At 38.8% G+C, this 72,089-nt stretch overlaps 1 pseudogene; it reads left to right on the forward strand.

The window, feature by feature from the left end:
* Positions 1 to 30,563: 30,563 nt before the first annotated feature.
* LOC123583633 lies at positions 30,564 to 32,486 on the forward strand (annotated as a pseudogene).
* The last annotated feature ends 39,603 nt before the right edge of the window (positions 32,487 to 72,089 follow it).

Raw genomic sequence — 72,089 nt, forward strand, 5'->3', positions numbered from 1 at the left:
ACACAGTATTCAATAAGCACAGCCATCATTATTATTACCTTTCCTACTGTTGCTGCTCTCTATGTCAAAAGTCAGTGAAACAAAAGAACAAAGTGGTCAAAGCTCAGGCTGTGGAACCAGAAAGGCATGGGTTTGAACGCTGGCTCCAGCACATATAAGGAGTGTGATACTGAAAAAAACTCACAAAGCCTCAATTTCCTCATCTATAAAATGGGGATAACAACAGTTATCCACTCAAATCATAGAATTGTTAAGAATTAAAGTATCAGACATAAAGCATTTAACACAATGCCTGGCAAGTGGCCATTCGTGCTCCATCTTGTTCACTTTTAGGGGTTAAATTTTACTTATTCATTCATTGATTTGACAAATATTTTAAGGTCTGTTAATGCTTTATGTCACACAAGTTCTAGGGGTTTAGCAGTGAAGACAGTAGTCATATTATCTGCTCTCAGGGAGCTTACCTTCAATTGGGAGAGCAATTAGCTAATCATGAAATAGATGGAGATGACTGTATGTGTCAGAAACCCATTAGAGATGGCTGGCATTTTTAGAAAAATTAATTGACATGCTTGCTGGAAGTAGCAGCATATGTAACTCAATGAACCTAATGTTGGTAGAACCATTTTTATCTCTTCTGCCTCCCAAAAGGGAAGAAACCATAGATCGCTCTAAACTCTAGTGGCAGGAAGTGAGGAAGAGAGATGAAAGGTAGTGCCAAGGAAACATTAGACACCTGTGCACTCTGGTTCTTTCCTGTCTTTCACCTCTTTAACCAGGGTCTAAACACATGAATCGCTTGATGGCAAGTGGATTTTCTTTGGCTGAAAACCACTGAAGAGCCAAGCTACAATCTTTCCATCTAGGTTATGAGACACAGGGGACAGGGCACAGAATCTTAACTGCACACCCCAGTTTTGGAAGAGGACAAAACAAAAGCAAACTTGGAAATAAGGGCTGGGCCAAGTTTAACTAGGTGTTCTGGAGGTAAGATGGATCCAAGCCACACAAATAGGTTTCCTGCAAGTGACTATTTAAATATAATTGGGGTATGTATAATGTGATTAGTGTTACAAAAGCTGCCAGAGCTTAATTGAGTAGCTAACATGGTGAGAAATCAAGAAAAAGCCTCTGAGGAGGTGATGTTTAAATTGTGATGTGAAGACTGTGATGGGGCCAGACCCAAGGAAGCTGAGCAGGCAGCAAGAATAGCATGGATTAAGGTCCAGGGCATGAAGACTGGAGTCATGAAATGATGAGCAAAAGGGAGTGTGATATGGGAGGAGACCAGAGAAATTTGTGAGGGCTGACAATGCAAGGCCAAGGAGGCCAAGGTCAGGCATTCTGGTAAATAGCCCTTTAAGACCAGGACTTCTCAGAGACCTATGGAGGGCTGGCTCCTATGCCATTTCACTATGATGAGATGTCAGAATAGGGCTATCAGAAATGTGATAAATTGAAATATTTACATTCCATAAATTAGCACTTCTGTCACCAAAAATGCAATGATATATAAATGTGCTATTTGCAAGATAATGGAAGGATTTGTTTTTAATTGATAAACCTATAATACACTATAGTTTGTGTAGTCTGGAAATGGAACACAGGTTTCAGGATGTATTATCAATGTCTCTGTTCAACTGTATCATGATATTGCTAAAACCTAACTTTAAGAAAAGGTCAGAAAACGTACATTAGAGGGCTTTGGAGACATGGCCCCCTCGTGCAGGCCTTCTACCTCTGTTCCTGGTTCTCTGATGGGACCTCAGCTTCAGGAATCTGAGAGAACCAGGGTTTTACAGAAAGAGATAACTGTTTCCTAAATACTCAAGACTGCCGTATTCACAGTGGCCAGCTCCTTGCATACTGCAGAGCTCACAATAGATACTCACTAATGCTGATGAAGAACTTTTCACAAATGACTGGTTGTTGGCACAATTCTTTCCCATACAAAAAAAAACAACCCAAACCAAAACAAACAAACAAGAAAACATCCTATAAGACATGATTGACTCCCCTATGGCAAAAAAAAAAAAAAAAAAAAAGAGAGAGAGAGAGAGAGAAAACAATATGAAACTCAGAAACTATCAACAGTTTGGATGCCCCAGACATGTTTTTAAATTAACTCAGTTTTTCTAATGCTGTTTTCTATCCCATTGCTACTGTAGTTTGAAGAGGAGAATGTGGTGGACTTTAAGCACTAATAAACAACCACAAAATTCCATTTGGCATCTGCTCCCATGAGCCTTGCTAGCCTAGGACCGCAACCCCAGGCTTCTCACCTTACAGGCAGAGGGTAGCTTTGAAAGAACATAATGTTACTCAGAGCTGTGTTCTCATTTTCACTGTCTGGGAGAGGAAATGAAAAGACTCCAATGCTCAATCTTGGATAATTTATAAGAATATCTCATCTCTGCTCTGAAACTTATTTATAGAAGTTGAATCTTTATTAACTTGCTGTGTGACCTTGAGCAAGTCAGTTAAACTCTCTGGGACTCCTGATAAAGTCTAAATTATATAAAATTTACTTCATGAGACTATTGCTGGGCTTCCATGAAAAAAACATTTAGTAAATAAATGATAAATTGCAGGGGCAGGTCCAAACTTTCTGGGAACTGAAGCTACTAATATCATTTTGAGGGCCCTCTTTTAGAAAAGGAATTTAAAATTCTTAGGCACAAGAATTTAGGAGGTGTCTATATGAGTGAGAGTCTCTGAATCTTAAGCTTCATGGCAATTCTCTCTTGGGGAAAACAATAGTAAGATTATAATTATTATAAGAATTATTAGCACAAACTCATTGGGATTTCCTGGAAAGTATAGGCTAGAAAGGAGATTTTTTTGACCATGCCTGCAGTTGCTCAGAGAAAAGAAACTGCATTTCCTGGGATGGTCTGCATGACCTTTGCTGCCTGAAGATCCCTTTTTACTCAAGCTGGCCTCAGACTTTAAGTTCTTTCCTGTGTAGACAAATATTCTCAGAGTGTGATTTCAGTTGAGTCAATCCAGTGCATGCCTCTGGCATATACTTCAAGAAGACATGGTGTTTTTCATTGTGACTGGAGCAAGATCCAGATGGAACCTGGATGGGCAGGGTTCCTGAACTCAAAAACTTGCAGTCTGACTGAGGAGAAAACCTAGATACACATCAAATAAGTAGAGAATATGATGCTATAGTATCATGGCAAACTGGAATGGTGCTCATCAAATTCTCACCCTCTTTCTGAATAAGCTTAAATCACTCTTACATTATAAAGTGTGCCCTGAGTACCCAGCCCACAAACTCTCTGCCTCCACCCAACACATAGTACACTTAAGTTCAAGAATACATATTTGGCATCTTCTATAACAACTCTTGCATCATTGTCTTGCTATTTAATTGCATGTGGGGAGTGGGAGTGGTGGGGGTGGTGGTTGTGGTTGTTATGATGATGTTTCCTCAACAAAATGATCAGCATTTTGAGGGCAAGAACCAGGTTATTTACTTTCATATGATCCTGTGGGCTCTGCTTTGTCCTACTAAGTGAGGGAATATGTATCAAATATTGAACTGGACATTCCCACTTAGCTTATCACATGCCATGGGCTGATACTGATAGAAAGAGAAGAGAGGGACGCTGGTAAGAGGTATAGGGGAGGCAATCAGGAAGGTTAAGTTCAATCTTCATAAACTTCATTTCTCAGAGTTAGTGTACTTCCCCCTAGCTCTGCAGTTCAGCATCCCCATTTTTCAGCCTCATGTACCAGTTAGGGCAGAGGCAGCAGGGTGATTTGCCAATATAAGAAGGGAGGTTTTTCAAATAAGGAAGTGACTACAGAAAAGTGGCAGCAGTAGATATTGGAAGAAGATAGTTACTACGCTGTTTTCATCTTCTTTGGAGAAACAGGGATAAGCCAGTGATCAAGAAGTCGTGAGACTTTAGGGGGTCTGGTGAAGGCCAGTGGTGAGACTATGGCTGACGCCTTAAGGGCAAACAGCTGTGAACTCAATACCATGCTGAACAGAAATGAAGGGCCAATTGCATGGCAACCAGGTGAGGATGGATTTTAGGATGGCAGTGATCCACTAAAAGCAGCCACAGCCACAGCATCCTCAGTGACTGCTGCAGATCAGAGCACAGGTGCCCGAGAGGCTGACTCAGTCATCATTCCTGCTGGCTCCTGAGAGGACCTCACCCTCCAGGCAGAGCCATGTCCTGCTTATGGATGGGCCTGGCTGCAGGTAGCCTTTGTACCTCCTGATGTCAGTACCAGGAATGCCTTCTCACCTCTCATGGTCACTCTCACACCTCCTGAGATACCTCTTCTGATGCCCAGCCAGTCCATCTCAGTCTCTGCATCCTGCATCATCAGAGGGCTCGCAGGGAAGCACAGCTCCCATAGCACTTACCTAAGATGACCCTTTGCTCTCATGGAATGGTGCCCTCTTTGACCAATGGAGCAATAGAAAAAAGAAAGGGCCACCAAGCCAGCCAATTAGACCAGCTGGATAATCAACCCTGGCAAAGACGGCATGACTGACAACTCTGTAAGATGAACTCCTTTCCTATCTCGTCCCAAGATTGTCTGTGCCCCTCATATTTACATGTAATACTACACTTATTGGGATTGTTGTCTACCTATCTTGATGCTTAGGCACATAATAGGCACTCACCAAATCCTCACTGCCTGAATTGGGAGTAGGGTTCCATTAGCTTTTCCCCAACAGGGGAAAGATACAGGATGGAAACATCCCCTGTTTCTCAGTTTCTCAGAGGGATGATTTCTTTCTGGGTACAGAAAATCCTGCTGCTGAGACAGAGCCTCCTTTTAGACCCCAGGGCTAACTACCACTTCATGGACTCCACCCCAGAAGGGCAAAACTGTCCTTTAATGAAACCTCATTTGGCATTAGGGAGCCCTGGACATTCCCTTTGCAGTATCTTCCTGTTCTGATTGTCTCTTCCAAAGGGACCACTGGGGACTGCAAGAGAGGACTGTCGACAACTGATAAATGCAGTCTTCAAAGCCACTCATCCATTCTTAATGGACAGCCCGTTAATTTGAGGTCTAGGTCATGAATTTGAATGCTATGCACTGAACACCTCTTCAGCAAGAAAACCTGGTTTTGCCTCAGGGTAAATGGTGATTCATTAATTGTAATTAAATTAGGCTGGTGGCTTAAACTGGATGTGACAAAATGAAAATCCCCATATAAAACCTGAGATGCATATCGCAGGCCTTCTGTCAATAACATCTAGTTTTTGTCTAAGTGGATTTAAAAGGAACAAGATGCCTCTTCTTTAAGAAAAAAATAAAATAAACTGCCTTGGTTAACTAGGGAAATAAATAACTTCTGAATGTTTCTCTATTTCTTATTCATTCAGGTCCTGGTATAGAAACCTCAAAAGACTAATAACAAGGGCTTGAAGTCCTCCCTGCCTGGCTGGGAACGAGCAACGTCTCAAGTTTCACCCTTGTGGGTAGGTCATGAAGTTGATCTATCTGCTCTTGAGTTATAATCTGGGTTCTATTGGCCCAACAAATACAATTGCCTCTTAAGACTGTGGGTGTATGGCTAAATCTTTAGATGGAAGTCTGCTGTCCTGAGATCTTATTGGACCTCACTCAGTAGGTAGGTGTCAACTCTGAGACCCTTTGTGCCCAAATTTCCTCATCTGTGAAATGAAAGGGTTAGACAAGGTCTTCCTTTACAGAAAAATAAAGTTCAGCAGAAACCCAACATGAAACAAGTAATGGGAAGCTTCTCTGGTTGAACAAAATGGAGGAGCCTCACCTGCTGACACCCACAGTCTCATCTCCAAGACCAGAAGAGTCTCAAAGGAAGTCAGATGACAGTAGAGCAAAGTCTGAAACTGGCCAAGTGGGTATTGTCTCAAGACCCTTCTAACTCCAAAGCTTGTGAAAAGCATAATTTCCATCATGCTCTTTTATTGACTTAATGTTCTCCTTCTGGGGGAAGTACCTGAGTTTGTTCATAGTGAATGAAGTATGGGTGTGATTCTCTGCCTACCAAGGATGTAATACTAACTTTAATACAGAATAGTTATATTAATGAGATACTAGAACTTTGTCACAGGTCACTCAACCAACTTGAAAATGTTGTTTGATCTATGTCAGGCAATAGAACAGAAATCATACCAGACCTTTAAAGAATGTCTCCAGTCTAGGAGTCACAAACCCAAATGATTTTGGGGATCAGGCATAAAATATAAATGAGTGAAAAGGGCCAGTTGGGAACTGCAGCAAATGGACAGTGCTTGCATCATCCTGGGGAACAGGTGCTACTCTCCTCCAGCTAATTGTGGCCACAGCCACAGGAAGTGTGGGATCAGCATGATAAAGCCTTCTGTCATGAAAAGCTGTGTATTCAGATTATCAAATTTTAAATAAAAAGCAAAGAAAAGTGTATAAGTCAGAGTCTGACCACAGAAGCAAAACCATTCTCAATAGTGAAAAACGTGGGATTTTTAACAGGGATTAGACCTTACACAACTCTGAGAAGTGGTGAAGAAGTCTCTGCAAGGGTGTTGCACCTGGCATTGGGCTGAATTTACTACTGGTCAGCTGTGATAGAAGCTGGGGAGAAAAAAAATGGACATGAAATAAGAGAGAGCAAGGGCAGACTGGAACTCATGTCTGGCTTTTAATGACTAATCTTGATGAGGTGGGTGACCTGCAGAAGGTGGCACCTTCAGCCCTGGGACCAACCCATACCTGACCCAGGAAGGTGAAGGAGGAGGTCTGCAGGAGGGAGGGAGGTCTGGGTGCGGGCCAGCAGATCTGCAACAAGGTGCAGGAGCTGTCTGGCTCCCTGCAGCCACTTTTGGTGCTTGAAGAAAGGCTGCTGCTTAAATTCACCTTCCAAATCTTATGTAAATATCTCTTGTGACCAGCCCTAATCCAAAGTCCTACAGGACAGAGAATTCTGGGAAACAGCTCCAGCTTAGCAAAGTTGACAAAATACAAAACCACCTTGTCAACGTGTCCATACATATTTCCTTAACCACACATAACTTCCAAATAAAGACAATAGCAAAATCTTATTTACAACTAACTTGATGCAACTATTCTTCCTGCAATCAAAACACACTAACTCTCTATACAAAGGGAAAACAAAGTCATTCTACTCATAGTTTGGCTGATGTTCTTTCCTCTTCTGAGTCACATTCCCCTTTTGATAGCCTGACATTTATATTGAACTATAAGGTTAACTATTGTTAACACATTTTTTTCTATTCTCATTGCGTTATAATTGACGTATAACATTGTTCTAGTTTTAGGTTTACAACATAGTGATTTAGTATATGTAAATATTGTGAAATGATCATCACAATTAGTTTGGTTAACATCCATCACCGCACATAGTCTCAATGTTTTTTTTTCTTATAATGAGATGAACACATCTTACATTTGAGAAATGGAAAAGGGAAAGACAGAATTGGCTAATATATATGCAAATACATTGAGACCAAAATATGGAAGAAATGTTCATAACCATTATAGTCTTTGTTTCTGTAACTCGTCACATGGTTACACTTAGTATTTAGAACTCTGTTATCCCACTACCCTTTTCATGTTTTATTACCTTTGATAAGCACCTTGGCTAGAGGTGTTCCTAGTCTGGTGGGGTGACATAATTTTTCACGCCTGAAGAGTCTGGGTCCTGCCTCTAGTGAGCTGTCACTGTTTTCCATTGACTTTTGTCACAGAGAAGTCCAGGAGGGGGATTTACAGTATACATTTTTGGCAGTGCTGCAAGCTCCTTCCTCTAGGGGATTCAAATGCTACTTCATTCCAGGGACTCCAGGTCTGCACTCTGGTTCAGGTACAGGGTGTGGTGGGGTTGAAACTTTCCTGCTATGGTGATTTCACCCAACTTTCAGTTACCAGGCTCAGGATGTTTCCTCTTACACAAATTAAGTAGACTGCTCATCCAATTCAGCACTAGAGACACCATAATCAATTAGCCAAAGTCAAAGACATCCTGTGTTCTACATTTACAAACAATGTAATGATGAAAATCCTTATGTATGCATCTTTCATACTTGTGCAAGTATAGGAAACATTTATAGACAGAAAGGCATAGAACATTTTTGTTCAGGCCCTCCTGGTTTTATCATACAATGCTTAGCCATTTGTTCATCTATCTCAAAGTTCATTCTTCTAGGTTGATGGTAATAATTTAAAAAATAATAATAATCATTGCTATTTTTAACATTTACTGTTGGCTAACTAAGCTTTTTCTCCCTGGAATCTCATTTACTCCTTAAAACTAGGCAAGTGTTATTATTCCCAATTTACAGATGAGGAAATGCTCACAATTCCAAGAGCACACACAGGTATAAGATCTGTGATAAAAAGGATGCAAGAGACTTGAGCCAGATCTCACAGTCAATGATTGACATAATCAAAGTTTAAGCTTTCTTTTTCCAAAAACCATTTTTTCTCTATATTGTGGCCCAGAGAAAAGATAATGCACATATCTGTTTTAATAATTTTAAAAGTTAGTTTTATGCCTTGTCATGGGCACAAACCAGACACCAGAGGAACAATGGGAATTTTGAAAGCATGTGGACCAGACAGTTCAGATACATGGTTGCACAAGTAAAGATGTTCAGAAACTGGGAGGTCTCTGGGAATAAGGGGAACATAACATGGTGGAAGAGAAAAACTGCAGCTGATCACTACTGGTGTAATTTTAGCACATCAGTAAACCTTCATTGCCTCATCTGTAAAATGGGGAAAACAATAAAATATATTTCACAAGGATGTTGAACAGAGTCAACAATATGTGCAAGGGCCTAGTAGTTATTGCCATAGTTCACCAGCAAACCAAATAACCCAACCTCAAATTAGCAGTAATTACAGAGGCCATACGTGTATCTCCTAGATTGGCTAGGGTATTCCTTATTTAATACTCTTGACACAGGATCCCATTTGGTTTAACATTTCCATGCTCTGAAAAGTAGTGTGAATTGAACAATAAGTTATATGAAAACCAAAGGATCAGTGTTGGAGCAAGCCAGCCATTCAGCAGGTGAAGTAGCCTGCTAGCACAGTTTCTACTCTTGGTTACTCCTCTTCTCCTTGGAGAGAACTAAATCTAAGTGAGCCCAACCAAGGATATGGATTTCAGAAAGCATGCATGGCTAAAAGAGAATTCCCTGACAGTCTAGCTGATTTCCCACCACTGGTTGGTAAACCAGACCTGGCAAACAGCATGCATTACCAAATAGCAAGTGCTTATGTTGAACTAATTATATGCCAGGCATGGTTGAAAGTGCTTTATATTATCAACACATTCAATCCTCACAACAGCCCAGTAACACAGGTTATCATCCCCATTTTACAGATGAGAAATGGAGAAATGGAAAGTTAAGTAAAGTAGAACCTTGGTTGTGAGCATAATTTTTTTTCAGGAAACATGCTTGTAATCCAAAGCACTTGTATATCAAAGCAAATTTCAACAATCATTGGCTCAGTTGTGATCATGTGACATTCAGTGTCACGTAGGACTCCTATTGCAAGACATCACTCCTGTATCAAGTTAAAATTTATTAAAAATGTTTGCTCATCTTATGGAACACTCACAGAACAAGTTGCTCGCAATCCAAGGTTTTACTGTGCTTTCTCCAAGATGACAGAGTTAATATGTGGCAGAGACCAGAGTTTGGGCATAGGCGAACTAGCTTCAGTCTGTGCTCTGCACATGCAGTATAACCTCTTTCCCACCCACTTGAGTCTAGAGAAGCAGAGTAACAAAGGCCACACAGGCAACATACTAGAAGCAAAAACTCTTCATTTCTCCCTAGGGAAAGCATGTAGTGGAATTTCAACTTTTGAATAGACAGTAGAGATTCCTTCCCATTAGTGGGCTTAGTACTCTGCAACATGTGCTCAGTACCCCCAAGTGTAATGAGGTGCTGAGGTGTCTTACAAGGATTTGGAGCACCATGAGTAGGAGGATTTGTGAAAATCTTTCCTACACTGATATAAGTATGTCAAGGTAGGCTATATTTCTAATCACATCAGTTTCAAGAAAACTTTGTGACTCATTACTGTTGAAGGTCTTGTAGACAGAGAATGGAGTAGAAGGCAGATGGACAGCCCATCACTTGGTGTCCAGATCAGGAATTATTTGGACAGGAATTATTTGGGTAAGATGGATTATAAAATAAATGAGAAAGGTGGTCCAGTCTTGCTAAATTTAGATCCTGAGAGTCAGGGCATCTGGGGAATCTGGGAACATTTGGGACATTTGGGACATCTGGGTGATTGTTGATTGGCCATGTGGTATCAGATACCCTGTGTCAATCATTCAAACTCTCTGTGTACTTCCTAGCCCACAGGATTTTTCTGAAAAGCAAGGTCAGAATAGATGAAAAAAGATTTGAAGAAAAATCTTAAATGCCCTAGCAATGTAAAGACTCTGGATAAAACTTCCAAGAAGGGAAAGAGGAAAGATAAACTTATCAGAAGAGTTGTGTTAAAATGGATCAGAAGAGGGGCGAGTGGGTGGCTGAGTTTAGTAAGGGTCCAACTCAGGTCATGATCTGAAGGGAAAGAGGAAAGATAAACTTATCAGAAGAGTTGTGTTAAAATGGATCAGAAGAGGGGCGAGTGGGTGGCTGAGTTTAGTAAGGGTCCAACTCAGGTCATGATCTGACAGTTCATGAGTTCAAAGCCCTCATCAGGCTCTATGCTGACAGTGTGGGGCCTGTTTGGGATTTTCTCTCTCTCTCTCTCTCTCTCTCTCTCTCTCTGCCCTTCCCCCAATCATGCTCTCTCTCAAAATAAATAAATAAACAAACTTTAAAAAATTAAAATGGGTCAGAAGGAACTGGGGATTGAGTTAGCATGACTGAAATCCAGAGTGTTACATTTTCTTTTTAAAATGTTTACCTTATCAGGCATGCTTGGTGCAAAGAAACAGAAATTTCTGGTAATGTCACTCAGAGCAATGACTCTGAACAGAGCTCCATTCACCAAGCCATCTTGGACTGCCTACCAGTTGACAGTCACATCCCTCATATTGTCAGACCACACGTCTCACACAGATAACCCCTAACTCTCCTCTCTCACCATCAGCTTGTGTCAAAGCAGCCAGGATGGCCTTCCTACCAAGAATCCCCCCACCTCCACACTACACCAACTTTAGTTAGAATGAAGCATTTGCAGAACTCTACCTGAGGGACCTGTGAGAACAGAAGGCCAATGGTGGGGCAAAATGAAGCAGCACCCCAGGATTAGTCATCTTGCATGTGAGTGGCAGGATCAGCAGGCAGTTCTGGGAGGGGTTGAACAACTATGAGCATGCCTGAAGCCAGGTGGCCACCCAGACCCCCAGCATCAGCTTGTTGCTGGGAAGCGGCTGCCCAGCCAGGAACTATGTATCACAGTGGCCTGGCATCTAGATGTGGCTGTGCAACTAATTTTCATGAATGGAATGTGAATGGGTCTCAGTGGATAAGAAATAGATATGTCTTCCCCTTGCTTTGTTCCCCACCTTTCAGTGGCTAGGGAAGACTCTGAAGCCCTAAAAGAAGCAGAAACCACAAGGTAGAAGGAACCTTGGTCTCTGAATGATCATGTGGAGTAAAGCTGCCCTCCAGACAGGAACATCGGACTTTTGCATATATGACAAAAATGTATGTTGTGCTAAACCACTCAGGGCTTTGTCTGTTATTGGGCTGAGCTACTTCAGTCACTAGCACTTAGGAACTGAACCCTGTAGGCCGCAGTGGAATTCTCACCTTTGCCTTTGAAACAAATGAGTTCTGGAAACCTAAAATCTAGCATAGGGATTGCTTAACCACACAGAAATGGCAAGGGCCTGTATTAAAGAATCCCCATTTTCTAGGGTGCCTGGGTGGCTCAGTCAGTTGAACATCCAGCTTCAGCTCAGGTCATGATCTCACAGTTTGTGGGTTTGAGCCCCACATTGGGCTCTCTGCTGACAGCGAGGAGCCTGCTTTGGATACTCTCTTTCCCTCCCTTGTTGCCCCTCCCCCCTCAAAAATAAACATTTAAAAAAAAATCCCCATTTTCTCTAGCCAATATAATGCCCCTTCTCTCAAGCTTCTGCTAGAATCTTTTAACCCATTCTATGCTGCATAATGCAGACGGCAGAGGAGAATGTGGAGTCCTCACACAGGAATACTCCAAGAGGAACTTGAACCCTCCTGATTACCAGGGTCCCCCTGGGTCTGACAGTGTATGCTCCTGGGCAGCCTGCATTAATATTCTCGACGTCCCTGAGGGAAACCTAGGTGAAGGTCATTCTATTAAAGTCTTTCCCATTCTCACTAAATAAGCTGTTTGGGGACCTATCTTTTGGGCTTAGCTAATTGGAAGTGGAACAGACCACCAATGATTTTTTTTTACTTGGTTTGGAGAAAAAATTAGGCCTAGATGAAAGAACATCAAAGTGTGAAGAGGATATAATATTATTCTTCTGAGTTGATTTTGATTTTGAAAAATGTCCCTGCTAGGGAAGATGTCTAAGCATCATCTTTCTCGTTTCACCTCCAGCTCCTGCAAGGAGTACAGAAGTGATCAATACCCTTCCAGCTCCTTCCTGGCATAGGCCTTTCTCTGCAGTGCAGCTCAGACCCTGGGTGCTGGCCCGTGAGGCCTGTTGGGGCCAGCACAGTTTACATGTGTCCAGGTATACGTATGGGACACCCTCTTATTGCAGCTGCCCATGACACTCGGGGCAGAGCAGCTGCCTGACTTTTCCTTACTAATTTCTTCTCCATGCTGAGCTACATGGAGGAGAATAATTGCCTTCACTCTGAGTTCTGACATTCCCGCATTCAAGCACCTGCTCTCCCACTGTTCTCCCAATAGGAAGACAATCTCTGCCACACTTGGTGTTTCCTTCACAGCAAACCTGCTTATTAGAGAGACTCACATTAGAAGGGACAGTTGTGGGCCTGTGGACATGGCAAGGGCCAACGTGGCATTTTGAAAGTCTCATCAGTATTTTTCCCCAGTGAAATATGAACTATGGTGGGAATTCCCCCGAGGTGCTGGGCAGAAGGGAGAATTTTCTGGAGCTGCTCAGGCTCATCTCATTCTCTGAAAAGGTCCCAGCCCTGTCAGCAGAAACAAATCAGGGAAGCCTAAATCCAATGAAAAGGAAAACTAAGTCACCACCATCCAACGATATCATGTTGAACTTCTCAGAATCTTTCTCAAGATTCTCTGAGTTATTTTACTGCTACTAGAGGGTGGGGTCAATTGATTCCTTTTAGAATGTGTATTCTCATTCTAGACTATAAGGTGTGGTACTGTAGCAGTTATTAGTCTCCTCAGGGTCAGGGGCCAGTATAGCAGCATCTCATGGGGGGAGGGGTAGGAAAATCTTAGACTCTAAGATTCCCCTCTCTAGAAGTAAGCCACTGCCTTAAGAAAATATCTCTTAGTGTCTTCTTTTATCACCCGCACAAGAGCCAATCACTAGGTCTTAATTAAGATTACCAGAGTGTCCCAACTTCTTCATCATATAGGTATTAGACTTTCAGTGTAGAAACATTTTAAAGCAGAGGTTGAGAGACTATGATCTGCAGGTTAAATCTGGTCCTCCAACTGTATTTTTAAATAAAGTATAAATACAGCCACACCTATTTGTTTAGTATTGTCTATGGCTGCTTTCACGCTATGAGTTGAGTGTTGAGTAGAGTTGAATAGTCGTAACTCTGGCCTGGAAAGTCATATATATTTACTAATTTGGACCTTTACAGAAAAGTAAAATAAGAAAAATAATTGAAAAATAAATCTCTCATAATCCCACCACTCAAAAATGGCTAATGCTATATTCTTTCCTCCCTTTTATTCCTGTGGAAGTGACTCTTTGGAAAAACAGGATGGAGTGTTATGAATTTGATACAGATGTTGAAACTAATGATGCTACACACACACACACACACACACACACACACACACACACACACCAAGAGGGTATAAAAGCTTTATTATTTATATATTTGAGACTTTTCTGCGAGAGCAGGAAATACCTCCCAAAATGGTCTGACGATCACTTGAGAGCAAGAAAAGGAGATCTGCTGGGGGTTTCACAATGGTTGGGGATGGGGCCAGGGTGGGAATTCCCACCGGAGGGATTTCATGGCCTGAATCTTCCACTGATGCCAGCCTGCTCAGATGTGGGGCAGAAGGGAAAGAGGTAAACAGGTAAAAGCCGTTTACAGTCAAACATCAAAAGATGGAGTCAGACTCCTAATTACAAGGCTACATTCCCTGTCACACTGGTCCTTCTAATCTATGCATGTTTCCTCCTTCTGAAGAAGGAAACCTTCTGGTTTATAACAGAAAGCAAATACATGGTTTTAGCCTAAGCTTCCATTTCTTCTGGAAAGAATTCGAGGTTCCTCCCACTGCCATCCCCTGATGTGTTGCCTCCTCTCAGGAAGAGGGTAACAAGAATTAGAACATTGCCTCGGCTGCCTCCAGGTGGAGTGAGGAAAGGAGGGAATAAAACTCAGAATCTCTTGAGGAGTTCTCTCATTTACTCCTCATGGCTCCCACACTCCTCCATTTTATGGCTTGTTTCTTGAGAGCCTGGTCCCTGAGAAGAGGCAGGCACTGTCCCCTTTTGGGGACAAGGGGCTATCTCTGTGGCAGTCAAGAGTGAGCAGCTGAGCAGAATTCCACTCTAGGCCCTAAGGAAAAATTCTTTCTTTCCCTCTTCATTCCCTTCAGTTTGTTTTTCTTCATCATCAGAGTTGAAGTATCTACATATTCAAGATTAGGATATGAGCCCAAAGGAAAGACCCAAGAAGTTACTTAGCTGGCTGAGGTTTTAGGTCTGCCTCTGGCCTATGGAAGGTGCCCTGAAGACTCCACAGAGGGCCAGGTCCCCGGTGCCTTCACTGGAGTCTGCATTTAGAGTCCTGAGCTTATAACAAGACTCCTTTGTCTGATGGTGTCCACCTTTCTAGGTCTTCCTTGGGGTCCTCACTAAGGAGCATCTGAGGGTAATGCAGAGGTCCTGGGGTCCCAGCTATATTTCAGTCACTCCCTACCTGAGGAACACCTACCTGAAGGCTAGGAATGACTAACCATGAAAGCTCAGAGGATAAGAAAGAGAGAGAAGATTGAGTGGGAAGGAAAGAATTGTCTGCTATGTGCTAGGTGCTTTATATACATTCCCTTTTTTTTTTTTAATTTTTTTTTCAACGTTTATTTATTTTTGGGACAGAGAGAGACAGAGCATGAACGGGGGAGGGGCAGAGAGAGAGGGAGACACAGAATCGGAAACAGGCTCCAGGCTCTGAGCCATCAGCCCGGAGCCTGACGCAGGGCTCGAACTGACGGACCGCGAGATCGTGACCTGGCTGAAGTCGGACGCTTAACCGACTGCACCACCCAGGCGCCCCTACATTCCCTTTTATAAAAAGATTTTTATTATGAAAATGCTCAAACATACACAGAAGCAAAGAGAATAATGCAAAGAACCCTGTGCATTCATTATTAACTTAAGTACTTAGCATTTAATAATACTTTATAATTAGTACAACAACCCTGAAATATGGGTATTAATCTTAGCCATTTTTAAAGGTTTGGGGACTTCAGGTTACTTGCCTAAGGCCATGGAGCAAGTATACAGCAGAGAAAACAGTGGTTCTCATCTAGCTCTAAATGCCACACTTCCGAGGTCATGCTGCCTCCAGGTAAGGCTTTGTGAAAGACAAAAAACTTAACCTGAGCCAGAAATGTCAAAGAAGTAGGAGGACATATTCAGAAGGACTGAGAAGGTGAGTCCAGGTCCAGTGGCAGTGATCGAGAAAGAGGCTTGGCATAGACATTGGCTGGGAGCCTCAGAAAGAACCTTTTGGGCTTTGCTGTTATAATGTTTCAAAGACTCCTCTCACTGCCCCAGTCACCATGAAGACAACCAACCATCAGGTGGAACCAGGAATGGCATTCTTTAGGCCCCCACCTCCCTATTGCAGTACTGTTTGCTAAGTGAGGTTAACCCTTCCTTTTAGATGGAAAGACACACTAATATGAGCCTTGTTATAAAGTCCCAGAGTGGATGTCCTTTCTCCACTTCCTGAGTGTATATGGAAGTGGTGTCTCATCACGAGCCTAATTTTATTTATTTATTTTTTTGCCACCAGATTGAATACTGCTCAGCCATTTCAGAGGGGGCTGTGTTTGCTGCTTCCTGCTTTATTATTAAGTGCTTCCAAATAAGGAACAAGTGTCTACAGGAAAGGGAAATGAGTCTTTGAATCTGCCAGAGGATGCCAGAGGACATCTTCAGCAATTTTAATAATAGCTTTGGAATAGATGCCTGCATGATCTTGAAATGATGACCACTAAAATCCTAAAGAGCTTTACTGTCTCAGGGAAGGAATAGTAAAATTGGGGAGGATGAACGTAAAATAAATAGAATAAGAAGCTGAAAAGCCCACTTTTGTGTTGGTTTTATTAATTTGTTAAATAAATTAAACAATAAATAAGGACACATGTCTACTTTTAAATTCCAAGATATAGATATCTTACATATAATTCATGTATAGTGTATATCATTTAAAAAAATTGGCCATATTTATGTTTACCCTAAACATGTTCAAACTTTGAATTCATATATGAAAAACAGAAAAGCAAACAGTCTTTTACTTTTTAAATTCTGGGATAAAGTTGGGGCGCCTGGGTGGCTCAGTCAGTTAAGCATCTGAGTTAAGCTCAGGTCATGATCTCATACTTTGTGGGTTTAAGCCCCATGTCAGGCTCTGTGCTGTCTGCTTTGGATTCTGTGTCTCCCTCTCTCTCTGCCCCTCCCCACTCATGTTCTGTCTCTCTTTCTCTCAAAAAAAATGAATAAACATTAAAAATTAATTAATTAATTAATTCTGGGATAAAGTTCTGTGGGATGTGGGGTGCATGGGTGGCTTAGTCGGATAGGCGTCCAACTTCAACTCAGGTCATGATCACACAGTTTGTGAGTTCAAACCCCTCATTGGGCTCTGTGCTGACAGCTCAAAGCCTGGATCCTGCTTTGGATTGTGTGTCTCCCTCTCTCTCTCTGCCCCTCCCCCACTCACACTCTGTCTCTCTGAAAATAAATAAACATTGAAAAAATCTAAAAAAAAAAAAAAAAGAAATTGTGTGGGATGTGACTCCTTGGCCACATTTATTTTTATTTTTTATTATAATTTCTTTCTTTTTAATGTTTATTTATTATTTTGAGAGAGAGAGAGAGAGGGAGTGTATGTGTGTGAGCAGGGGAGGGGCAAAGAGAGAGGAAGACACAGAATGTGAAGCAGGCTTCAGGCTCCAGGCTGTCAGCACAGAGTTGGACGCAGGGCTTGTACCCATGGACTGTGAAATCATGACCTGAGCCGAAGTCGGACGCTTAACCGACTGAGCCACCCAGGTGCCACTCCTTGGCCACATTTAAATGAGAAACATCTCTGAGATCCAATTTATTAAAGGCATCAAAAAAAAAACTCCTATTAACCATCTGCCAGCAGAATTTAAATTTTTTCAGTACATTTTAGTTAATTTCTATTTGGAAAGTCCATAAACAAGTCTAGTCAAGTTTAGAAATGTACATTTTGGAGAAAAGTATGAATACCATTTTCAGAAAGTGAGAGGAACCTCCATGCCCATGTCTCAGGGAATGTTAGTTGTGCAAATGAAGACAAGTGTCTCCGTAGTGACAGGATTTGGGCTTGAGATGGATGAGACATATATGGAAGAGAAGTACACAGTAGGGGAAGAAAAGGAGAATTTCAGCTCCAAAGTTTTCTTCCTTTACGGTTCTGACCAAACAGAAACTTGTGAGCTGCCAGCCATGGTTTATTGCTCATCTTTTTACTCTAATTAGAAAGGAGGCATATGGTAAAGGACAATGCTTTTTATGCAAGATTTCAATCTTGCTTGGGTATTTAGGGATTGTGTATGTCCTTCAAGAGGGCCTTTTCATATATTTCTGTAAGGACAGAAAGAGAAGGATGGCAGGTTGAACAAAATGCTATGAGCCAAAATGACACACAGGAGGCAATTTAGCATCAAGCTTGTAAGTTTTCTGGTGGGACCAAGAGATTTGACACAGACACAGAGCCACATGGGACCAGCATAAATGAGTTTCACTGCCACTGCTCCAAATTGCCAAAAAGCTGCAGTTTGAAAGAGACTGAGCCTTTGCTACCATGGCAGTAGATAGGTATAACTGGCAACACACCAACTCCCAAGCATATCCAGAATGTTTAAGGAGTGTGGTGGCTCGGTGGCTTGGCTCCAGAATCCTTGAAGAAATGATAATCCAAATGCTGTCCATTTACATGAGCTAGTCCTTAATCTTACTCCAAATAGTACTGGTTCCATGTTCCTGCTGTTTTAGTGTCAATATGACCTCATGGTCACATCTTAGTTATGATGTGACAAACACAAAAGGCTATATTGAAGTTGATATTTGAAGTTAGAATTCAGTAATTCTTAGGAAATATACTACCACTATCAAATGACTAATGGGATTCTGCTTTACTGTATCAATGTGTGTTTGTACTTTTCATTTCCTATGGAAATAAAGATTCTACATTTTTAGGCCTCCCGTATTGAATTTTTAAATATGGGCCAATGTGGAAAAATTATTAGATTTCTAATTAAATGTTTATGAAATGTTTAAATGTTTCAAAATATTGTTCTAATACAATAGAAGAATGAGCAAAAGACAAGAACAAGCAACACACACACATATACAAATACAAATGGCTACAATGCATATACAAATATGTCTAACCTTAATAGAAATCAAATAAATGTAAATCAAGACAATGATAAGTACAGATTTTCCTTATCAGATTGGCAAACATAAAAAAGAATAATACCGGGAGTTGGTAGGTGTTGAGAGAAATGGATATTTCTTTCTCTGGTGTTAGGAATATAAATTGTATGCTCCTAGAGGATGATTTAAAAATACATGTCAAAATGTAAATATACATACTTTTTAACTTAGTGAATTTGCTTTTAGGAATTCATTATAAAAATAAAATCAGACAATACGTTAACACACTTGTTTACAAAGGCTCAACAATGTCTATAACACAAAGTAATAGAAACAAGTTAAATGTTTATTAATAGAGGATTGCTTAAATATATGGCACAAGGCAAACAATAGAATACTATGCAACCAATATAAAGCTATATTATGGAAAACACAGGCTTGTGAAATAGAAGGCACAGATTAACACATTCACTTTTTTGTGGAGGGAAGGATATGTACCAAAAGGAGCATTGTTACAAGTGTCTTATGCAGGTAGAGGGAAGGATTCAATAGATGTTTTATTTCTCTTCTTTATAGCTTTCTTAATTGTTTAGGTTTGTTTCCTTACTTGTTTACCTCTATGTTCTATTTATTCACAAAATTAACTGAGCATTATCGTGTGCCAGGTACTGTATTAGACAATGAAGACAGAGCAGTGAACTGATACTACTAGATACAAATCCCTATCTTCTTCATAACATTTGCATTTTATTGCAGGGAAAACAGAGAATGAAGAAAGTAAATATAAATGCAATGCTATGTTAAATGATGTTAAGTACTGAGGAGAAAAAGACTTTGCTAACACAAAGGCAAGGAACAAGGCAGAAAGCTTATCCATCTTCTTCTGTACTGGCCCTGGCCCTGGCACAGTTTATGGTCCAGAGTAGCAGTCAATATTACTTGCTGAGTGAATTCAAGAAGAGGATTCCAGTCAGGGCACTCTGTGGCCAGGGTACCATGCTGAAGATACACTATAAGACCTCTACCCCTGGGTTCTCGTTTCTTGGGTATATGCAGATGGTCTGTCTTCCTTCAACCCACATATTTTTTTTCTCCAAAGCCAGGTAACATTCAGCTCGTCTTATCCACACCTTTCCTTATTTAATAACATTCTAGTCTGGCTTCTCTCAGAGTAGTATATGTTCCTTGGACTAACCTGATTCTTTCACATCTGGTTATTTCCCAATAATTTTGAAGATGGGATTATCTTATTGCATAGCCAAACTTTTTCACTATATGCCAATGCTTCATAATGTCACATAGTCTACTTACTTTGGGGATGTATCATTAAGTTTCTCCACATAATTGCCACAAATCAAACACATCTGACATTTATAAATGTGTTCTTGCTGGGTGCCTTCCCTTATTTCCTTTGGCTTTAGCTTGTGTTTCTTTGAATTCTGCTATGGTTAATTCTCTATGATTTTCTGTCCCAGGAAAAATTAGTCAGAGTATACAAAGGGGCTACAGCAAGTTAGAAAGGCAGAAGAAATAGTAACTAATGAGCATCCCATTATGTATATATATATACATATATATATGTATATATATATACATATACACACACACACACACACACATATATATACCCTATATATGGTGCACACCATATATAGGGTATATATATATGTGTATATATATATATATATATATATATATATATATATATATAGGGTATATATATATATATGTATATATATATATATATATATATATATGGTTTCATCTGTTAGTTCTTATGTGCACAGAGATAAATGTCAAGGGCAATTTGGGTCTTTAAGCATGACAATGAAATTTAGGATATAGAGAACAAAGAAATAAACATTTGGCATTATCTTCTACCTGTCTTCACAAATGAAGTGGGTGAGATCTTAATGAAGGATTCAACTGCTAAGAGTGGCAGATGAAGGACTAGCATATACATAGATTAATATCAGAAATGATCATGATAAGCTTAAAGTATTAGTAATGATCACAACCTAATGCCTTTTTAAAGTACATAGACATGAATTCAGTTTTTGGAATTGCATAATGATGACTATTTAAGGATATCCTCATAGGAAATTTATTGTTTAAACATTTGAGGTTTCTGCCACAAGAAAAACAATAAACAAGTACTTTATCAGATCTTAGAACCATGCAATGAAATAGTCTATCAGTGGTTCTGGTTTGCAACAATCACAAGTCCCCCTAATAAACTCAGGAGGGTATGTCATATTGCCCCCAAATTCCCTACAGATTCATTTTCAAGTATGTCACTTCTATCTGAGTTTGAGTTTCATTTATTCTGAGAAACGGCTTCCTTATCAGTAAAATATATGCATTAACATTTGCCACCAAACCAGCTCTCAGAAATGATTTGTGAGGTAGAGCATATTCTCACTAAATTTCCTGAGTTTCCCTGCTTAAAAAAAGATTTTATTTAATTTTTTTTAACGTTTATTTATTTTTGAGACAGAGAGAGACAGAGCAAGAACAGGGGAGGGGCAGAGAGAGGGAAACACAGAATCTGAAGCAGGCTCCAGGCTCTGAGCCATCAACCCAGAGCCCGACGTGGGGCTCAAACTCACAGACCGTGAGATAGTGACCTGAGCTGAAGTAGGACGCTTAACCGACTGAGCCACCCAGGCGCCCCCAAAAAAGATTTTAACGCACACATGATGAGCTGTTCAATAGCTTTGTGACAGGTAAATAAGCTTCAATGATGAAGCTTTCCATTGGTCTCAGAAAATGATGCAGATATTTTGCATACATTATTTTACTTAATTATCACCACTCTGTGGAAAAAGTAACTATTATCGTAATTTCATAAATACAATTGAGACTCAGAGTCATCAAGTATCTTGTTCAAGGTCATGCAGATGGGAAATGACAGAGTCAGAATTCAAACCCTGACTTCATTGATGCTACCTTATGTGTTTTACCTAAAAGAACAAACTTTGTTCCACTCAAAATGATGTTCCTTTGGGCTGTGTCACCTCCCCATATTCCTATCCTCAAATTTTAAGTCACCCACCTCTATTAGTAGGATATTTGAGACTTCCAATTAGTTTGTTAGATTATAAGCACAATCCCAAGCCTATCTCAGCACAATGACTTATCCATTTTACCAGGCAGTTTTCTTCTGTGTCTGAGTACCTTGTCTCTCCTATTAGAGAAGAGGTGGGTACAAAGACAGGCATCAACCCTAAACTTCAGTATGCACTGATCCTCAAACAAGCATGCCAGTAAGATGGAACAAATGGAAAAATATCCCCAATTGAGAGGCTAGCTCTGACTTGGAAGCAATATTAAGTACATCTTGTTCTGTGTTTTGAGGTTTCAAGGGACAGATGTTCATTCAAACCAGCTCCAAACAAAGAAGGAGACATTTTTCAGAAGTTCCATGAGAAAGAATCTGAACAAAGCTGAAAAACTGTGGCTATAAAATCACGAGAGCTAGGGCTGCTTTTTCTCTGCTTTTTCTCTCTCTTTCCCTTATAGCACATCCTGCCTGGTAGCTGCATTCTCTTCTCTTTCTGAGGGTAAGCTGTTTCATCTTACACATGGTCAGTAATGGCTGCCTCACCATATCCCTATAAAACCTCTTGCCTTGAGTACATACCCCACAGGCAACTTCTCATTCATCTCTCAGTTCCATATTTCAGACAAAGAGTCTGATTTACCCAGCTCTTCTTTTCAAACCAGAACACATAATCCTATGTCACTGACTAGTTTATGGGTGGGTCACCTCTGGATTAGAGGCCCACACCTATTCCAGTTGGCTGCAGGGACAGAGGGTACAAGTCTCCTTGTCTACCACCCTCTCTTACTGAAATTAGAGGCACAGATGGGCAGACATCATGAACTCTAATGCACATATGTTCAAGTTCAAGTCTCCCTTGTTATGAGAAGGTGTCCTTGCCATCTCTTCTCCAAAGCAATGGAGACAGACAAGATCCATTTTCAGTGAGGATGTTTATGAAAGAAATATGTCACTTCATAAAATAAATAGTAAAGTCATAGAAGCTAAAATATTAAAATTAAAATTAGAGAGTTAGGGAGGAAACAACTGGTATATGGCATCAATTTTCAATCTTGTTCTAGTAAAAGGAATGTCAGGCCATATCTGTAGAGTACCACTCAACTGAGCATTTGGAAGGCAATCTGGAATTTTTAGGTTGGTTCAGGCTGAGACTTGATAAATGGGTCAAACTCCCATAGTTTGAATTTAGTCAGGAAAACTGTCTGCAGAAACTAGCTGCAATCCTATGATTTGGGGTTATTTTAGCAACTAAATTTGATGAACAATGTGTTCATCTGTTAACATCTGGGGACTTGTTTAAAGAATCATAATTGCCTCCCAACACTTCAACCATTAATACTTTATCAATATGGCAGTGAAGTGAAGGGGACTTAAAATACATTATTATAACCCAAAATGTGCATGTCTCACATCCTTTTCAATATTCACTTTGCAATTCCATTACTGATTGTCTCTGACAGCAGGTATAGTACAACTTTATGGGCAGTCTTTTCATTTTATGAAGCTCTCCATCTGAAATATTAGGGAGTTGGGATTAGCAATTTCATAGACACAAGTTCCATCATTCATAAATCTTTTATCTTAAAATGGAAAGCATTATCTTTAAACATCTTTTACAAATCTTTCATGGGAATAGAAGGTCATTTATGAACTATACACAAGGTGAATAAAAGAAGTATACTTTATGAAGTTTTTGGACCATTAACTCTAGATTTTGCTTTTTTTTTTTCATTCAAAAAAATTGTATCTTTGAATGTTTTGAGAGAGTGATGGGAAAATCAGCTTCAATGAATTTTCTTTTTGTGGCCACTGATGTAGGTCACCAAGGTGATTGAAGTCTCCCAGCAGACTTTTAAATATTTGAAGCTGAAAATATTTAAGAGTATACCAAATGAATAGTGCTTTAATTTTATTTATATTCTATTTTTGGTATGGTTGTGATTATAGCCTCACCAAGACGGGTGATCAGTAATGAATGTGTCCTGTTGGCAGATCCCTCCAGGGCTCTGATTCAATCTTTTGAGTTATGGGATGAGGACAAAATGAACTATTTTTCAAGCTTGTAAATATGTGACAAATGACAGTGCAAGAACTATTGATTCCAATCACAGTGATACAATGTTTCATAGTCAAGACTGACTCTGGCTTTACAAATTACTTGCAAGTTGAACAGTAAACCCATGCACAACACGCTTCAACCTGGATCAATCTTCAAGAATATTTGTGTCAGTATTCGCCTCCAATTTGAATAAATTCCCAAAGTGAAACGGACTTTTCTTTTTTTACATTAAAAGGTGCTGTTGGGTTTACCCTAATCTTCAAAAGGAAGAGGAAAGCAGAAGGAACTCTTGTAAAATCCCCAGTGACTCTATACACAGGTATCTGCTTGTATCTTTATTAAATAGTCATAATCAAATGTAATTGTGAAGTGCCACTCAAGAATAGGAATCTTACAACAGCTAAAAACTTGTAAGTATTGCCTAGTTCAGCACTCAAATCTTATTAAAACATATCTGGAGACAAAACAAATACATAAAACTCATTCAGTAGATTAGAATTTGATACCACAGTAGCCATTATGTTCCTGTTTGGGACAACTGGATCTGATTATTTTCGAAAAAGCCTCTCAACATGACAGATAATTATATATGAAGACAGACCCTCTTAAAATCCTCCTTACTTGGATCATGAGCACTCCTGTGTGTGAAGAAAACTTTTCCTAAAGAACCACTACACAAACCCAGTAGAATATAGTTTTTGGGGGGCCAGAATTTTGCAGCGATTGTGAGAAGGCAGCATCTGTACTGACCCCAGCCCCACCCCCACCCCTACCCTGTCGTGGAGCACCATTTTAAACTTGCCCTTAGGTTGTCACGGTATATTTTATGCAGGACTGACCTTAGCGGAGACTCTGCATGCTGATGTATTATTGACCTTCTTCCCCACTGCTTACTCAAACAGGCCATCTGGGTACCAGGACGGTACAGGGAATATGTCCAACTTTCCAGACCAAGATAAAAATAAATAAAATGCGGGGGCGGGAGGTGGGGTAGAAGGAAGGCTCTTAGCTTGTACTATGGATTTGTTTATTCAGACATAATTGGCGTGGATCTGGCCAAGGCACAATTTCATTCTTTGTGTAATCCGCAGGCCTCCTGGCCCCTCCCCTCATTGTTCGTCTCCATTAAAGTGTGATGAGCCACTAGGCAAGAAAGGAGGGCAGGGAGGCTGCAAGGCCACCACCAGCCCCTCATTATAGAGTCACACTTCTGGGGAGGCTAGAATTAACCAGGGTGTGAAGATGGACACTGAGCAAAGACAGACCCAACCTCAGCCCAGTCCACCATGGTGAGGGCTGCTTCTTCCTCCCGTCCCTCTACTGTGCTAGGAGTGAGTGCTGCGGATCTGGAGCCTGGTGAGCCAGGTTGTCATTGCTAGGGGTTTATCTGGCCAGCAGCCCTCAGCTGTCCCCCAGTTGAATCACAAAGAGCCCAACCTTGCCAAGACAGGCCAGGCACATTTACAGCTTCCCTGGTGAATTTTTCCTAGGCTGGAATCCATTTTTAGCGGCTTCACTTGGTTGATCAATGGTTTCCTTTCAATGGTGATATTGACTTAGGAAAATAGCTCAGAATGTCAGATTCAGTTCATACTGAACTGCTCTCCGGGACCACAGAAGGTTTGTGAGTTCTCCATAGCACAGAACACTACCAATGACAAGGGGGGGGTGGGGTGGTGGTTCTGCTTAACCTCTTTTCTTCATCATCAAAAAGCTCTTTCTCTCCTTTTCTGGTGTTAAGTGCGATTTGTTTATAATTTAGTTAAGGAGCATAAAGGTTTTTAAAAATATATAAATTTTAAATATTTTATTAAGAAAAAAACATAGTAATCTTTTGGACCTCAACCTTAACAATATCTTTCTGGATCTCTCTCCTTAGGCAAGGGAAACAAAAGCAAAAATAAACTATCGAGTCTGCATCAAAATAAAAGGAAAGTGAAGGAAATCATCAGCATAACAAAAAGGTGAGGTCCACAATAAAAAGGCAATCTACTGAATGGGAGAAGATATTTATAAATATGAAGAGCTCATACAACTCAACACCACAAAAACAAATAATCTGATTAAAAATAGGCAGAAGACCAGGACAGACATTTTTCCAAAGACATGGACAACAGAAACATGAAAAGATTTTCAGCATCACTCATCATCAGGGAAATGCAAATCAAAATCACAATGATGCATTAATTCACACCATTCAGAATAGCTAGTATCAAAAAGACAAAGAAATGATAAACGTTGGTGAAGATGGGGAGAAAAGAGGACTCTTGCACACTGTTAGTGGGAATGTAAATTGGTACAGTTACTCTGGAAAATATTATGGAGCGTCTTCAAAAAATTAAAAATACAAGTACCATATAAGCCAATAATTCTATTCCTGGGTATTTACCTGAAGAAAACAAAAACACTAATTCAAAAAGATATATGCGCTCCTATATTTACTGCAACATTATTGGATATATCCAAGATATGGAAGCAACCTAAGCGTCCATTGATAGATGAATGGATAAATAAGATGTGGTATATATATAATGGAACAGTAGTCAGCCATTAAAAAGAATGAGATCTTGCTGTTCACATCAACATGAATGGACCTAAAGGGTATTATGCTAAGTGAAGTAAGCCAGATACAGAAAGACAAATATCATATGATTTCACTTACATGTGAAATCTAAAAAACAAGCGAACAAAAAAACAACAACAACAAAGAGAAACACACTCATAAATATAGAGAAAAAACTGGTGGTTACCAAAGGTGAGGAGGGTGGGAGGATGGGTGAAATGGGTGGAGGAGATTAAGAGGTACAAACTTCCTTTTATAAAATAAATAAGTCACAGCACAGAGAAAAGTACAACATAGAGAATGTAGTCAATAATATTGTAATACATTTAATTATCATCAGCATTTCATAATAACTGTTCATAGTAACTGTTGAATCACTACGTTGTACACCCAATTTTTGGACTAAATATTCAGCACAGTTTTGTGTGGCATAGAAATGCAGATGTTAGCTAAGAACAAGTCCCCTCCTCCCTGAAGCCTTCTCGCCCAACTGCTCCCATCTAGTTCCTCTCCTCCCTTCATTCTTCCACTTTGTAGAGATTGTTATAATATCCTCCATAATATAATGTGTTGTTCATCCATGTCTACCCTTTCCAGAGTCTGAAAGGCTAGGACCACACTGTAATTATCTGTACCAACTCAGTACTGTACCTAGCACAGGGGATAAATTCAATAAATATTTGCCAAATGAATGACTAATTATAACTAGTTTCCACAGATTTTCCTCAATATACAATGGGGTTACATCCCAATAAGCCCATTGTCAGTTGAAAATATCGTAAGTCAAAAATGCACTTAATGCACCTAAATTACCAAACATCATAACTTAGCCTTACCTATCTTAAACATGCTCAGAACACTTACATTAGCCTACAGGTGGACAACAGCATCTAACACAAAGTCTATTTTATAATAAAATGTTAAATATCTTATGTAATTTAGTGAATACTGAAAGTGAAAAACAGAATGGTTATATGGCTACAGAATTGTTATAAGTGTGTTGGTTGGTTACCTTTGCAATTGCGTGGCTGACTAGGAGCTGTGGCTCACTGACACTGCCCAGAGTCATGAGAGAGTATTATTACTGCATAAAGGTAGCCCATGAAAAGGTCAAAACTCAAAGTTTGAGGTACGGTTTCTATTGAACGTGTATTGCTTACCTGCTGTCGTAAAGTCGAAAATTTTAAAACTGAACCATCATAAGCTGGAAACTGTATTTAGAATTTAGAAATGTACCTGGCAATTTAGTTAATCATCCCAATTTGAGGAGGTGGGTATTTCTCTCATCCCCATTGTAAAGAGTGGGAGAGAGAGGTTAAATAGTAGCTAAAAACCTATGAGTCAGTTTGTACTTGGCTTGATTACAGAGCTTGAATTCTAGCTACCACACCACATGATAACAGATGAATGTTTATCCCTCCCATTGTATGCAAATGAGAAATTTATGCTTCCGTTTGGGGTTAAATAAAAACAGTTTTACACAATCACTGGGTATACTGGGTTGTGACAGTTATTCAGAGCCTTTGGGGAGACCTAACACAAATTGTAAAATGCATTGAGGCTCTGTTATATTTGTTGAAACTTTTTTGCATTGGCAAAATTCAAAATGTGTAAGCACAGACTTTGGATATGCATTAATTTTGTCTTCAGAAAAGTGCATCAATCTGTGGTATCCAAACCCACAAAGATAGTAATAATGTTGTTTTACCATCCAGGCTCTGCAATAGACAAAACTCTTCCTAGCAGCTTCTCTTATTAGCCATGTGCCTTTGAACAGCCAATACAATTTCTCTGACCCTCACTTTCCTCCTCTGTAAAGTGGAAATATTAATAGTGCCTTCCTCAGAGGGTTGTTGCAAGGAATAGTGAGATAACACTTAGGAAAAACTTAGCACATTAACTGGTACATGTTTAGGAGCTTAATCAAAGAGGGGCATCTACATGACATCAAAATACCTAAGTATCATTGAATACCTATTCAAAGTAAATAAAAATTAGCAAAGATAATATAGAGAACACACAAAACATAAAAGAGAAAAAAAATCTGTTCAATAGCACTAAACTGTACATTTAAAAATAACTAGAATGGTAACTTTTATGTTATGTATTTTTTGCCATAATAATAAAAAAAATCTCTCCATTATCCTCAGCGTATATCATAATGAGAAAACAAAAAGTAAAAGAAAACAAACCTTCTATCACTGTAGAAATTTCTAAACTATCTAGAACAATATATACTATTTATTTTCATGAATGTTAAAATTTAATACAGTGAAAATTTTTCATTAGAATATTTTTGTGTGTCAAATAATGATAATATCTAAACAAATTTTTATTGATGTTTCTAGGACTTTTTCATATCTTCTTTATATTCTCAAGAATTAAGTAGGTTCCCACTAAAATTTTTACATATTCTAATATTTAGGATGTTAATTTTTTCAAAGCACATTTTAAAATCACATTTTCTTTGCAACCCTTCTAAATTGATATTTCCCACAATCTGTAACAAAACACAAATCTGAATCTGAGGCGGTGCCTTGCTAAGGGTTTGTTGGTACCTGTCTAAGAAAGATGGGCTTTCTTGGGCTCAGAAAAAGAAGAGCGGAGCTATAGAGTAAGAGTGTGGCACAGGCAAAAAGCTGGCTGGTTCCAGCCTATGGCTATGGAGTCCCTATTTCATGTGCCCTTCCTGCTTCCCCTCTAACACAGTGAATTGCCACAAAGAGTAGCATTTGCCATCCTGATATTTCTGAGACCTGTCCTTAAGCCTGACATCAGGCCATGTGGGGGATGTTAGAAAGTTCAAGAGAACTTTCAGTTCCTCAGAGGTTAAGGCCAAGAGGTTGAGCATGGATAGTTACAGTAAGAAGGGTGGAGGGTAGCCTCCAGGCATGTTGTCTAAGAAAACAGACAGAAAGTATAAGACAGAAAATATAGACTCAGGGTGCCCTCATGACAAGCACTTAGCAATGTCAGTGGCCTTCTTTGGCAGTGTGGCCTATGGGACCAATGGCACCTCTACTTACCCTCTGCCTTCTCTTTTCTTTGCTTTTCAAACATGATGTAGACCTGAATGATAGTGGCTGTTCCACTTCCAATGGGCATTATCTTCAGGAAGCTTGTGATCAGCATGGTGTGAAAGAGTGATGTTGCCACCCATGGTTGGTCAGCCGCAAGGAAATTTGACTCAAGGCCATTGAGTGCCTCATAAAAGAGAAAGAGAATGTGTGTGTCCAGGGGTTGGGGTGGAGGTTGGTCATTACCACCCAGATATGTGGTATCTCCAAACCTGGCTGGTGAGCAGAACTTCCTGGGGAACCCTATACATCCAAAGCCAATATATCAGATTCTCAAGAGATATAGCTCAGAAACCTGTGATTTGAAAAATAACAAAAAATAAAAAACAAGTTCTGATGATGAGCCAGTTTAACAACAACTGGAATGGTATCTACATCCAATTCAACAGATTCATCATAATAAGAGTGAATGTGCTCAAAGGAATGATAGGATTCCTGATGGTACTTCCTAAACATATCCATTTATTTACCAGTATTATGGGACACATTTTTATTGAGGACCTATGTGCCAGCAATGGCAGTAATGAAAATAAACATAGCCTTTACTCAGACTACTTATCATAGACTAAAAGAGACACCATGTATTCTAGGGCTCTTGATTTTGTTCTTCTGTGTGAGGACATGGAGACAGTATACCCATACTTTTCTTGAATAAAGTCAAACCAACTGCTTAGCAAAATGTAAATCAAATGGCTTATACCAACTGTATGACAAATACTAAGTCATACATTTGCTAAGTAATATGGGACATTCAAACATTAAATTAAAATACTATATATGATTTAATGGCAATAACTATAATTTGTTAAACACCTACTCTGTGCCAGGCATGGTTAGACATCTTCACATTTAATCTCCAAAATAACGTGGGGCCTGCCTGCCTCCAAAGCTCTTTGCAGTGATGCTGTTCCCCCATCACAACCATGTGAGTTGTCTTACATATCCCTGCTGACTGCAGATCTGTCACTCAGTTGCCTTGCAATCTTGGCCAATTTACCTAATTTTTTCTGAACCAGTTTTCTCACCTAGAAAACGGGGGAATGTACAACTTACTTTGCAGAGTTACTGCAAAGTAAAGTGAAATACTGTTTCTAAGGTATCAAAACAGCTGCTTGATGCATAGCAGGTGCCCAGTCAGTGCTAATTCTTTCAGGTCCCTAACTATTCTCTCCTGTCAGCTGGCACCCATCTTGTGAGATTCATTCACACTAAACAGGAATTGGAACTGAAATTCTCAGAGTTTCCCAAAGGTTATATATATCCGCCACAGGTGACACATTTATGTAAAGGAGACATGCCACAGATGTAAAGTTCTGGCATCACACAGCATGTGAAAAACACCAAATAAATGGCCACAGGCATTAGGTGTTGGGAAGTTTGGGGAGGAACAAAGACACTGTGGACTTGGTAGCATCAAAAGTTCAGAGTAATAGTGAGATTTGATGACAGGGGTTTCAGACACATTTTAAAAAGGGAGAAAGTAGGCAGGTTCTCTTACATCAACCACCTAAGAGTTGTGCTGTGCTGTAAAAAGCAATGACTCTTCTTTTCCTCTCTGCCATCTGCTTGGAAGCTGCAAAGTAGCAACCATATGTGAATGCATCGCCATCCATGTTGGCCAGGTATGTCCAAATTGGCAATGTCTGCTGAAAGCTCTATATTGCCTGGAACATGGCATCCAGCCTGATGGTCAGGTGCCAAGTGACAAAACCACTGGGGGAGGAGATGACCCTTTCAACACCTCCTCCAATGAGAAGAAGTCCTGGCAAGCATGTGCCCAGGGAAGTGTTTGTTGATCTGGAACCCACAGTCATTAATAAGTCTACACTGTCACCTACCACCAGCTCTTCCACCCTGAACAGCTCATCACAGGCAAGGAAGATGCTGCCAATAACTATGCCTAAGGGCACTTCACCATTGGCAAGGAGATCACTGACCTTGTTTTAGACCAAATTTAGAAACTTGCTGATCAGCACACAAGTCTTCAGGGCTACCTGTTTTTTCCATAGTTTTGGAGAGGAACTGGTACTAGGTTCACCTCCCTGCTAATGGAACGTCTCTCTGTCGATTATGACAAGAAGTCCAAGCTGGAGTTCTCCATGTACCCAGCCCCCCTTGTTTCCATAGCTGTTAAGCCCTACAACTCCGTCCTCATTCCCCACACTACCCTGGAGCACTCTGATTGTGCCTTCCTTGTAGACAATGAGGCCATCCATGACATCTGCCATAGAAACCTCAATATTGAACTCCCAAACTACACTAACCTGAATAGGTTGATAGGTCGAATTGTGTCCTCCATCTCTTCTTCCCTCAGAGTTGATGGAGCCCTAAATGTTGACCTGCCAGAAATCCAGATAAAGCTGGTGCCCTACCCTGCATCTACTTCTCTCTAGCCACATATGCCCCTGTCATTTCTGTTGAGAAAGCCTACCATGAACAGCTTTCAATTGCAGAGATCACAAATGCATGCTTTGAGCCAGCCAATCAGATGGTAAAATGTGACCCTTGTCATGGTAAATCCATGGCTTGCTGCCTATTGTACCATGGCAAGGTAGTTTCCAAAGATGTCATGCTGCCATTGTCACCACCAAGGGCAAGTGTGCCATCCACTTTGTGGACTGGTGCCCCATTCACTTAAAAGTTGGCATTAATTACCAGCTTTCCACTGTGGTACCTTGTGGGGACCTGGCCAAAGTATAGTGAGTGAGCTGTGTGCATACTGAGCAAAACCACATCCATTGTTGAGGCCTGGGCTCACTTGGAACACAAGTTTGACCTGATATATGCCAAACGTGCCTTTTTTCACTGGTATGTGGGTGAGCTAATAGATGAAGGAGAGTCTTCTAAGGCGAGGAGGAAATGGCTGCACTTGAGAAGGATTATGAGGAGGTTGGTGTGGATTCTGTTGAAGGAGAGAGTGAAGAAGAAGGAGAAGAATCCTAAATTTAAAAATGTCACAAAGGTACTGCTTTTATAAGGAAGCTTATTCTGTTTAAAACATTGAAAAGCTGCGGTCTGATCAGTTAATTTGTACGCAGAAGTATATATTCTCACATACAATTACTGACCTATGCTTTAAAACATGACACTTTTGTTACAGACTCAAGCTGTCCATTTCTCTTATGGGTTTGAATAAAGTATTCCCTATCTTAAAAAAATAAAAATAAATAGCAAATAAAAAGAAAAGCATGTGATTCAAGATAGACATGGAGGTGAAAAAGCCCAGGTGTGCTCAGGGGTCAATGAGATGCCAGGATTCGGGGGTATAGGATTTGTACAGAGGTTTAAGACAAGCATAGGACTTAAAAGTTCAGACGGGCCAAATTATCAGTGATCTAGAATGCTGGTATAAGGAGACAGGTGATAAGGAGCCATGGTTTCTTGAGCAGTCAAATAACAGGGTGAAAGCTATGTGCTGGGGAATATTAGTCTGGAAGTTATATACCTGATGGAATGGGTGGGGCAAAGTAGAGGTCAACTGCAGGTAGTGGATGTGCCCATATTTAAAGGATTCTCAGCTGGACTCCTTCAACACTGACTTTATGATTTACTTTAAGTCACCATTTTGGGGTCTGCCTCCATTTATTCCCTATCCTTCATCCAAGCCGAGTATGGCCAAGGCCTTTGTCCTTCAGACTCAAAGTTTTATGATCATCTTCTACTCTTTCCTATCCCGTAGTACCCATATCCATCTAATTGCCATTCACATTGACAACCTCACTCATTCATTTCATTTTAATAGTGTGCTTGGCATCATACCATAAACATATGTCATCTGTGTGCTGGCATCTCCATCCATGACGCCAATCCCTTCTTCTAGACTTGTGTCATTTATCATCTGGTTGACTTGTGCCTCTTCTATTTGGGAATCTATTTATCAAATATCACTAGCATTCCAGCTAATGAACAAAGCACACAGAAATAGACTATTAGTGCCAGATAGAGCCTTAAAAGTCATCTAGTCCAACACTTACAATTTATTAAAGAGGAAACTGAGGCTCTGAAAGGTAAAGTCACTCTAGACAGTAGACGAACATTTTAAATCCAGGTCTGCTGATCTCTGCAGCTGTTCTTAACATTTGTTATTTTATCGCCATAAGTGATTACGGTGTATGACAATTCCACTAGCCAATAAAGCACAAAACCAAGACCTGCAGAGCTAGAAATAGAGTCTAAACTTGCTGCTTAATAAAAATAAGAAATCCTCATTTACATTTACAAGAAGGTAAAATACTCATCAGCCTCCTTCCATTAGAGCCAACAGCCACAATCCAAAGAATCTCACAAAAAGACTAATAATAATCAGGGAGTAGGAAACTATCACCCATGGGCCAAACCAGCCAACTGCCTGCTTTCATAAACCATGTCACAGTGGGTGTGGCTTGGATCACAGCCACCCCATTCATTTACATATTGTCTATGGCTGGTTTTGAGCTAAGATGACAGAGTTGAAGAGTTGTGACAGAGACTGTATGACCTACAAAACAGAAAATACTTACTTCTTTTTTCTTTTACAAGTAGTCCGAACCCTGGATTAGAACATTTTAGTTTTATGCAAAGCAAAAATGAATTCCATATTTGGGTGAGGGTTTTCTGGGAAAGCTATCCAAGGTGGTGGCTGGCTGGCCTAGAGTTTAGCACCACAACTCATTGTAGTTCTTAATTCCTACCTCTTTGGGTCCTAAGTTTTGAGCTCCTTTGATACCAATTCAGCCCAAGTCTTTTTCTATCTGTTCAGGCAGAAGCCCATAGATATAATTCCACCTGTCAGCAATCCCTCATAACCTAGTAGTCTCCCAACAGGCCTCCCTGCCTTCAGTCAAAACGTCCAAGCTGCATTCCCCATAGCTCCCAGTGCTCCTCACTGTAAGCTAACTACAGGGCACATGCCGAGCCAGGCCTCCCTTCCCATGTAAATTGTTCCAGTGGCCTCCACTGCCTAGGGTAAGGCTGCTTCACCCCAGCTGCACATCAGAGTCTTGGGATGGTTTTTATAAGTATAGATGTCCTGGTATCACCTCAAAAGTACTAAATCTGAAAAGTACATACTCTTTTGAAGCCCTTAAGAGAGGGCTTCCCTGCCTGTCCTATCTGAAGGAGAATGCTCCCATTGGTCTCTGTCCTATTCAATCCTATTACCTTGTTTTATTTTTTTAATAGCATTTATCAGGGTCTGACAGATTAGAGCTGCTTGCTTCTTTATTGTCTGTCTTTTCATCAAATAATATGAGCTTCCTGAGTATAGACTGTGTCCCAAGTACCAAGAACAGTGTCTGACCTACAATAAGGATCCAAAGATATCTGTGAAATTTTTTGGGGTAGTATTCCTTCATCTGTCCTTGGCTAACCTGTCCCCACATCCAGGTTCCTCTAAACCACCCACTTAGAGTGGTCCCAGTGCACAACGCTGCCTCAGCACTGTCATGTGCTGAGTTGCCTGGAATGTTCTTTTCCCTCCACATTTGCCTGCTGAGTACATGACTGCTCTTCCACAAGCCACTGCAAAGTTGCCTCTCTGTTCCCTGACTCCGGTAAGCAGAGGTGAGCCTACACCTTTCAGCTTCATTACACATCTTCCCACTGTTAGGATTATTTAACACATAAAGACCTCCTACCACTTAACTGGAGGCTCCCTAAGGGCATTCATTTTTTATTCCCAGAACCTAATACTTTACTCAGCAATACCAAACCTTAAATAAATGTTTTTTGAATAAACTAATAGATGGGTGGGAAAAGAAGGAAAGGAAGCAAGGAAGGAAAGGGAGAAGGAGACAAGGAGAGGAAAAAAGGGAGAGAGGGAGGAGAAAAAGAGAGAGAAGAGAAGATGAAAAACCACCTTGTGTTCACGGTGGTTTGTTGCTAAACCAGCAGATGCTGTAATGTAAAGCTGAGTGGTCAGCCCCAGACACATGATCTATTCAGTGATTTCTTTTGAAGACTCTACTGTTTGCTACTGCAACGTTTTCTTGAAGATGCTGCCACAAGGAAGAAAGGATGGGCCTTCCCAACCAGACTTGGGGGATGTTTTAAAAGCCTTTATTTGGGCACCTCCAGTCACAGACTTGGTAGTGTGGTGGAGGAGAGCAGCAGAGAAAACAGTTAGTGGGGACCGAACAGCCTCAAAATTACCTGGTTTCAAATGTGTTTATGCATCCCCTGCTCCTTTCCAACACATTTTCAAGGCCATCTGTGGCACTGAATGTTTTAAAGTAAAGGTTTTATGACACCCTTAAAGTATACCTATGTGAGAGGCAAATACAGGAATATTTTTCTAAGGTGGGGAAGCAATCAAAATTGTTTTTCTCTATAATGAAACATGGCCTTCTCTAGTAAATAGTAATTTTCACTTGGGTTAGGGATGCATAGAAGAGGAGAGAGAGACAGCAGTTGAGGAATTTGCATGTACTTCGAAAGGGCATTTTGCATATGGCTATTTGTGATGATGTGCCTTTAAAAGTATAGCCCTATTATGGATGCATTTCATTAGTTAAAAGGGTGACATTTCTTCGTATTAATAAAATAGAGTTAAGTTCTAATGAGATGAACCTGACATAAATATCCAATTTTAACTGATAGAGTTTTTACATTTTTCATTGATGATAAAAAACGGCTTCCTGATTAAATGAGAAATTCTAGCAGCTTCTTAGAAGAATAGTTAGGAGGAAAAAGAACATAAAATAAAGATGTATTGCAGAGGACAGCAGAGCTATGCAAGATTTCACATTTTTCTTAAATGCACATGACAGGGCACCAGTGGAAAGCGCTGTGTGAAATGATGTACAACGAGTGAAACTAAAGCTCAGATAAGTTAATTGAACTTGCCCCCAGTCACTCTGCAAATCTGCGGCAGGAATGGGATTTGAACCCAGAGCCACTGAGTTATGATGCCGTTTCTAACCTCGGGAGCACACACATTTATAGAGATATCAGGAACATCATTGCAAAGCTTAACACCAAAAAAAAAAAAAAGAAAGAAAAGAAAAGAAAAAAAAAGAAAAAGAAAAAGAAAAAGAAAAGAAAAAAGAAACCCAAAACACAAAAAAGAACAAAAACCAAAAAACCAAACCCTGGCTGCCAAAGCTGATTTTTGTTGTTAATTCTATTGGGCTAGATCCCACGGTACTATGGTCATCTGCTAGGTTGTACCACTGACTGGTCATTCTCCTTTCAAAATGTGCAGTAAGACTGGAGTCATCTATTTTTAGAGTTTATTGTTTCTTTTAAAGCTATTTATGTCTTTGTAATTTAAAGGGGGAAAAGCTTGCTGAATCATGTACAGTTAAATTTTTCTAATCTAGGCCTCATTAAATCCAGGATTTGTGCTAATTCCATCAAACTGAGCTGAATTGTGTGCTATTTTTGAAGAAAAGATGAATAAGCAAATTGACAGCATAGTTAAAGAACATATTTAACCTACTTAAATTAGTTATGTGTTTTTAGGTATGTTGGCAGGGAATGATTTGGAGTGAATATGCTAAATGATAGTAACAACTGCCAATATGCCATATGTCTGTGGCCAGACCAAGAGTCAAAAGATAATGTGACATATTATTGACTTTGATCTCAACGACAAACTTATGAAATGGTCCTACTTTACAGATAAGGAAACTGATAAAGACGTTATTTCATGTGTCCAAGGTATCACAGTAGGGGAGAATCAGCATTTAAACCCAGGTCTGGCTGGCATCAAAGCCTGTGTTCTCACCTTCATGCTCTATTACGATAATTCCTGGTCATGAGGGAGTCCCAGGCTTCATAAGGATATGATGAAAGGTGAGAAGCAAAACATGTTCCAAATGTTATATATGATCTCAAAGAGGCTTTGGCTCAAGAATGCCTATCTTACAGCCTATTTTTAAATCTCTTCTGTTCATAAAAGTGGGGCATCTATTCTAAACCATTTTGCTAGCAGAGTGTTTTTTGGATAACTGTATCAGAAAGCAAGGCAACCTTTTTATTTGCAAATAGATTAATTCTGGCTTCTCATCAGTTCCTCCTTAGTTGATGTTAGTGAAATTTTGTTGTATAAAGATGGAGTTATCTTAACACTAATTGATAAATTATACAATCATTTTATTTGGGGCAGTATCCTGGTTGTTCCATAAATTGGTCCAGTGCAAAGCTGGCAATAAGCCTGGCAGTAGGTGCCAGCACTGTGTTAGAGTCCAGACAGCTGCTAAAGGCAGTGCCGCTCAGAGCTATGCTGGAGCCTGAAGTGGAAGGAAAAATAAGCAATACTGATCATGTCTTAATTTAAGATTTCAATATTTTCTTCATCATGGATTTTTTGCTTTAATTTGTATTTTTAAAATAATGCATTAAGATATTACTTATCTTAGGGCACCTGGGTGGCTCAGTCGGGTAAGCATCCTGCTCTTAGTTTTGGCTCAGATCATGATCTCATGGTTCATGAGTTCAAGCCCCAAGTCAGGCTCTGTGCTGGCAGTGCAGAACCTGCTTAGGATTCTGTCTCCCCTCTCTGTGCCCCTCGCCTGCTCATACTGTCTCTGTCTTTCTCAAAACAAACAAACAAACAAACAAACTTAAAAAAAAGATATTACTTATCTTAAAAAAGGATATTACTTATCTTGATCACTTCTGAGTTTTGATCACCCCCTTAAATGCTGCATCTGAGACCAGTACCTCACTTGCCTCACCTTGCTCCCAGTCCTGAATGGTCTGGATGTGACCAACAGAGTGTTCTTAAAAATGGAACATTTCCCATGAAAATCAGTATTTCTAGCATCCCTTGTAAAAATTGGAAAAAATGGCAACATTGGACTTGCCTTTTCATATGGCAAAAGGTAGCTTTATCCGAGTGGCAGCTGCCTCGACTGGAGAGTAACTGCTGATTTCTCAGCATCCCCCAACACTTCCTGACCGGTTCAGTTACTGCCTAACCCCTGTAGGACTTGAGTTGAGCATTCTGGGGCTAGACCAAATGTACAAATATTATTCTCTAACATTCAGGAAATATGTTTTGCCATAGCCTATAATATTCCTTCAGGATTACCAACGTGCCACTCTTGACATTAAATCACAAGTTAAGATCACTGTCAGCAAAACCCTGAAAATAATTCCATGGACCAGCACTGAGGATCATAGATCACAACGCTGAGGGTGCACTTCATGTGTTTCCTATGCAGAGCCAACTACTTTTTGCATATCAAGGACTGAAGTACTTTCTATCATCGCTAATATTTTTTGAGCACTTAACAATGTGCCTAACTCTATGCTGAAACCTTTACATATATGATCTTATTTAGGCATCAAAAAACCACATGAGATATTCATATCCCCATTTTACAGATGTGGAAACTGAGTTACTAAAAGGTTGAGAAAATTGGCCAATAATACATAGCTGGTACATGGAAGAACTTGCATTCACACCCAGAGGAATGACACCAAAATCCTACCCTCTTTACCACTACACACACTCATTCTGTGGCCTTCTGTTGTCTTTAATAACAGACATTCCACTTGTTAAATTTGCTAATTGCTCTTTGCTATCAATGGAACTAATATTTCACAAACACACGGAATTTGAACCAAGTGTACACAACAGCTGCCTATTGTATTAAATTAACTTTAAGAGCCTATCTTCCTTGTTTTTGTGTCTTTTTTTCACACCAGATTAATTTTTCAAAGGTTAATCACATGACACTTATTTTAATTATGCTTCTCTAGTCATGACAAATGACAGCATTTGACTTCTCGTTGCCTTCCTTTGTATTGTGTGACCAATGAGATTATTAATAAATGCCTTTTTATTATGTAGTCATGCTGTAGGTGCCCACAGGGCACGGGCCAGCCTCATGTATTTTATTCTGGGTGCAGTGTCAGCAGGGCCTTGCGGATTTGCTAATGAGCTAAATCCGGTTAGTGCCACATGCCCTGGACTGCCAGGCATCTTTTAAATACATCACTGCTCTCAGAGACTCAGCTGGGTTCAGTTTGAGAGAGATTAACTTCTCATTCCAATTAGCAGAGAGTCATATTGTTAGAGGGAGAGCTCCTTATGTAGCCCCAAACCCAGAGCCCTCTTACTGATGAACCAATGGCTGGTCAACAATAAACCCAGATTTAGAGAAGGATGGCCTCAAGAAAGGATTTTGATGTTGTTGTTGTTGTTGTTGTTACTATTATTTAATTACTTGTTTTGTGTATGCCTTAGAGGTCACCAGGGAGAGGCTTTTTCTTTTCAACGTGGAAAACATATTGACTGCTATCCAGCACGATGGAAAATTAAAAGGCAAGGGACTGGGGAATTTAAAATAAATGTAAAATTGAGTATTTATAATCCTTGACCACATTCCTCTACCTCAAAATACTGGGTATAAACGTTATTCTAAATTCCATGTTTTATTTTTTCAGATAATAATAATAGCTAACAGTTATTGAGCACGTATAGAGTCAGACCTTTATAACTGCTTTATGAGTATGAATTAATTTAATCCTCATAATAACTCTTGGACAGAGATATAATTATCCTCCCTCTTTGTACTATTTCAGACAAAACGTGTAAGATAATGTCTCTGCTCATCTTGTGTTTTTGTCCTTTCACTTATCTTGTTCTTGAGTTGAATTAACATTTTAAACTATGAATACTGTAGTCCATGATTTTGTCCAAAGGGCAAGTGGACAATTATTTTAAAGTGGAATGTTTTGGAGGATGAAAGCCAGGCCCAAATCAGGGTCTCTACAAAGATACTACAGATGTACAGAAAAAAATAGAGAAGTTCCACAGACATAGACAAGCAAGAAAAAAAAAAAAGGTGCCTCTTCTCAAGTACAATTTCTGATGAGAAAAAGATGTGCAAAAAAATAGCCTGAAAATCAAGAAAAGAGTAGAAATGCACATCTTTCTTTCATTTAAGATTAAAAATGATTCAGAAAAACAAACTTGAAAATATGCTCAATAGTAAAGAAAAAAATATCCTTTTTAGATTAAAATTATCTCACCATAGCTCTGTAGTAAAACAAGCACACTGCCCCATCTAAAGAGAACTCCAGAGGTATTCCTGAATAGAAATCAATGTGCACACCCTAACCACAAAGCCCATCTAAAAATCAATGAGGTTTTTTAAAAGAACTTGTTTTACAAGAGAATGTATTCTCTGCAAGCCATGAAAACCGAAGGAGTTATATTTGGGGGTCGGATAAATCTTTTTTTGAAAGTAATACCCCACACTTTAAGTATTATAATCTTTGTTTTAACAGAAGGCAAAGATAAGAAAGGATTCTAAATGTATAAATGCTCTCGAAGCTGTAATTGTACACATATGCACACACACACACACACACACAAACACACACATAATGGCTTTAAAATGGCCTTCCTAACTAGAGGCAGCCACAGGCAAGACATGCTATGGGAAAGGGCTTGAATGGACATGTAAAGTGTTCATAAATGTGCTTTTTCAAGAGTGTAATTGCTTCCTTATCCTTACTGTCTGCCAGGGAATCAGAATGGCTGGTACTGGGGCATACAGCAGAGCAAACAAAGGATCCACTTGAAAAATTATAAAAAATTTGATGGGTGTGGGTTTGCATATAGGCAAGGGGTGGAGCATTGGTTTGTGTGGTAGTTGGAGGTAGGGGATACGTGCACCAAAACTAACCAAAAAAAATTCCCACAGATTCCAGAATCTCACTTTTGCTCTCTTATAACCCATAGTTAATTTTACCAAAGAAACCTATTAGCTCCCTGTATTTCTGAAATGGGACTTACTCATCATTTGGGTCCCAATGACGATTACTCATCATTTCTTTTTTCCTTATTAAAAGCAGCCTCAGAAGGATTTACCAAGTGAGGAATAAAAATGTCTCCTTTCTAAGGGTTGGCACTCCATCCACTGTCTGGCCCCACCTCTCTCTTGAACTGGGCCGTGGCTTCTCCTTCATGCTGCTCTGGACTACACAGGGGACTGATAACCACCTCTGGCCCTCTCCAAGCTGCCTTTGGCTCAGTGGCCTGTGGGCCTTTGGAGGGCCACAGCTGAATCTTGCTCATCCATGTGTTCCCTGAACAAAGGACACAGATGCTACAAGGTTAGTAATGCTTTGCTAAATAAAGATCTAACTCCTAAAAAATGTGTTTATTAAAACTGATAAAGAGGAAAGCAGAAATGTTTATGATAGCCATTAGTCTGCAAAACTTTATTTTTTAAATCAGGATAATTTTTTTCATCATTAATATGTTGCAAAACATTTTCCAACTAATTAATAAATATCTAAGGTATGAGTAATTTGCCTGAAGTAAGTGTTCAGGAAAAAACAACATACTAGTGCACAGGGAGGTATCTTTGATGCCTTAAAATTGAAGAGTACAGTGCAGTTGATGAAAACAGATGAGCTTATAGGCTTTCGGGCTGAGTCCTTGAGCAAGGAGATTCAGCCTGAAAACCTTAGTGGGGGTGATGGCAGCACAGCGATTGGCCTTGCAGGACTAGAAACTTCAGGTTGGAGTCATCATGGGAATAACTGAACTTTGGGACTTAGGTTTGCCACCCTCAAACTTATGCAACACTGATTTCTATCAGAAATTTAATGTGTTAATCTATAATACAGTATCTCTTAAATGTTCAGTATGTGCCAGACATAGTATTACCAATTGGCCAAGACAAGGCCCGTATCCTTCACAGGGTTTGCAGTCCAGAGGGAGACGGTAGGGAAATCACTACCTTAGATTCTCAAGGTGTGGTTCCCAGATCAGTAGCATCAACATTGCCTGGAAGTCTGCTGGAAATGCATGGTTAGTCCCTACCTGAGTCATGCTAGTCTGGGGTGGGCTAATTTGTAGTCTAATAAGCCCTCCAGGTGATTCTGATGTACTTTACAGTTTAGAACCAATGGCCTGAAGACCAATTACAGGCAGTGGTTTTTCAACTCTGGCTGCATATTAGAATTGCCTAATGCACACCTTCCCATACCAATTAAACGGAATCTCTATTCATTAGCACCATCTTCTTTAATCACCTTTTCCATGTACCTGGGTTTAATCATACCATTATAACTATGACCATGCCAGAGATGCTATGGACATTTACTATGTCCAACACTCTCCCTGAAATTTCTTCCATTATGTTTTTCTTAGATGCACTTTCTATTTTTAGCTCTCAGTTTAACTGAAGATCTAACTTCATAAGAATTATTTCAGATGTTCAAGAAGTTCCAAATGTCCCTAGACATCTTTCATTAGCAACTGCCTGATTTTCCCTTTTGAGTTTTATTTCTCTAGCTTGAAACTTTTTTCCCTGTTCAGATGAAATTCTGCTGACAGAATAAACAATAATCAGTAGTTGCAGTTTATGAGTAAAGATTCTAATATAGAAGTGCTGAACGGAAGATATTAATAAGGATTCAAAGGGTAATTACAATTTAAGTTTTCTTGTTTTTGGCTGGAATGATGCTATCAAGTCAGTGTGGTAAGCCTGGTTATCTTGTACTGATAAAATCTGATTGGAAAGCAGCTCTGCTCACCACAATGCCACCAAGGCAACTAATCACCAGGGAAATGCAAATCAAAACCACAGTGAGATATCACCTGACACCTGTCAGGATGGTTAGTATCAGAAAAAGAAAAGAAAAAAAAAAAAAAAGACAACAACTGTTGAGAGGCCATGGAGAAATTAGAGCTATTGCACACCGTTGATGGGAATGCAACATGGTGCAGCCACTACGGAAAACAGGGTGGAGGGTCCTCAAAAAATTATAAATACAACTACCAGGCCCCACATCACTCATCATAAGGAAAATGCAAATCAAAATCACAATGATATATTACCTCATACCAGTCAGAACAGCTAGTATCAAAAAAGACAAAGAAATGACAAGTGTTGGTGAGGATGTGCAATCCCACTTCTGGGTATTTATTCGAAAGAACTGGTAGCAGGATCTTGAAGAGATATAGAACTCCTGCATTCATTGCAATACTATTCACAATACCCAAGATGTAGACACAACCTAAATGTCCATTGGCAGATGAATGGATAAACAAAATGTGGTATAAACACCCAATGTAATACTATTTGGCCTTTAAAAATAAGGAAATTCTAAAATATACAACATGGATAGACCTTGAAGACATTATACTATGTAAAATAAACCAGTCATGGAAAGACAAATACTACTTGATTCCACTTATATGAAGTATCCAGATAGTCAAATTGATAGAATCAAAAAGTGAAGTGATAATTTCTGGGAGCTGGGAGGAAGGGGAAATGGGAAGTCACTTACCAACAGTCAAGTAAGATAAATAAGCTTTAGAGCTCTGCTGACGATATTTTATCTATAGTCAACAACTGTATTGTACACTTAAAAATTTTAAAGGAGGTAGATGTCATGTTAAGTGTTTTTATCACAACAAAAACAAAAATTTGATTTGCATTTATGATAAATAAAGAAGTCTAAAAATAAATTAATAAAGCATGGTACATTAAAAATCTTTCAAAACATGGTATTTATGGAGGGGGTTGTAGTAAGTCACGTCCTTGGTGGTTAAAAAGCTTACAAAACACTGGTGCTATCAGTCATGTGAAACTGAAAGAAAATGGCAGTTCTGAGGGTACTGGGTGTGTATGGAGAAGGAAGAAGGGGCTAGCTAAATACTGAGCCACAGAGAAGAAGAGGGTCCTTCCACCCTGCTCCCCTTACCAGAACAAATGAAGGTTGGAGCTTATGTGGAACGTGACCAATGTAGGGTTCCTGAGCTGGGCCATGTTGGGGAAGTCTGTTGCCTGAGGTTTTAGTAGGAGGCTCCAGGGTATAGTTAATAGTAGCAGAAGCCCATGGGAGCACCAGGTCAGAAAAAGGAAGAGAGGTCAGGTCACAAGTTTGTATAGAACTGGACAGAGAGGAAGACCCTAGAAATGAAGTCAAGGAGGGATGATAATAAAAGAAGTTTAAGTTGACTCTTGGAATAGCAGAGCTAACAACTCTCTTAGGGAAAAAGGTATAGGACTACTCTAGATCCTAAAGACAAATTTATCAGTTTCCTTTATGAGCTAGCCCTGAATGGCTAAATCAGACACCTTAACACAGAAGAGCCCTCCTCAATCTGGGAAAGAAGACGTATACAGACTTAGGCCCCATTTGAGTAGCTGTGGACAAACCTACCAAGATGTGAGCCTTGTCTCTGAATGGATACTATTGCTCACTGGGGATTTTACTAAAATGATCAGATTCATTTTGCTTGGGTTTGCAATTGCAATAATAACATTATTTAAAATACCACCCATAAAACAGCTATCATCATCTGACTCATTTTTTGACATGTGCTTATATTTTGTGGTAGTTTGAAAGAAATAGCAGTGAAGTTAATGCCTCATTACCTGGAACCTCTAAGGTTAGATCCTCCAACCTAAATCGAATCACAAAAATACATTTACAGCTAATTCACGTATTAGAACATCTTCCATCAATCATTATTTGTGCACTCAGAGATTTGCATACATCTTGTATACCACCCAAACTCCTCTCCTATCGAGCCATCCAGTTTTCAGCAAATGCTTCACAGTCACAAAGCAAAAGTACAGGAATATGGCTGGAAACTGCAGGGTGAAAAAGAGCCTGACTTAAACTGGAGGCATTCCCTCAACCACCATGTGAGGGCCGGAATAAGGTGAAGTTTTAAATCTAAAGGGACAAGGTACACAACTTAATTTCTCTGTGTCTCAACTTTTTCAATTGTTAAATGAGAGTAACTTCTGCATGTACCTCATAGGCTTAAGTGTTAACTAAGAATTATCATGGTTCTACATAATGATGGTAATACATCTTCAGTTGGACTCAAAGAAGTTGTACTCTTTCAGCTCTTTTCCATCACAATGTTATATGAAAGAATTCTGACTATATTTTGGAAGACCTGGTGACCAACTCACATAGACAGAGAGTTTAAGGTTAGAGAGGTAGAAAACATGCCATTTTGTAGGATGCGCTGAAAGAAAACGAACCTCCTATGGAAATCAATATGAATTTCTCAGCTAAAGTCAGAAAACACAAAAGTGATGTCTGAGAAATAAGGCATCAGGGACAAGATTGTATATGACCATGTGGAACAAACTGTATATAGCTCTTATTATAGGTTACAGTAATTATAGGAGTTGCCTTTACTCAATGTTCATTACATAATGTTTATTTAATTCTTCCATCCAATCTAGGAAGTAAGTATGGGATTGTCCTTTTTAGACATGAAGAAAGTGAAGCTCAGAAAGGTAAAGTGCCTTACCTAAGGTCACACACAATGAATGAAATGGATAAGTGGCAGTGCTGGGGTTTGACCCTGGATCTTTCTGACTTCAGAGTTAATGCTCTTAAATGTTATGGAAGCTATCTTGAAAGTATGAAGTCACCTATTTCCAACATATTTTCTTCTCACCTTCAGAATGCCTTAGCTAAAGAATCCTTTCACATATAGCTATATATATGGCTACTGGAACTGGGAAGAGTATGCAATGGACTTAATATTTGTGTCGCCCCAAATTCACATGTTAAGACCTAATCCCCAAAGTGATGGTATTCAGAGGTGAAGCCTTTGAAAGACGGTTAGCTCATGAGGGTGAAGCCCTCATGGACAGAATTAGTACCTTTATGAAAGAGGCCCAAGAGAGTTCGTTCCTTCCATCATTCTGCCAAATGATTATGCAGTAAGAAGACCAACATCTATAACCAGGAAGTAAGTCCCTACTAGTCACTAAATCTGCTATTACCTTGATCTTGGACTTCAGCTGCCAGAATTGTGAGTAATAAATTCCTGTTGTTCGTATCCAGTGTATGGTATTTTGTTATAGCACCTGAATAGAGTAAGACACTCTACCCAACCATTACAGTCAGGATTCAGGTATATAGAAATTCTAGTTAAAAAAAGCAAAAAAAAACAAAAAACAAGGATTCAGGTATACAGAAATTCTAGTTAAAAAAAAACCAAACTGGATTGACCCTGTGAATTTATCTGTTCTTCCTCTAGAAATCTCACTATCAAAGTAATAAAGGAAAAAAAAATAAAATCTTAAACAACTAAGAAAATGAGAGAGTTCGTCAGTGGGAAAAATGTTTCCACAAGTTAAACAGATGGAGAAGTGGTACCTGATGGCACAGGAGAAAGTCCTAGCTTAGGATAAGCACAGAGGTTTACAGCTAAGGATATCAATAGTCTGGCAAAAACACAAAAAGGTTGAGTCTCAAATACATCAAGAATAACGTAGATGAGAGCCAGATTAAGATGTGGAACTGGAAACACTGTAACTAATTGAAAGTTTGTCAAAGGAACAGTGAATCATTACCCCCAATTCCTCCTCTGCTCTTGCATGGACCACCTTTAAGACAGTCAGGCATCTATCCCATAGACAAAGAGGTCAGAAGGTTCCTCTTAAGAAACTCTTAAGAGGGTTTCAACAGAGTATCTTCAGGGGTTTCTTTGTGGTTTCTTAGGGCTCCCCCTGTTACTGTGAGTTCTGCACTTATAACACAACAGTTAAATAAAATAGTTCTGCTGGTATATAACACACATTATCAATCAGATTTTTTGTTATATGTAAGTAAATGTAAGTAAACAAGCCAAGGTAACTAGACATTTGAGGAACCCCCCTTAGAATGTTAGAGAGATACAAAAATAAACAGTAAGACATAGCCCCTAGAAAAAATAATTTGGAGGACACAAGAAACTTTAAAAAAGAAAAAACCTCTAATCAATAACCTTAGATGTGAAGAGACAATGAATCTATAGGTTGATATATGAACAGAACAATCAGGCTTCAGCTTTTGGAAGTATGTTAGACGGAATATTTTAGGAAGTCCTCCCTTTATAAAACCCCTACATGATGTATAAACTTTAACACATATGCTTATCTATTGCTGAGCTCACTAAAAAAGGAAAATACCTAAAAGAGAGTTGAAGCCATAATGTTAAGGGAATAGATTGCACAAACCAGAGTGTTAAATGAGTACAGGTTATCCTGATAGCAAATGCCATTAACCAGAAGGTAGAACTTGGGGGCTAATGGTAATATGTGGAGAATAAGACTCTATCTTATACCAGTGCCAAGTTGGAGCTGAATCTGAAAACTCCACATAAAGCCAGTATACTTTGATACCTGGATAAAAATTTGCTTGGTACCAAGTGAGACAATATAGAAACTTGCCATCACCACATTTCTAGATAGAAAGTAATAGTAATGACAATTAATAATAATATCATCATCATCATCATCATCATCATCATCAACATCATTGTATCTCCTGAGAATTTTTAACCAAAGACCAGCTGACAGATAGGTCTGAGCTCAAATTTCTACTATGTATTTAGTTATGGGAACAACATGCTAAGAAATTCAATAAGTGGTCCCAGTTTAATGCCCCCAACATCTGACAGAATTAAACACTAATTTTACCTTGAGCAATGCATTATCAGCCCAGGTCCCTTGAAATATCAATTAAGTTTGACAAATTATAAGCTCATAATAAAAAATAATACCATGAACATAAGGAGGTAAGCCACCCTGACTAAGAGCAGAACAAAGCAGCCACAAAAATTAAAGTGACAAATATCAGATATTGGAATGATCACAGACTTAAGATGACTGTACATAAAATTATTGAAGTTGGTATAAACAAGGAAAAAGGATTATAAAAAATAATCAAGTGACTTATAAATAAACCAAATTAGCTTTTAACAATGGAAAACAGAATAGGTAAAATGGATTAAATGGTAAAAAAAAAATCCAGTTATAAAATAAATATGTCATGGAGATGAAAAGTATAGTATAGGGAAATATAGTCAATAATTTTGTAGTAATGTTGTATAGCAACAGATAGTGACTACACTTATCATGGCAAGCACTGAGTAATGTATAGAATCATCAAATAAATATGCTGTACACCTGAAACTAATATGACATTATATATTAACTATACTACAATTAATAAATGAAATAAAATAAACTCATGGAGTAACTCACAAACCAGATTAGCATAGTGCTGGAACAAGTGGATATCCACATATTAAAAAAATACATATTGGGACACAAACATTACATACTTCACCAAACTTAACTTAAAATGTATTACAGACCTAAATAAAAACATATAAAATTCCTAGAAGAATATAAGATAGAAGACAATCTAGATGTCATTGGATTTGGTGATAATTTTTTAGATACAACACCAAAGGCATGATCCATGAAAGAAATAATTGATAAGATAGAGGTCATTAAAATTTTTCAACTTCTGCTCTATCTCCCTCCAGAGATCACTGTCAAGACATGGTCAAAAGAATGAGAAGAAAAGCCACAAGCTAAGAGAAAATATTTGCAAAAGACCTAGCTAGTAAAGGCTAGTATCCAAAATATACAAAGAACTCTTAAAACTCAACAATAAGAAAACAACCTGACTTTAAAATGGGCAAAAGATGGAGCGCCTGCATGGCTCAGTTGTTTAAGTGTCCAATTCTTGATTTTGCCTCAGGTCATGATTTCACCATCCTGAAATCCTAGCGTTGAGCCTGCTTAAGATTCTCTCCCTCCCTTTTTCTCTGCCCCTCCCCCACTTGCATGCATGCATGCACACAAAAAATAAAAATAAAAATAAATTTTTAAAAAATGTGTAAAAGTTATGAACAAAAACCTCACCAAAGTAGGTATGCAGATGGAAAACAAGCATATGAAAAGATTCTAAACATGATATGTCATCAGGGAACTTCAAATTAAAAGAAGACACTACACACCTGTTAGAATGGTGAAAATCCAAAACACTGATGCCAAATGCCAGAAGGAACTCTCATCCTTTGCTGGAAGAAATGCAAAATGGCACAGCCACATTGAGAGATAGTTTGGCAGTTTCTTACAGAGCTAAACACATTCTTACCATACCATACAGTAATTAGGCTTGGTGGTATTTAACCAACTGAGTTAAAAACTAAGGTCCACATGAAAACCTTCACACAGGTGTTTATAGCAGCTTTATTCGTAACTGCCAAAACTTAAATGAAAACAAGATACCCAGTAGGTAATGGCTAAATAAACCATGATACATCCAGACAATGGACTATCATTCAGTGCTAAAAAGAACTGAGCTATCAAGCCATGAAAGAACGAACATGGAGGAATCTTAAATGTGTATTACTATGAAACAAGATGGTCCGAAAAGGCTACATACCATATGATTCTGACTGTATGACAGTCTGGAAAAGGCAAAACAATGAAGACAGTAAAATGCTAGGAGCTGCAGGGAGGGAGAGATAAATAGGCAAAGCACAGAAGGTTTTTATGGTTGTGAAATTATTCTGTATGATACTATAGTGGTGATTATATGTCATTTACATTTGTCAGAAGCCACAGAATGTACAACACCAAGAGTGAACCTGACAGTAAACTATGGACTACAGGTGATGTAGATTCATTGATTGTAACAATGTACCACTCTGGTGGGGCATGTTGATAAGGAGAGAGGCTGTGTTTGGGGTCATGAGGAGTATACGGGAACTCTTTGTACTTTGTCAATTTTCCTGTGAACCTAAAACTGCTCTAAAAAGTAAAGTCTATTTTTTAAAAAAGTGATTACTTTTGTTTTAGGGTGGACTTAGAAAAGACCAACACTCCCACTGGGAACAGCTGCAAATCTCAATAAATTATAAAACTCATATTTTTAAGGCATTAGAGAGCTGTGTAAGCAAGAAGACTGGAGAGATGGACCTGAAAAAGAACAACCACATATCAAAACATGTGGATGAAATTAATGCAGTACTTTTGAGAGGAATATATAACTTTAAAAGCTTATGTAAGAAGACAGGCTGACAGGTAACAGTGTAAGCGTTCAAACAATAAGCTAAAAAAATAATATAGAATAAACAAAAGGAACTAGAAAAAATAGAGATAAGGTTAAAAACAAATTAATTAAATAGAAAATAGACCACCAACAAAGACAAAATTTGATTTTTTGAAATGACAAATAGATAAACTTCTGGCTAGACTGATCAGGAAAAGAAAGAAAATACAAATATTCCAGCAATTTTTTAAAAAAAAGAAACTAGAAATATGTTAGGGAATTAAAGCAATCAGAATAAAATAGTTTCTTATCAAAAAATTTAAAATTTACATAATTTATTTTTTTTTTAATTTTTTTTTTCAACGTTTATTTATTTCTGGGACAGAGAGAGACAGAGCATGAACGGGGAAGGGGCAGAGAGAGAGGGAGACACAGAATCGGAAACAGGCTCCAGGCTCTGAGCCATCAGCCCAGAGCCTGACGCGGGGCTCGAACTCACGGGCCGCGAGATCGTGACCTGGCTGAAGTCGGACGCTTAACCGACTGCGCCACCCAGGCGCCCCAAAATTTACATAATTTAAACACAAACTATTTAAAGAAATTACTAGAAAAATACACTTTCCAAAGGGAATCAAGAAATAAAAAGAAAATGAATATGTAATCTTCCAACAATGAAAACCCCAAGCCCAGATGATCTTAAAAATAAGCTTTAAAAACTTTCAAGAAGTATACTTTCACCTATATGCAAATTCTTCCAGAAATTGGAAAATAGAGTGAATACTCCCCAGTTTTTGAAAACAGTATAATCTTGATATCAAAACTAGGTAAGGACACTACAAGAGACAATGATTATAGGCCAATTTCATTTATAAACATAGACGCAAGGATCATAAAATATTGGCATATGGAAGGGCACCCGGGTGGCTCAATTGGTTAAGCATCCGACTCTTGATTTCAGCTCAGGTCATAATCTCAGTTTGTGGATAGAGCCCAGCACAGAGCCTACTTGGGATTTTCTTTCTCTCTCTCTCTCTTTCCCTTCCCCCACCCCTCCCCAGTTCAAGCTCTCTCACTCTCTCTCTCTCAGAATAGATAAACAAACTTTAAAAAATATATTAACAAATTAAATTCAGCAATATATAAAAAATATAATAAATCATTACCAGGTTGAGCTTTTCCATTAACTCAAGATTGGTTTAACTTCAGAAAAATCTACAAATGTAATTCACTACATTGACAGGTGAACAAGTAAAAATGAAATGATTTGAGTAGACATACAAAAATTATTTTGTAATATTTAAAATACATTAATTTTTAGTGAATTACAAGTTGAACAGAATTTAATCAACCTACTAAGGGATATCTATTAAAAAAAAACAACTGCAAATATCTTATGTAAAGATTTCCTGGGGCGCCTGGGTGGCGCAGTCGGTTAAACGTCCGACTTCAGCCAGGTCACGATCTCGCGGTCCGTGAGTTCGAGCCCCGCGTCGGGCTCTGGGCTGATGGCTCAGAGCCTGGAGCCTGCTTCCGATTCTGTGTCTCCCTCTCTCTCTGCCCCTCCCCCGTTCATGCTCTGTCTCTCTCTGTCCCAAAAATAAATAAACGTTGAAAAAAAAAAAATTAAAAAAGATTTCCTTAAACACCAAAAAATAAGAGACAGATGTCCAGAGTCTCTGCTGTATTCAACATTGTATTACCAACAAACATAAAACAAGAGAAAAAAAGACATAAGGGGAAAAAATTGTCAATATGCACAGATAGTAAGATTGTCAAATAGAAATTCCAAAAAATTATTATTCTAGATAAGAGAATTTAGCTAGTTGATTAGATATGAATTAGCATATTAATGCAATTATGTCTATATACTGGAACAGTATGTTACAAATAATATTTTAAAATGTGTCATTTCTAATAGCAACAAAAATAAAAGATACCTAATAATAAACATAAAAAAGTTATCCAAATCTTTTATATAGGATTTTAAAAAGAGTAATCTTTTAATAAAAGATGTTAGCTTGTTAGTTATGTTTCTCTATTCTGTGCTTAGTGGTTGCCATAAAGAATATCACATGTATCCTTGAGTTAATGGAGATGAATATAAGTTACTACTTTCACCATTCCATGAAAATACAAGGACCTTAGACACATTAATTCCTGAACTTTCTGTTGTATTTTTGACATGTATTTTAATTATCTTCAGATTTTAAACTCTGGAAGGCATTAAAATTTATCGTTTTGTACAACCAGTGTTCATTTAGATTTACACACAGATTTGTCCTTTCTAGTGTTCATTTCTTCCCATATTTCCATGTTTTTCTCTGAGATCATTTTACTTTTGCCTAGACAATTCCATTCAGTTTAGTATTTATTTTTCTTCTTAAATTAGGTTTATTGAGGGGTGCCTGGGTGGCTCAGTCAGTTAAGCATCCACCTTCAGCTCAGGTCATGATCTCATAGTTTCGAAGTTCAAACCCTACATCAGGCTCTGTGCTGACAGCTCAGAGCTTGAAGCCTGCTTCGGATTCTGTGTCTCCCTCTCTCTCTGTCCTTCCCCCACTCATGCTCTGTCTCTGTCTCTCTCAAAAATAAACATTAAAATAATAATAATAAATAAATAATGTTTATTAATGTGTAATTTACATACTATAAACGTTACCAATTTTAAGAGTATTTTTTCAGAATGATGAATGCTGTCAAATAATCACCAAAAACTATGTGAACATGATTACTATAAAGGGCAACAAAGTCAAAGTAGTAATCAAAATAGTTCAACCCACAGAGATCAGTACTGGCTAGATAGAATTGAAATAGATAGGCAGACAACTCTAAGTCTAGTAATAAGGAAGTCTGACTGGAATTACCACAAAAGAGAGTCACAAATTCCCAGGATTGGGGCAGTTTACAAACTCAAAGCCCCTTGAATGAGGGGGAGTCTGGATACCTTTGAGGAAGCATCCCTGTATACCATCAACAATTTAGAGTGTGTATCTTCTCCTTCAGTCTTCTCCACAGGGGCTGTGGCCATTCATGACAGCAACTGTGCATTGAGGAAGGGGAATACTAGAGAATAGCTCTAAATTGACACAGATTCCTGGAGACTCAAAACGCCAGTCTGTGGGACACCAGTCACAGTAGGGGCTTATGGAGGTCAGATGATCAATAAATTTGGGCTCAGATCCATATCACTGCGGACATGGAGTGATGTATAGTGATCCACCTGCTTCCCACAACCATTAACGTGTGTGTGTGTGTGTGTGTGTGTGTGTGTGTGTGTGTGTATTAGCTGGTGAAAGCATCCATACTTAAAAGTCATTTGAAAAAAATAGGACAAGTATAAACTAAAGCATAGAATACATGGTTATGATATAATAGGAAATGTTAAACTTAGTCAAACATTCATGACTCTAAATATCTAAATGATGAATTTTGTATTAGTAAAACCTTTGTGTGTGATGCCCTGCATTGTTCAACGCCCCACCAGACCAATCAGCACACTGATTGATAGGAGCTCGGAGAAAAAGAAAACACCAGAAATAATTATTTCAGAGCTCCACCTATATTTCACTGTCACAAAGATAGTAAAATATGCCAAGGATAGGAAATGAGATTCTAACTCTTCAGTGAAATATGAGAGATGAAACTTGATCCTTTCTCTTCAAAAACTGTGGGAACTACCTTGTCTTATAGTAGTAGGGTATTTCAATGATGATTCCCAAATCTGATGCTTATTTTAAGGCACTGTTTGAAAATTTACTTTGTTTCCTTACATCTTTCTCTCCATAATAAGTAGGAAGTCCATATATCCTAGTTTGTCCATGACAGTCCTATATTATATCTATGTCCAGATATCTCATCCAAGTTGAGCACCTAATACTCTATCAAAGATACCACTGTATGAGGGATACATTAAGCAATCACCCTATACTCAAGGGAGCCTTTATCCATGTGAAGTTTCATGATCTTTTTTGAAAAAATGGAAAATAAGAAACAAAAGTCTTTTCTATGAGACTGACAAAAGATCAAGTATCTTTTTAGTCAAATAAGATAAGTTAAAAGACTTAACTCTTATCCTCAGGCTTTTTAGCCCATAAAATGTGACACAGGATGAGATTCTCACCCCAGTTGTCCATAAGAGTGATTTCTTATTACAAGAGATGGACTTCAACCTCATGGTAAATTAGAAAAAACAAATGCTAAAGTCTATTTTTGCTCTCACTTTAAAACCAGTTTGGCAATAAATTAATCCCATGCTTGGCCTTTTGGTAAGTTATCTCCAAGTCAGAAGAGTGAGGGCTCTTAAGTGCCGCAGAGGTGCCAGGGGTTCATGTTCAAAGGTCTCCTTTTCACTAATATGTTGTAGGTCTTAAAGTGACATTACGGAGAACCTATCACTGCCCATTTCACAAACTCTCATATATCAACATCTGGAGCAGAAGCAGTGAGGTCAGATGCTTCTGGTGGGGAGGCAGCCACCAGGTTCAGACTAGAACACTTGTCAGCACAAGTGAGCCATTACACGAGACGGGGACCTTCAATGTTTATTTATTTTTGGGACAGAGAGAGACAGAGCATGAACGGGGTAGGGGCAGAGAGAGAGGGAGACACAGAATCGGAAACAGGCTCCAGGCTCTGAGCCATCAGCCCAGAGCCTGACGCGGGGCTCGAACTCCCGGACCGCGAGATCGTGACCTGGCTGAAGTCGGACGCTTAACCGACTGCGCCACCCAGGCGCCCCGAGACGGGGACCTTCAAACTAAGAGTAGCTGAAGGGTAGTCATATCAAATTTAGCTTTGTTTTCTTTCTATAACAATGTGTCCCTTTCTCCTTCCATTTCCCCACTTACATCAGTAAAATCTCTTTCCATCCTTCAAGATTCAGGTAGACTGATATCAAGCCAGGAAGCCTTCTCCCATCTCTTCAGTTATGACCATGTAATATTTTAATGAGCATGTAATCTTTCTTAAAGGATACCTAGTCCACACATAACTGCCTCACACAACCAGCAAGTACAGGCACCTTGAGAGTAGGAGCATGTCCTGTTCATCTTTGAATCACTTCAGCTCCTGTAGCACCGTCTACTATAAGAGCAAATATTTATTTGACTGAATGATGTTCACAATCTGATGCCCTTCCTTTTATTAATTTTTCTTTTATTGCAAGTGGAACCAGTGTGCTTATAATTATGGCATAAGTGTCAGCCTACTGTTGAACCATTTGGGAAGATTCTCTCAGGTATCTAGTTGAGTACTCAAACTAAAGGCACTTCTCAATTATAAAGCAGCTACTCCTAGACTTCATTTCAGTGTTCAATGGTCTTCCAAATATGATTCACAAGACGTCCGAGGAAGCAGAGTCCTTAGATGGTAACATCCAGTGCATTTAAAACATTGTCATTAAGGGGTATGTAGGTGGCTCAGTTGGGTGAGTGTCCAACTTCAGGTCGTGTCATGATCTCATGGTTTGTGAGTATGAGCTCCACACTGAGTCCTCAGTCAGGGCTCTCCCCAGTCAGCACAGAGCCTGCTTCAGATCCTCTGTCTCCCTCTCTCTCTCTCTGTGCCCCTCCCCAGCTCATGCTCTCTCTGAATCAAAAATTAACATTAAAAAAAACCCAAAAAATAAATAAAACATTGTCATTAAGACAATTGCGTAGCATTTGACTTAGCATACAATACATGACAAGTAAAATCACCAGGCTCTGCTACATTCACTGCCCAAGGCAAAGTATTTTTGATTATATACTTTGATTATATACCATTATTGATATATTATAGCACAATAAACAACAGAATGCACTATCTTTAAGTGTGCTATTGGATGAACTTATATATAAGAATACACTCATGTAGCTATGATCCTGATCAAGACGGAGATTATTTCCATTGTAGAAGGCTTCCTGTGTTCCTTCCCTTGGTCAGTAACCAAGGTGAGAAAAGTAGTTACTCCTTGCCAAAAATAACCACTGTTCTCACCCTTATAGTGTAGATTGATTTTGTATTTAATTCATATGAATTAGTTAAGAGTATATACTCTTTTTTTCCTGACTTCTTTCATTAAACTTTATGTCTGTGAGATGCATTCATGTTGTTATACATCGCAGTAGTAAGCAGATATTATCAGTTTTTGATAAAGTAATTTAAAAGTAATTTAAAAGCAATTTTTACCATTTTACACCCTTTCTAACACTGTATGAGAGTTCCATTGTTCTGCATCAACTTGCTAACTTGATAACACTTATTATTGTCAATTCTTTTAATTTTAGCCATTCTAATGGGTAATATAGCTATCTCATTATGATTTTAGTGTATATTTCCCTTATAAATAATAAAGTTGATCCATTTGCATTTGTAAATTAGCTATCAAATGCCCATTTTTGTGAAGTGTCTGTACAAGAAACAGAATCAACGTTGAGAAGTAGGGAACTAGAGAAAGGAAAGAAGGGAAAAAAGGAATTCCTGTAGTGGGAGGCATGATCACCCCTTCACTGTACAAATCAGACAGAAGCAAGAATTTCACTATTTATCTTCATTTCTGCAAAGTCAAACATGTATAACCACTTATATATAAAGCTCCTAAAAATTATAACTGTTGTTGCTGTTTCTAAAGGACAAAGAAAAATTAAAGAAATCCTCCTGAATCTACACAGGGGGAAGCAGGAGAAGAAATTTTCAAGAAAAACACTGTGGACAGGATTTTCAAAATAGTGGAAGAAGAGAGACTGCGACAAATATGGCACATGGGAGTTTGATAAGAGCAAATGAAAATGATTCTCCAGTGAGCCATTCCATCCAAGAGAACAAGTGGACTGGGTATGGAACCTTACTGTGTCGTTATTTTCCTGAACTTTCCTTCTCCAGCACTTGAATGTGGTGTCTATGCTAATTAGAAACCCACTGCGTCACTCCTTACCAGTCATAACTGCCATTTAATAATTTCAGGCTAGAAGTGAGACGTAGGTGCTGGAAGTAATGAAATAAACAGTATAGACTAGCAAACTGCTTTCCTAATTATTGAAGGAGAGAAAAAAAATTGTTCTGGGCGAACAATAGGTTTGATTTCCAAGCTTGAGCCACGTAAAAAGGAGACTGCCTGAAATCTTGTTCTGTGTGTGTGTGTGTGTGTGTGTGTGTGTGTGTGTGTGTGTGTTTCCCTTGTATAGTCCTTTCAACTCTTTGGCCCTGACTTGCTCACAAGCAGCCTGAGCTGCCTCTTCTGATTAGATCTCCTCCCTCAGAGTTTCACTGCTTGTCTGAAGGCAGTGATGATTCCCTTGGGTCTAGCTGCCTATCTGCTGTGATGGTCACTTCCCCTGGTTCTGCCACCTCTTTGGTGTTAGTTACTTGCTTTCCCAGTTTCACTCGTGAAAATAGATTCTTGTATTCGAGGGAATGCTCAATCATTATCTGCTTTTATAAGATTTCCCATATCCCACAAAAATGTAAAATGTCAGAGCCAACTGCTCATCCAGTACAAGCCCTTCATTTAGCAAATGCAGAAACTAATGCCTGGAGAGGTGAACTGAACTGAACTGCCTAGAAATTAGTGACAGCTAGGACTGGAACTCAGATAGCCAGGCCTCTGGGTCTCTGCATTTGTCTCTCATATTATGGTTACATTTGTTTTGCTCTTAAATTCCTCCCACTCTTCCCAAGCCTTGCCCCAACAACTTGTTTGCAGAAAGTAATATAGATTGGAATAATCATTTTATGGTTTACAGTCTGTTCGGTAAGTACGGGTAAATCCAACCCTAGCTTCCACATATGGAAGGACCTCTGAAAATTTTCTTCCTATCTGGAGTGAGAGTTTTAGTTCCTCTATGTGGTTGCAGAAGAAAACCCACTTCAAAACATATGTATTTTATGCACAAAATACAATGGATATTTTGCTGAGTTATTCCTTAAATTTGCCTTGAATTTCGAGGCAGAACAGTATCCGCCTAGAATTATTTTTGAATTCTGAATTGGACAATTAATAAAAATGGCAGTTCTGAAGGTGAAGCTTGAAGCACATCAGATCATTTCAATTCAGCACTTCTTTAAGATTTTATGCATACCAGCAAAGTATATGGAATAGTCACTACCATTTTTTTTTTTTTTTTTTTTTTTGTTTAATCATTCTGTACTTGCCTTGGTACTGAAGTTCCCGCAGTGGAGGGAATTATGGGTTGGGGAATAGAGTTATTTTAATAGCAAAACTAGTTCTTAGATGCTGTGGCAAAATAATACAACTCTGCGTAATTAGAACCAGCGATGGACACCAAGGAGAAGACGATAACTGAAGTGAGAAAGAACAAGGAGAAATACAGAACAAGTCACAGAATTGAAATAAAGTTCAGTTCATCTCATTATCAAACTTTGGTGCTACAGGAGGTGTTGTAAGTTTATACCCACAAACACTGCTTCCCCTCACTATTTTCTATAATATGACAAATAACCACAGTTTGAAGAAGACAATATAATATGAGGTGCCTCCGCTGGGAAAACATCTGCTGACCTGCATGTGAGTAATTAGGCTGGTAACCCCCTTAAACAAAGAAAGGATGGACACACTGAGTTCTTCCAGCCAAGAATCCTAGGCCCACAGGGTAACCATTAGCTTCCTCCTTTGGCTGGATTTTATTTCCCACAGATGGCTCCGCATCTGGATGCTCCCGAGTAGTTCAGCACGTCTATTAAATTAAGGCTGTTGGCGGCTATTTCTTGAAACCCTTTAAAGAGCTGTTCCCTGGTGAACAGGGCAAATGTCACCTATAGCAGATCAGACTGTAGGTTACTATTTCTGCCTCAATTAAGTACAGACAGTCCTCATTCCAGCTTCATAATGCATCTTGGGTAGTGGGACAGCCCAGGGCTCTCAAATAAAGGGACAAATAGCACTCTCTGCTTTGGAACTAAACTTTCAATGCATTCATTGGATTTCTTTACCTCTATAAAAAATGTGTGGGTCAGTTATGAGTATTGTTTCTATTTTCAAGATTATTGATTGTAACTTTGAAAATAAAGCAACTTCTCTCTCAAACAAATGGACAAATGAGATAGACTCTGCTGATTTTTTTTCTTAGCAAAGAATATGAGAAAAAAAGCCAAAAAGCAAAGATGGTCACTATTATTGTTTCTAAATATTGTTGTGATAGGCATAACTGATGTTCTGGTTTTGCTGTTGTGAGACTGCATTCCTGGTGCTGCATTAACACTGCCTTCACATTTATCTGAATGGCCAGCCCATTAGAGAAAGGCTCATCCAGTCCATTCATTTCAGTGAGCATATGCGCAGCTTTGCGCAGGACTGGTTCTGACTGCTTCTATGGTTTTCTCCATTTAAGAGCTGAGTAATTGGCACGTTCAGTGTAAAACGCAGTCTCTTATTATTGCATAGCTTGGAGCACAGCAAAGAGCATTGGGTTGAGAGATAAAAGAATGGAGAACCCTACTATGTGTTATTACTATGTTACTACTATGTGAACACTGAATGTGGCTCAAATATTCTGAGTCTCATTTCCTTCATCTATGAAATGTGGATGAGAATACCTTTGAGGATGAATTATGTATGTGACAATGCATTCTGAAGTCTAATGTTCTATAGAAAGGAAGTGTCAGTATTATTACTGCTAGTGGTCATTCCTAGAAAATTGATGCTGCTAGTGAGTATGATCTTGAAGTTCTCACCTGCATAAGTGGGAACAATGAAGTCCCAAGGTCAGTGATGTTTGGGAAGTGCAGATTTTCAGAACCCAAATGGGATTAGAAAAAATGAAAAAGTTCAAGGTGAGGAAACCAGGTATAAGTCTGTTGAGGGTGATCCAGGAGAGTATATCTTGCCATTTGTTTATGTTTTCCTTAATTTCTCTCTGCAACGTTTTGAAGTTTTCATTGTATAGGCCTTACACGTGTTTTGTTATAATTATCCCTAAGTATTTCATTTTTTGATGCTTTTATAAATGTATTGTTTATTGTTTCAATTTCTAACTTTCATCATTAATATACAGAAATATATTTGATTATTGTGTAATGTTCTTGTAGCCTCACCTTATGTTGAATTGTGTACCTCCAAAAAGTTATGTTAAACTTTTCTGTCTGTATTTTATTTTGCATAGCTTCTATTGCTATATTTTAAAGTTCATAATTTTTCCCTTCTGTTATGCCTAATCTGTTTGTTAATTCCCTGCAGTGCATTCTATTCTTGTATCAGGCATTGTGGTTTTTACATTCTATATGGGTTTTTTTTTTTAATATATTTAATGTCTCTACTTAACATGTTCAACCCTTCCTCCAGCTACTTGGCCATATGAAATATAGCTATAATAACTGTTTTAGTGTCCTTGAATATACTTTTATCATTTGAGTTATTTCTGGGATGGTTCGGTTTGATTAATTTCACTCCTCATTGTGGGTTATATTTTCCTTCTTCTTTGTATACATGGTAATGCTGGATTGGAATGCAAATATTGTGAATTGTACATTTTTAAAAGCTAGGTTTTTTGTACTGCTCTAAATATATTTGAATTTTGTTCTGGGATACAGTGCAGTTTCTTGTAAACAGTTTGATCCCTTTGGTTTTTGCTTTCATTTTCTCTCATCCAAGTACTAACCAGGTTCTATCCTGCTTAGCTTCCAAGATCAGATGAGATTGGGAATGTTCAGGGTGGTAGGACCATAGACTAGATCTTGCTTTCAAATTCTGTTAGAGAGCATCAGAGTACACTTTGGTCTAAGACTGTTTTTTTTCCTCCTGAGTACTCTCACAAATACCCCATGAGTTGTGATATTTTCTTCTCTGGCTTGTGGGAATGAAATTAGAAACCACTGCTACACTATGTGCACTCAGAAGATTATTTCCTCTAATCCTTTTGACTGGTTCTTCCCCAAGCCTCAGGTAGTTTTGTAACATGCATATACGAATTAGATTTGAGGGAGCCTCTCTTTAGAGAGTCTCTTTCTGTGTAAAACTCTCATTGTGATCCTGTCTTATGAACCTCTAGCCACCTTGGTCTACCTGGGTCCTCTCTCCCTGCACCACAACTTGGGAACTTTCTCCAGGAAGTTAGCTGGGGAATCATACACTTCATCTCATTTGCTCCCCATTCTTCAGGGCTCCCTGTCCTTTATTGCCTAATATCTAATGTCTTGAAAACCACTGTTTTTAATTTTTTTCAGATAGAAGGGTGAATCCATTCTGTGTTATTTCATCTTGTCTAGTCAAAAATTTAAGCAGCAATGTGTTGGTACAACATCAATATCAAATTGAAGTCACCCTGAACAACAGCAGGAAAGGGATGGGGGAAACAGTTAGGTGTCCCTGTTTTCAATAGATAAGGAGTAAGTGGAATATTGGCAGGTAACAGTAACGGGGAGATGGAGAGAGTGGTTAAACCAAATGACACACATATCAATGAAAAGGGGTATTTATCAGGAGATTCTGGCCTTACCTCCTGATTCTGAAGCACTTGGAGTGAAAGAAAATTATGCCTCTCCTTAAGAGGCTGAAGAGAGTAAAGTTTTCAAGGAGAAGCCAGATTTCTGACAGGAAAGGAGGTGAAAGAAATGATCAATGAAGTTGGCAAAGGAGTTTGTTAATCCAAAACAAGGTTTCTGAGATAGGAGTAGAAAGAATGAGAGGGGGGGGAAGACTGGATTGGGAAGAAACACAGAAGGGGCTGGAGAAGAGGACCTGTGTCCAGGATGGTCACTTGGCATTGAGGAATGTGGAACATGGTGGGTATAACCTGTTCAAGGCTGCCAGCAGGATGCACCCACCACATCTCAGTGGGCACCCAGCCATCCCAGGAGTTATATACAGCTTGCAAAGACTGCAGTGTAAGAAAGTCTCAGGAAAAGATGAAGAAAGTGACTTTAATCTTTCTTCTAGGATCCTATTGATTGAGTGAATCCCAGCAAGAAAGCCTCAGCATCACGCAGGGAATTGACGTCTATGCAGTAGTAAGCAACCTGGTCTGAGGGTAAAGACCAGAGAGTAAAGATCTGAGTAATCACAGGGGTCCAGGAACAGAGGGGGAGCATAGTCTGCTATTTGCTAAAAGCTGGCAAGAAACTGGACTCTAAGTTACCAGGGAGCAAAAGAAAAAAGGGAAACATGATCAATCACACATTTATCTATAAAAACAAAACAAAACAAATACTTATTTAGGACACACAAATGTTCCCAATACGAGGACTGGATAGAAATATTTCTCATGTCTTTTCTCAGAATAAAAGAAGTATGTGATGTCCAGGTACAGTCATGTATCTCACAGAATTCATTATTAAATCATCTCATAATGTCAGTAAATTATTTGGCCTTTTAGTTCATATATAAAGGAGTCCTTTCCAATAATAGGAAATAAAGAGGGCTTCATCATGAGACAGTAGAGTTCCCGGTCAGAGGCAGTTTTTATCAGCCTACAGGGTTTGGCATATAGACTAAGCTGCTCTATGTATATACATATAGGGGTGTGTGTGTGTGCGTGTGTGTGTATAAAACCTTACCTAAAATCATGGAAACCCCATTTCAATTAATCTTTGAAACAACCAGAGAATATTATGAATAACTGAATGAATAGATTAAATACAAGTCAATTGATAATCAATTAGAATGAAAATAATAGTATAGCTCAAGTTAATGGGAAAATGGGATTTACCATATTTCATCAATTCAAAGATGTGTATTTTTTTTCAAATTTTAATATTTCTGAAATCACACTGCTTCTTAAAACAAAGTCTTAGAATGGCTGTCAGCATGGCAGTAGTTTGGTTAAGACTGCTTATACTAATGGTTCTAAAAGTGTGTCTGCTCCCTCACCCAAGCAACACTAGCATCACCTAGGAATCACAGAAATGCAAATTCACAGGCCCCACCCCAGACTTAACTAAAGCAGAAAACCTGATTCAGCAATCTGTGTTTTATTTATTTTTTTTATTTTTTTTCAACGTTTATTTATTTTTGGGACAGAGAGAGACAGAGCATGAACGGGGGAGGGGCAGAGAGAGAGGGAAACACAGAATCGGAAACAGGCTCCAGGCTCTGAGCCATCAGCCCAGAGCCTGACGCGAGCTTGAACTCACGGACCGCGAGATGGTGACCTGGCTGAAGTCGGACGCTTAACCGACTGCGCCACCCAGGCGCCCCAGCAATCTGTGTTTTAATAAGACTCCAGGTAATTGTGAAAAACTCAGGTTTCAGAACCACGGGCTAGCATGCTTGAAAGAACATAAATGCATTAATATAAAAACGTACAGAATAGTTATCAGGGTTGGAAGAAAGTCAAGGGGACAATAATGAAGTACGCTTTTAATCTCTAAAAGCCAAATGCTTGTGTGCTGGGAAAGAGGATAATTAGACATGTTTAGCAACATTCCCAAAGCTAGGCAAGCTCTACTGAATTGCAAAGCAAGTCTAGGAGCCCAGAATGAATGGCTTTTAGTTTACTTATGGATTTCTTTCAGAAATGCTATAACTTCAATGCACTTGATGGCATAAAGGATGATACTGTATGGAAAAGCATAGTCATAGCTAAGTAAAAAAAAATTCAGATGAGTGAGACTATAAATGTAAGGGAGTTTTAAAAATATATCCACTTTTTAAAATATTTTTCTTTTCATGTATACATTTGGATGATAAGCTATAAAAAATTGTTTCCTGGGGGCTGAATAAATTGTTCCAAGAAGTTTAAAATAAAAATTCTAAATGATAAGAAAACATAGTGTCAACTTAATTGGTTGCCTTTCCCTTTTCCCAAAGTATATAAAATAAATGGTGCATCTTACAATCTATGTGTCTTAGTTGGATGAAATATGGTAAGTCACATAAGTATTAGCCCCTGCTTGTTAGGACCCGTCTTTGCCAAGTACACTTTGTTTTAGGAAAGGTCCAAATTTTATTTAAAAAAAAATATACACTCCTGATTTGGCAGTTTCAGAGAGAAAGTAGGCAGAGTCAGAGAAGGAGAAATGAAAATTCTTAGAGAAACAAAACAAGTTTTCTAGGTCTCTAAATACCCCTAACACACTGTATACTAGAAGAAGGTACAGCACATTGGCCAAAAAAGTATGTTTTGGATTCCAATGATATCCTGACCCTATCATGAGGCCTTGGAAAACGACTGGATTTATAAGACTCAATTTCGTCTCCTGTAAAAGGGGGTAATTGTTTATAGGGTTGTAGTGAGGGTTGAGGCAGATAATTCATAAGGAGTACCTATAGAATATCTATGCATAATAAATACTCAGGGATTAGGAGCTGCTATAACTGCCTGCAACCTGCAGTGTAAACTTGCAGGCTGTTCTCAGGGCAGCTGCCCAAGGGGGCCTACCCAACAGAACAACAAAGGGAAGCCCTTGGCTAGTGATTTAACTGCTTGAACCCAAATAGGGAAGGTCAACCCAGCTTATATTTTGAGAAATAAAATTCTGAGAAGAATTTCAAAACCATTTTAAAACTCCAGAAAGTAAGTCAATTAAAGAGTCTTTCTAATCCAATGTTACATTATCAAAATGAAAATACTTTTTCATTAGGGAAAAACATTTCAGAGGTTATAATTCTTATTGATGGTTAGGATCTTTGAAGAAAATGACTAGTAGTCAAAGACAAACATATTTCAAAGCGGCTCACCCATCCCCGATTGAATCAACAAGGAAATCATTTTTCTTTCCTGAACCAGTGTCCAGATCATCACAAAAAACTTGCATCGAATTCTCAGAGAGCTTCTTCCTTGATAAATAATGTAGGCACAGAAAGATAAAGAGAGCAGCTAGAAGGAGTGATGTCACACAGGTTTAGGATTTATTCTTTTCCTCTGTAGTATGTTGAACGCTGTCATGAGGTTAGAAACTCAGAGTTGTGGGCTCTGATCTGAAAGACAGGAAGCATATATCCCTTTATCCAAATATTATCTGCCTCCTGAATCTTTTGCTTTAGTTATTGATCTAGTAGACTCTCTGAACTATAATTTTAAGTCTGTGAAGTCTAAAAGAAATGTGCTTAAATCAGGTACGCTCATGCAAAATAGATTATAAATAGATAGAGGTACCCACTGTCCTTCCTTTTTCTTTTTCTTTTTTTTTTTTTTTTTTTTTTGCTGATTTTTTCAATTTTTTTTTATTTTGAAAAGTTGTGAGAACCCACCGTCCTTCTTGTGAGTGTTACCAGGTTTGTAGATTGCCTAGGATGAATTTTTATCTCAATCCACTGAACCCCAGTCCTACTATTTCCTTATTTTCTCATTGTCTCTTGGTTAATAGTGACATAATAGATATTATGAAAAAATAAGTTCACTATATATTTAAACCATGATGAAAAGTGTACTCCTCAGAATGTTAATATGCTCCAAAGTCAAATACAGACTTTTATAAGAGAGAGTATGTCTTGGGTAGTGGACAGTATTGAAGATGAAGCTAATACTGTACCACAGTGTTATTAAACACGAGGTTACTTTGCCAATCCAGGGTGAGCTTCAGATGTGCCTATCCACAGGGTCACCATGGGTCCGAGGTCTCACCTCAGCTTTTCAGATTTAAAAACTTGTTTTAATGTATTTCATCAGGAATGACCATATGCTCACGTCTGACTTATGTTAGCCAAACTCATAAGTGGCTGATTTGTAAACGTCAATGTGAGATTGCTTACAATGTGGAACATCTTTCCAGTGACCAGAGCTCTTGTGCCAGTTCCCCATAGTGTCCCTGTTTTCTATATTAAGATACCCTATTAACACAATAATTAATCAGAAGGTTGTTTCTATGTTACAGAAATAGGGTAAGGATGGCATTGAGGCATTTTATATCTCGTTTTCCCTGTAGTCCCTTCCTTGTCCAATATCAATGATGTTTATTAAATTAAAGCTATTATATATCATCCAAGGTATAGTCTACCTAAGAACACACCTATTAACCAGGACACACATTCCAATCTCCTATGCACAATTTCTTTGTAAGAATCAGGACACTGATTTCAATACATGTTGGTTTCTGTTTCCACTAGGAGCATATATATATAAACCGTCTTCCAATGAAAGTCACTTTGCTGATATTCTTATCTGTGTGTTCTATTGTCACTAGTTTCGGTTTCAAAATATTACCTTTTTCTCCTTCCCTCAAATTTTGATTCAGATATACTATATGATATTCCTGACTATAGACTATACAGAATCTTGGGATCAAGTCTTCTCTTATTGGAAAAGATTTACTTTAAAGACCACTGAGTCCAACCTCTTGTCTTATGCATGAATCCTCTGGGGCATGTCAGCCTTTGAGGTCTTTTGGAGATTATTTATTTATGCATACTTATGGGAAAACATCATATTTCTGCTGAACATGAAATCCACCAAAGACATAAACTCACTGTAAAATTAATTGCTTTTTTTCCCTCAAATAATATATTCACCATGAAGTTTCTGACTCTTCAGTTAAATGAGAAAGGAACCACAGTTTCTTTCTAGCTACCTGCCTTAATATGTTTTCCTGTTTGGGGCAGCTGTTTTAAAATAAAAAGTGTCCTGTTGTCAATATTTTCTTCCTGAGATTAACTGCTTTTGAAGGGAAAGCGAGTGCCAATGTTTGAACCAGCACTGACCCCCATCAGTCAGGCAGTCTGGCCAACTCATTAGGTCCTGAGGGAAGTTTGAATTAAGGATAAGTAACACAGATGAACCAAAAGTCAAGTCTTATGGCCAATGAGGAGCTAAAGTGATCATTTGCAAACAGCACCATCCTAGAGCTCCCTGCCTGAGGGTCACCTAAGAGACCTTAGAAATGGAACACATCAATTCAAGGAAGAAGTACTTAGATGTTGGCCATATGGATTATTTAGAACTGCTTTGATTTGTTAGATTGACACGCTGTTACAGAAGACAGAGACAAATGCAGATGAAAGTGGCAAAATCAGAAACCTATTGCTCAGTGGGAGTAAAAAAGACAGAGGGGGAAATATGGCTCACTTGCTTACTTTCTCTTCTCTCAAGTCCCAACCAAAGGAAAGACTTTGAAATGTCGGAAAGAAAAGTCAGTTGTATTTAACATACGTATTTAACATATGTCTGACTCTTTGGCATTCTACTATCTGAGAAGGGAAAATGTGAGCTCCAAAAAGTAGAGTAATATCATTAATATTTACAGTTTGTGTCAATATAATATATGCATTGTGGGCAACTATTATTAACCTGAGTAGTGCTAAATACTGGACATACAAAAATACATGTGGCCTGATTCCTTTCTCTAAGATGGTGGTGTGGTGAGGGAGGAAACATGATTACCCTGGGATGGAGTACATGAGAGAGTAAGATTAAGACAAAGGTGCTCTGCAAATCCAGAGGTTGATTGATTTAGCTTGCAGGGTATCTAAGAAGGGGTTTTGTGAGAGATGTGTTGCTCCCTCTTCCATATTTTTAAAACTAAACTTTATTCTGTAGAACAGTTTTATGTTTGCAGGAAAAAATGCAACGGTAAGTACAGAGCTCTCCTCCATTCTGCACCCAGTTTCCCTTATTATTAACATTTTACATTATTATGGAATATTTGTTACAACTGATGAACTAATATTGATATATTACTCACTAAAGTCCATAATTTATTCAGATTTTCTTAGTTTTTACCTAAAGTCCTTTTTCCTATTCGAGGATCCCAAAGGGGAAACCACATTACATTTAGTTGACATGCTTCTTAGGCCCCCTTTGCTTCTTGGTTTCTCAGACTTTCTTTGCTTTTGATCTTAGAAAGTTATCAGGTTTACTGGCCATTTATAGAATGTTCTTCTTTGGGGATTCATCTAATGCTTTTCTTTTTTTAAATTTTTTAATGTTTATTTATTTATTTATATTTTTTGAGAGAGAGAGAGAGAGCGCGCATGCATGAGCATGGGAGGGGCAGAGAGAGAGGGAGACACAGAATCCGAAGCATGTTCTAGGCTCTGAGCTGTCAGCACAGAGCCCGACGCGGGGCTCGAATTCACGAACCATGAGACCATGACCTGAGCCAAAGTCCGACACTTAAACCACTGAGCCACCCAGGCACCCCTTATCTAATGCTTTTTTTTATGATTAGCCTGGGGTGATAGTTTTTGACAGAAGGACCACAGAGGTAAATTGACATTTTCATCTCACCACATAAAGGGTGTATATCATCAACATAACTTATCACTGTTAATGTTCACTTTGATCACCTGGCTGAGGTACTGTTTGTCAGGTTTCTCCACTGTAAAGTTGACTTCCAACCCCCAGTTACACTTCCTCTCCTTAAGGGTGGAGTATATACATCATTAATTGAAATTCTTTGCAGGAGATTAATCTCTCCTCTCCCTTTATTTAGTTATTTAATCATTTACTCATAGTAAATCATCAGTATGAACTCATAGACATTTATCTTATACTTTGAGTATTCATCCAATGTTACTTGATTTTGTTGTTCAAACTGTTCCGGGAACTCTTTCAAGTGACTCTTTTGCCCCTTTGGCATAATCTCATCATTACACTTTTGTTTTGTTTCTATTTTCACGTTTTGAGCACTTTCTTATACTCTGAAACTCCCAACACGCTCCAGGCTCATATTTCCTGCCACTCTTCTATCTTTTTAAAGAGAAGTATAGTCAGTACTGCTGTCAACTTGTTTGAAGATATAAATTTGCTCCATTGTAATTGTTATATTAAAGAATAACTTGTGCATGACACAAACTTAATCTTTGTTTATCTCCACTGAGGAGACACAGAAAACTGTACTCTGCTGACATGTGCTGCATAAAAATAACAAAATGAACACATGCACACACTTCAAACATCTAGCACCTGCCTCAGCTTACTGTGTGTTAAAAGCTATACCCATTTACGTGTGGTGTTACATCCAATTTCATATAACCCCCTTCTGCTGTTTCTGATAACTCATAGACTGCAGATCCTCTGTCCATTTCCACAAGCAAGTTTCAGGTCTTTTCCAAGTGTGTAGTGCCATATTTATTGTAGTATTTGTGTTCTTCTTAACCCTGACATATATAAAGCTATGCTGTCGTTTTTATTGGGATCCTCTCTTATATTTATATGTGCCACTTGGGAAGTTTTTGAATGCTGTGCTCTGAATCCCATTTTGGGGGATTTTTAATGTGCAGTTTTTCACAGAAGTGTGTTTTAGGAACATACATGTTATATAATGGCAGAACTGACTGTAGGTGTTACTTACTGAAACGAGAAAAAAGTGTGGGCAGAGAAGGCACAGAGCTTTGAAACAATGATATATATGGTGTACTTTGCCTCATTTTGTGTTGTTGGAGTATAAGAGATAGTGAATTGAGGCCAACAGGAAAATAAGAGCAGAAGCAAGAGAAAGCATTTGTTACACTAAATTTGGACATTAATCCTATAGCTATTAGAACTTCCTCAAAAAGTTACGAGCCTTGAAATGACATGTACAAATCTGCATTTGTGTAGATTTCCCTATTTTCTGAAGCAGATAGATTAGAGAGGGGCAAGAATCTACTCTGGAAGATCAGGAGGCTTGTGCATATGATTAAGGCCCAGAATATGGCAGTAGGAACTAAAATTAATTGAAATAGAAAGACTAATGAAGTATTTATGAGATACATTTGGCAAGGCTCAGTAGTGTTTGAATATGGTGGGTGGGGTGGAAAGCAATTAGGGGTGGTGAGAAGCAGTAGAAACCTCCTAGATTTCTGACTTGAACACAATGGAAGATGGTCATCACACTAACTGCAATTGAGATATAGCAAAAGGAAAATTCTGGTAGGGGCTTTAGAGTGGAGGATGTGATTGATGGATTAGAGTTAAAAAGCCCGGTACAGGACAATTTTAGATATACAGGTAAAGCTGACCTGGCACACACCTGGATATTTCAGTCCGACATTTGAATTAATAACATGTGACCGGTAAGTAGCTTGGAAAAAAAACCACTTAAGAAACAAATGTTAACAAGGATTTGTTTTGCTCATTGTCTTTTCAGGTAACTGGCTCCTTTTCATTCTTCAGGTGTTAGCTTAAATTCACCTCTTCAGAGAGAGGGCTTTCTTGAAAAACTCCTGTCAAAATCCTCAATCATATGCAAGTAATTATTTAGAAAGGGAGTGAGGGAGTTGTAACAGACAGGAGAAAAAGCTAAGCAAAGCTGTATCTTAGCAAAGATCCTGTAAAAGGTAGTTTCAGGTGATCCACCAGAGGAACGCAGGAGTGTAAGTTGTATCTCAGACTATCCCATCCCAAGGCAAGAGAACTGGCTTTTCATAATCCCCAACTTGACAGTTATTGGTTAACCACTCACCTGAGATGAAAACTTTAAAACTCTAAAGTGCCCTGGGCAAAGCAGCTCCATGGCTCAAGGACTAGCCTCCAAAGAAATAAGCTAAGAGTATACTTTTCACACACTGGAGGAGAGCAACAGCCAAAACAGAAAAAGAAGGAAGGAAGGAAGGAAAGAGAAAAAGAAGAGGAAGAAGAAGAATGGGAAGGGGAAGGGGAAGAGGAGGAGAAGGAGGAGGGAAGAGGAGGAAGGAAGAGGAAGAAGGAGGAGGAAGAAGAGAAGGAAGAAAGAGGAGGAGGAAGAGGCGAAGGAGGAGGAGGAGGAGGGGGTGGGAAGAAGGAGAAGGAGAAGGAAAAGGAAAAGGAGATTTGAGATGATCTGAACAGAGCAAAAATATTGTAGACCAGAGGTCAGCAAAGAATGTCTCTCAGACCAGATCCAGGTTTCTGTCTGTCATTAATTTTGTGATGTAATTTACATACCATAAAATTCATCTGTTTAAATTGCACAATTCAATGGTTTTTACTATATTTATAGAGTTGTGTAACCATCACCATACTCTAATTTTACAGCATTTTAATTGTAAGAATGAAAAAAAAAAAGTTTATACCCATTACCTGTCCCTCTCCATTGCCTCCTTACCTGCCCCAAGCACAAGGTAATCATTAATCTACTTTTGTCTCTGTGGATTTGCTTACTGTGGACATTTTATATAAATGGCACAATATATTATGTGATCTTTGTGACTGGCTTCTCTCACTTAGCAAAATGTTTTCGAGGCTCGCCCATGTTGTAGCATGTATCAATATTTCATTCCTTTTTATGGCTGGGTAATATTCCTGTGCATTGATATACCACATTTTATCCATTTGATAAATGTTTATCCACTCACTAGTTGATAGACATTTAGGTTGTTTCCACTTTTTTTGATATAAATAATGATTCTATGAACAAGTATACAAGTTTTTGCATGGATATATATTTTTTCTCTAAGTTTTATTGAGATATAATTAACATATAACATTGTGTAAGTTTTAGGTGCACAATGTATTGATCTGATACACTTATATATTGCAAATGATCACCACCATAGCATTAACACCTGCATCACATCACAAAATTGCCTTTTTGTGTGTGTTGAGGACATTTAAGATTTACTCTCTTACCAACTTTCGAGAGTGTAACGGACTATTATTAATTATAATCACCACACTGTACATTAGATTCCCAGAACTTATTCATCTTATAATTGAAAGTTTGTATCCTTTGACCAATATCTCCCCATTTTCTCTGATAACAAACCCCTGACAACCACCATTCCTCTCTTTGTTTCTATGAGTTTGGCTTTGTTAGACTCCACATACAAATGGTATCATATAGCATTTGCTTTTCTCTATCAGACTTGTTTCACTTAGCATAATGCCCTCAAATTCCATCCGTGTTGTTGAAAATGGTAGGATCCTCTTTCTCATGGCTGAATAACATTCCATGGTGTATATATACCATATCTTATTTATCTATTCATCTATTGATGGTCTATTGATGATCATCTATTGATGATACTTCACCTGTTGTTT

The sequence above is a fragment of the Leopardus geoffroyi genome, chromosome B3 (assembly GCF_018350155.1).
Source record: "Leopardus geoffroyi isolate Oge1 chromosome B3, O.geoffroyi_Oge1_pat1.0, whole genome shotgun sequence".
In the NCBI taxonomy this organism is placed as follows: domain Eukaryota; kingdom Metazoa; phylum Chordata; class Mammalia; order Carnivora; family Felidae; genus Leopardus; species Leopardus geoffroyi.